The sequence below is a fragment of the Marmota flaviventris genome, chromosome 2, assembly GCF_047511675.1.
Source record: "Marmota flaviventris isolate mMarFla1 chromosome 2, mMarFla1.hap1, whole genome shotgun sequence".
NCBI lineage: Eukaryota > Metazoa > Chordata > Mammalia > Rodentia > Sciuridae > Marmota > Marmota flaviventris.
In genome coordinates, this window is record NC_092499.1 from 179,105,491 (window position 1) to 179,175,920 (window position 70,430).

At 51.8% G+C, this 70,430-nt stretch overlaps 2 protein-coding genes across 2 annotated transcripts; both read left to right on the plus strand.

Moving 5' to 3' along the window:
• Positions 1 to 27,304: 27,304 nt before the first annotated feature.
• Bpifa3 (BPI fold containing family A member 3) lies at positions 27,305 to 37,718 on the plus strand. The gene is made up of 6 exons (XM_027945123.2): positions 27,305 to 27,428; positions 33,254 to 33,404; positions 35,168 to 35,275; positions 36,010 to 36,159; positions 37,114 to 37,198; positions 37,575 to 37,718. The coding sequence occupies exons 1-6, from the start codon at positions 27,305 to 27,307 to the stop codon at positions 37,716 to 37,718; spliced, it is 762 nt and encodes a 253-aa protein (XP_027800924.2).
• A 5,865-nt stretch (positions 37,719 to 43,583) lies between these two features.
• Positions 43,584 to 47,845, plus strand: LOC114084066 (BPI fold-containing family A member 1-like). Its single transcript, XM_071607377.1, has 7 exons — positions 43,584 to 43,743; positions 43,928 to 44,087; positions 45,207 to 45,314; positions 45,628 to 45,777; positions 46,683 to 46,767; positions 47,358 to 47,421; positions 47,805 to 47,845. Exons 1-7 carry the CDS (start codon positions 43,584 to 43,586, stop codon positions 47,843 to 47,845), a joined length of 768 nt encoding a protein of 255 aa, XP_071463478.1.
• Positions 47,846 to 70,430: the final 22,585 nt, after the last annotated feature.

The window sequence follows — 70,430 nt, forward strand, 5'->3', positions numbered from 1 at the left end:
TTCCCTCTTCAGGGAGGGACCCTGCCCCTTCCTCATTGCCACGTTGGACTCTTCAGGGTGTGACATGGGCCACGTGCTAGTGCCCAATGGCCTCTCCTCCAGGAGGACCCCAGGAACCTCTGTCCGTTCTGCCAAGCAGCCCATTCGCATCTCCAGTGGCCCCAGGAGGGCAACAGCGCTCGGGCCTGGGGACACTGGGTCTGAAGAGGCCAAGGCCATATGGGGCCTGTCCCCACTGCGAATCTCAGGGAGGGCCTCCTGTCTGAGGAAGGTGGCCTCGGGGACAGTCACCTCAGGGCCCTTCCAGCTGACCCTCCCCCAACCCTCCCACGTGTCTGGACAGTGACCCTCACAGACCCGGAGACAGCCAGGAGGTGGCCGTAGGGGGCGGCCCTGCCCTTGCTAGCTCTGTGACCTCGGGCAAGTCACTGTCCCGGGAAGTCAGTCCTGTCACCCTCACCCCCGCTGGGCCCTAAAGGAGCCGATGGGCAGGAGGTGCTTAACCAGGGCCGGACCCTGCGAGCCCAGCATGCATAGCAGCCTCTATTGACTGATGTGACATTACTGTTGCGTTTGTTGATTGACTTATAAAAGTACTGGCACGAGAGAGAGAATCTCCACCCAGGCCCCTCTGGGCGTCCACCCTGACTGGGCAAGGTGAGACTGCTTCCTGTCCCCAGGGTTCATCCTTCTCTTCCCTTCCCAAGTTTCAGTGGGGCACACGTACCCCCTGAGCCCATGGCATCTCCCAGACTCCCTTGTGGCCGAATGCTGTCATTTGACTGAGGTCTGGGTGGTGGCATGTAACCAGAAGGGAGGCACAGGGTCTATTTGTGCTTAAAAAGGAAGGGGTCCCTCCTCTTCCTCCTGGGATCCCCTCTTCTCTGCAGTTAGAAATGGGGACCACTGGAGTAGCCGGCCTAGACACCGGTGTGGGCACAGCATCCTCAGCCTCCTGCCCACCCACCCAGGGGCTCTGTGGAGGAAAGGCGTGAACTGCTATGGAGACCCCTGCGTTTCACAGTCCCGTTAGGGGCGCTTTCTCTCTGTTGACCCCTCATTCTACCAATACCATGCTGGGTGGCAGCAGGCTACTCGCTTTCCCTCTCTGTGCCCCACGTTTCTATCTGCCCAGTGATTCCTGAGGGCCCTTCTGATGCAACAGGACAGAAGTTAACGTTCTTTCCAGGGCTGAAGGGGAAGGACAGAATCAGTTTTTCCCACACACCAGGCACCGGAATAGACTGGTGGCCTTTGTCTCCCAGGGGACATTTGGCAATGTCTGTATATATTCTGTTTTCACAAGTTGGACAGAATCGGGGGTGCCACTGGCATCTGCAGGTAGCTACTAGGGATGCTACTAACTCCTGTCCTGCAGAGAGGGCCCTGGCACCGTGCGAAAGGCCACGGGGGGCAGGGGGAGGTTGGGTGGGGAGGACCTTGGGTGGGAGCCGAACCCCAGGATCTCGGTGAGCTCAGATTTCACTGAGTGGCTCAGTGACGTGGTGGCTTGGGTAACTGTGGCAGAGACGGGCTCAGAGGGAAAGTGGCCAGCCAGAGGCCCGCAGCTGGCCACGCAAGGGTTGGCCTCCTGTTCGGTGGATACTGCCCCTGGCAGCCAAGAGAGGGAAAGAGGAGTCCCTCCTGGCTGTATCCTGTGACAATGACACCCTCAGAAAACGCACAGGATGAGCTCAGAACTCAGGGAAGAGCCTGCTCAGGTCAGGGCCACACCTTCGTCCCCGCTGGCTAGAAAAATCCTCCTCGACCTTCAAGCTGCTGGTGAGTCACCTTGGGCCAAGCAGGGCCTTCTCCTTCAGGTTTCTTAAAAAAAAAAAAAGACACTACCTCCTGACCCAGGTCGCTGTGATCGGATGTGACCCCAAAGTCCATGTGGTGACGGTGCTTGGAGGTGGGGTCTCAGGGGGTCATTGGGATTAGATGAGGTCATCAAGGTGGGGCTCCACAGTGACTTTGGTGGCTTCATGAGACGGGAGGACAGTCTGAGCTGGCACGTTGGCCGGGTCCTCCACGTCACCATGCTGCAGGGAGGTCCCGCCCTGCCAGCTCCAACAGCCTGGGCTCCCCGCTGGCCCAGGACAGCTGCTCTTCCCCATCACCCCGTCTCTGCATTTTGTTTTTGGGGGGTTGTTGTGGGGACAGACGAGGCAAGGCACCGAGGGCAGCAGGAAACAGTTTTAATTGGCTGCAGCCAGGTTCAGGGGGCACAGCTTTTGCTGTAATCAATCAATCCCCTGAACCCCGAGTTCAGGCAGTTTCAGAGTGTTATACCCAGCATAAGGGGGGGCTCAGGAGTTGCCAGTCTGCAGAAGTTCACATAAAAGCAGCTTTTTCTTTCACTGTTCTGGGCAAGTTAACCCTTCAAGGACAGCACCTGAGAAGGGGAGAGCTGCTTGTCCCCTCTCTCTCCTCCCCGTGCCAGCTGTTACCAGGGAGCCCAGTTGTAACTTCTCAGAAATGCAGACATCTCTGTGAAGCCCAGCTCAAGGCCAGAGGCCTCGTTTGCACAGTTCTTCAAAGTCCTGTACTGGACATGTTTGTGAACAACTAGTAAGGGGTGTCCAGCACCTGGAGCGCTAGTACCTTCCCGGCCAGTGGCCAAGTAAACAGGGTGACACAAAAATCGGAAGTTTATCTACATTGAACTCTTGCAGAGACTCTTTTGCTGACAGTCCTAAAATCAGCCATGGTGGAGATTTCTGGAGAAGCCCAGTTAAGACTTTTCAGTGGAGAAAGGGGGTGTCACTTCAGGGCGGGTACCAGGGATTGAACTCAGGGGCACTTGACCACTGAGCCCCATCCCCAGCCCTATTTTGTATTTTATTTAGAGACATAGTCTCACTGAGTTGCTTAGTGCCTTGCTTTTGCTGAGGCTGGCTTTGAACTTGCGATCCTCCTGCCTCAGCCTCCCAAGCCTCAGCCTCCGGCATTTTGATACAGTAACAGCAAACGGGCCGAGACAGAACCCTGGTGGGTCCACCAGGCCATCTGGGAACAGAGACAGCCCTCGGGAAACTCGGCTCCAATCATGGGGGCTTTCGCTTCTCTCTGCCCCAAAAGCCTGGGGACTCCCTGAGGCTGGTGCTTGGCTCTTCTCAGCAGCCCCAGTGCCCAGGGAAGGAGCAGGTGACACAGTGACACCCAGGCTCCAACCCTGGGTGACTGAGTAGGTGAAGCTCCCCTGAGCCAACGACCCCCTACCTGCTCTGCACAGGCGACACCATCTGGGGGCAGCTGAAGGGAAGGAAGAGCAGGACGAGGCCAGACCCCAGGGCTGGGACAGCTGCTGCTCTTTCTGTTCCCTGGAGCCAGTTCCCTGGCCTGTGGGCACAGCAGCCGAGGGCTATGGACCAGCGATGGGGGTGTGGGGTCAGGATGTGGAGGTCAAGGCCACTGTTGTGACTTGGATATGAGGTGTCCCCCAAAGCTCATGAGTGCAGGGACATCCAGAGGTAAATGGTTAGATGACGAGAGCTGCCACCTGACCCTCGTCTGGACGGACTCACCGGGCGGTGACTGTAGGCGGGTGGGGCGTGGCTGGAGGCGGTGGGTCACTAGGGACGTGCCCAGAGGGTGCCTCTTCCTGTGGTCCCTCCTCTGCTCTCTCTCTTCCTGGCCACCGTGACCCAGGGGCTTGCTGCTCCCAGGCTCCTCGGCCAGGACGCTCTGCCCCACCCTGGGCCCAGCAATGGAACCGGCAGGCGATGGACTGAGACCTCCAGACTGTGACCCCAGAGCAGCTCCCCCCCCCCAGTCATTCTTGTTGGGTATCTTGATCACAGAGACACAAAAGCTGCAAAAATGGCCGCCCAGGTCCACTGGGGCTGATATGGCCAATGAGGGGGGAGAGGCCATGGAGAAGTGAGGGGCGTGGTCCCCTCCCCTGCCACCTGGCACCCCCAGGTCTAGCACCTGCTTCTTGCCACTAGGCCCAGACCTCAAGGCAGGAGCGAGGGCTTCCTGGAGGTAGTGGCATCTCCTGAAGGAGGTTTGGGGAAGGCGAGGAAGATTTGAGGGGCAAGAGAACATCCACCATAAGAGAATTGGGGGGAAGAAGGGACATGGAATCTTCTAGAAATAACCCCAAACTCCAGCGCAGCCTCCTTCGAAGGCTCCATTCAGTTAAACAAACCCTGCCCTCTCACGTGGATCCTCCAGTGTTTGCACAATCTCTTTGGGATTACAGCTCAGGATCAGGGCTATTAACTGTGCACCATGGGATATTTTATGACCTCAGGAACACATCTCAAAATTATTCACCAAACCGGATCTTTCTGTTGACACTGGGACCAGAGAGCACTTTCCACCCCACCTTGGCCAACAGGTGGATGCATTTGAAAAGTATCTGCTCTTTGAATGGGAGTAGAATAAGCCCTATCCCAGGAAAAGTCACGGGTCACCAGTTAGGGGGGTCAACGGCGACATCAGTTCCCTAGACTATTTTCTGAGTGTTGAAAAAGATAGGAAATATTGTGATTTCCAGCTGGGTGAGAATACAGGCCTTCCAACTGTTCTTAGCTGGAATCACAAGTAGGCAAATAGCTGAAAGTGGAACAAAAAATTAGTTTAAAAAAACCTGAGAAGGGCCCAGTGTGGTGGCTCCCATCTGTCATCCCAGTGGCTCGGGAGGCTGAGGCAGGGGGATCATGAGTTCAAAGCCAGCCTCAGCAAAAGTGAGGAGCTAAGCAACTCAGTGAGACCCTGTCTCTAAATAAAATACAAAGTAGGGCTGGGGATGGGGCTCAGTGGTCGAGGGCCCCTGAGTTCAATCCCTGGTACCAAAATAAAACCCTGAGACAGGATACTGAAATTTGACCAAAACTGTGTTCCTTCGGGGTGACACTTACTTCTATGCTATTGTTTATGCAAAAAAAATAAAATAAAACACATCTCCACAAAGTGGGAAGGTGCTCTGTCCCCAGCAGAGGCAGGCCCTGTGCTGGCATTTTGGGGGTGACATGCGGTTCCAGCCTGCAGGGCACGTGCGCCTCCTGAGGGGCGCTGGGCAGAGGGGGCAGGATCTGTCACCGTCGCCAAGGCCCGCAGCCTCCGAGGGTGCAGGGATGGGGTCACGAATCACCAAGAGACAATGAAATTCTGAGACGTGGAAATCCGAGGAGGGACTTCCGCCCCGGCCTGGAGGGGAAGGCAGTGGGGGGCTTCCTGGAGGAGGTGCTCATGGAGTGGGAATTGGAAGGGTGACCGGCAGAGAAGGGAGAGGGGACATCCGGAGCACAAGGGACTGGGAGGCTGGGAGGGAGCTCGGTGTCGGGGGCTGGCCTGGCCTGTGTGAGGCCCTAGTGCAGGCCCCAGCGCGGGGTGGGGGAGAAGGAGGAGAAGAAGGGATTGCCAGATCCAGGAGGTGAGGCCCAGCCCTGGAGGCTGCGGGAGCCCTGAAGCCACCCGGGTGGCCCCAAACCGTCCTCGAGGCCCCAGTGCACACGGCCCATCTATCAGAAGCCACCAGGAAAGGACTTAACACCGAGAAACCTTTAAAACGAGTCGTCACTTTAGGACGGCAGCGAACCCACCGCCTTCCAGCCAACGGCGTCTTATCAACAGTGACTTCATGTCCCAGAGCCATCACTAATGAGAGGAAGGCTCTGTTTTAGTTTTTTTGTTTGTCTGTTTGTTTGTTTTCTGTTTTGCTGGCTTTCATTTATCTTTTTTTTTTTTTCTTTTCGGAACGGGGATCGGACCCACGGCTTTGGGAACATGAGGCAAGTGCTGTGCCCTTTGCCATTGAGCCCCTTGAAGGCTCTGTTTTACATTAAAAAATAATAATAATAGTCTCTGTAAGGACCAGCGTCACTGAAGACGGCTGGATTCTCAGGGAACTTTTGTGGTCAGCCTCTCATCACCTGCCAGCTCGTATCTAGAAAATTCCTCCACACTGGAGTGTGGGAATGAAAGCAAAAGGTAACGAATGTATCAGTATTAAATTTGTCTTCATTTCAACCTGACAGAGCCCTGAAAGTGTTTTGGGGAGCCCTCCCCAGCCCCCAGGTCACCCATTACGAACTTTGGTCTAAGCACTCGGGAGCCCAGGAAGGCCTCTGAGCGGGGGAGAGACCCCGTTGTCTCTCGGTTTCAGGGAGCCCCTCTGGTGGGTGTGGGGAAGGGGGCTGGAGGGAGGCAGAGGCCCAGAAAAGTCCAACCTGGGGGACCGTCGGGGTGGGGAGCAGGCTGCAGACCAGCACAGAAGGGGCCCTGTCATGCTCGGCCACCCAAGGCTCCCCACCAGGCTCCAGAGGCTGCACTGGGTCCTGCTCTGCCCGGGAGGGAGCGAGCCGCAGGGAGGAGAAAGAGTCCCTTTGTTCCCAAAGTGGGAACAGGTGAGTCCCTCTGGCGCCTCTCCCAGGCCAGAAGGCAAAGTCAACATTTGTCCTTGTTGTCCTGTTAGCCACCCCCTGCCCCCGTCCACGTGGCTGCCCGCGGCCGCCGGGCTCACGAGGCCACCTGTGCATCTGGAGGCCGCGGCTTGATGGACACTTCCCGAGCGTCCTCCGGCCACTCAGTCATGCCTTGGTGTTTACCCAGAGGAGCCGGAAGCCCTGTCACTCAGGATGTTTGCAGCAGCAGCTTCATGACGGGGACGACTTAGAAGCAGCCAAGGTGGCCTTTGGGGGTGGACAGATAAACAATCTGTGGCACATCGGGACACCGGAATCTTAGTCAGTGACACCAAGATAGGAGCCCCGAGCCAGGAGAGGGCCGAGGACGCTGAACTGTGACCAGGTGGAAGAAGACAGCCCGAGGACCCCATGCCACACAACCTTCCAGAACCGGCGACACTGTGGGGACCGTGACAATCCAGACCGGTGGTGGCCAAGGCCCAAGGGGGAGGAACAGGAGCATCATGGGAGATCTACAGGACACGGACCTGATACAGTAGTGACCACACGTCTCCTACGTCTGTCCAAAGCCACAGAACACACAGCACCAAGAATGAGCCCGGCCGTGACCACGGACTTGGGGTGCCCATGGGGCCCATGTGGGCGCAGGGCTTGTGGCAGACGTGCCCCTCGGGGTGGGACCTTGGCAGTGGGGGCTCAGGAGCACGTGGCAGGGGGCACCTGAGACCTCTCTGGACGCCTCCCAGCGTCGCGGTGACCTAATGAGTCTGTTAAGGCAGCTCCTCGGGCTGAGCTGCACCTGAGGCCCATTTCCCCTGGAGCCCGGCCCCTGCCCGGCCTCTGCCTCCTCGCCCTGGTCCTGCAAGGGGACCACAGGCAGGGCTCTAAGGACTGCAGGACCCTGCTCTCAAGTGGCCCGTGGTGCAGTGGCGTTCCAGCGCCACCCAGATGGCCGGGCAGGGAAGGCACAGGTCAGGAGCGTGGCCTGGGCCCCGGGGTCTGCGCCTGAGGGGGTCATGGCTCCCTTAGTTGACCGCGGCCCTGCTACTGACCTTCTCCGAGCGTGGCCCCTTTCCCTGGCCAGGGGCAGCCCTGTCACAGCTTCTTGGCAGGGTGAGGCTGTGACCCCAGAAGTCCCCTCTAGGGCCACACACATCAGGACGATGAGGAGGGAGCCTCAGGGGCAACAGGCCAGCAGGAGGGAACTCTGTCCTTAAAAAGCCACCCTCCTTAGGGGTGACAGGTGCACAAAAGTCTCTGGGATTTGGGGGAGACCCGTAGATAGGCAGGTGCCAGGGGAGTCCCAAATCTCTGGTGGCCTGCCATCGGAGGATGTCCTGGATTCTGTGCTTCTGAAGGAAAGTCACCCGTGAAAAAGCTCATGATCACGTCCTTTTAGTTCCTTTCTGGGGAGCAGCTGAGCCCCAGTGCATCGCGAGGATACAAAAGCACCTTTCACCACAGAATAGGGGAGACAGCGAAGGCCATTGTCCCCCGACCCCGGGGAATAGGGCCAAATAATGGGAGAGCCACTTTCTCTGGACAAGATGGTGAAGTGTGAGTTGGCTTCGCCAGAGGTGTCCTCTACACCGAAGCCATATGCTGTGTGGCCTACAAAAGGGGTGACTCAGATTGTCACGGGCTGACCCCATCTGCTCAGACACATCCCTGCGCAGGGAGCTGGCCCCTTTCTGCAAGAGCCCACTCGCAGAGCAGCTGACACCCCTGCTCCCTGACCACAGCGTCTTTAAACTATGAAGCTGGTGCCCGCTAACCTCCCGAGTGGGCAGGGAGGTGCCGTTCTGAGAACTCGGTGCTCCACACCGTGTGACATGTGTCTTAGGATCTGCCTCTCCCCCGCCCCCACTTTGTGTTTTCTTGTTCTTAAAGCTGATTCGTCACCTCACTCTTTGTCTTGGGCAGCAGAACTGCCTGCTTTCTGCTCCCGTGGCCTTGGCCGGTATAAATCCCTTGTCTTCTTCAAAAAGACCCCGAGTTTTAGTTGGAATTTTGGAATCACACCTTAGCAAAATCACTTAAAAGCAAGTGGAGCTAGAGGGTCGTCTAGGTTTTCCATCAGTAACAAGATTAGAGCAAAGCCTCAAACAATGGCCTTTCCTGTGTCCATTCTTTGAACACAGCGTCAGGGGGCAACTGCTGTCTTCCAGAGCAGCTCGAGCAAAGGCCCTGGGGCAGGAGGCAGAGGGTACATCAGGGAAGTAAGAGGCCGGCAGCAGGAGACTTGGGCTGCCTTTGGGATGACTGGCTAGAGATCAGCAGGTCACAGTCCCCGCAGCTGGGCTTCTGTGGGACAGTCCAGTCTTTGCCCAGAATCGTGGGTGTTGAATGTGGCAGGTGAGAAAGTGCACTGCTTGGTTATCTGTCCCAGGGACCTGCTGCAATAGAATGGCTAGTGACCAGTCTCTGGGTCATGTCTGTATCTGGTCACACTGAAGGAAGTCTTAAGGGACCTCGTTTTCTGGTATGTGTCTATATTTTGACATGAGCCTTATCCACATGCCCTGTTGGAGCGTCTGAAGTGCCTGGGTCTCGGGCTGTTCCTGCTGTCACTGAGCGCCTTGCCCTGGGTGGCTCAGACAGCAGACTTTGCTTCTCCCAGTTCCACAGGCTGCAAAGGTCAAGGTCGAGGTCCAGCTGATGGGGCGTTTGGTAAGGGCCTGCTCCGGGTGCTGAGATGACGCCTGGTCACGGTGTAGTCCCATGGGAGAGGACGGGCAGGAAAGGGACAAATGCTGTGTCCCCGCACGGCAGAGGGGCAGCAGAGGGGCAGGCAGCTCTGTGAAGGCTCCTTCCTTCATCCTGTTCCCGAGGGCAGAACGTCATGGCTCAGTCCCTCCCACAGCAGTGCCCTCCCACCCTCAGTGCCCCACCCTCAGGCTAAGTCCCACCTGTGGTTTTAGGGGGCTTGAGGGGGGCCCCAGCTCTGGAGCAAACGATGGGAAGCGTCATGAGCTTTTCCACGGGTGACTTTCCTTTTGAAGCCCTTGGCCCTCATGGTGACAGTCATCCACCCCCACCAGGAGGAGTTGGTGGCATCAAGGTCACAGGCTTTGGCAGGAGGCAGAACAGGATTCAAGTCCTCCGTCCACCAGGGCCAGCAGGACCACCACCACCCACCCCCCGGCGGCCCTCCAGGCCTCCCCACGCGGGTCGACACGCCCCGGGCCTCTCTGCAGCGGTGTTTGCTCTGGGGGAGCCGGGATCCCTGCTTCCTCAGCCCCGGGTCTCTGGGCGGAATGTTTGCTTTGGAGCTGTTGGATGGACGCAGGGAGATGGAGGGCTTGCCGTCACTTCCCAGCCGTCCATCACCTGGTGCCACGTCTCCCCAGCACTGGGGCCACTCACCATTTATAAGGCTCATCCCGCTGTAGAGCCCATTAGGAAGCAACGACCGAGGCCAGCGACATCGTGACACCTGCGAGATCCAGGTAACGCGGCAATGATGCGCTCTCCAACCGCCTTTTCTTAAATCAGACGTGGAACCAGACCAATCTGTTAGTCCCTGTGGCCTGCTAAAACGCCCGCTGTGTTCTAGCACAGAACAGGAGACAGGCTTCAATTAGGAGAAGCCCAGAGGCAGCCGGGGGACCCTGCCCCTCTTCCCTCTGCTGTCCCCAAGGGTGGCTTTCGTCTTCCTGCTGATCAAATAACTGCTGAGAATGGTGGCCAGGAGCGGGGCTCACAGGGTCCCCTGAACTTGTCAGGTGCCTCAAGAGGATCGGCCCCCCTCAGCCGCTCCCTGGGGTCTCAGGTCTCACGGGGAGCCATTTACAGGGCCATTGGGTTGAAGTCCCAGCTAATGACACCAACGACACCTTTATGGAGTCTTGAGCACCGAGAGGCGAGGGGTGGGGTCCAGGTTCTGGGGGACTGACCCCAGGGCAGGGTGCGCTCCGTTTAATCAGCCCCGGCCTTGACCCCGGCCGACTCCAGGCTGCCATGACTACTCGGATTCCCACCAAATCCCAGAAATCACCAATGACTCTCATCAGGACCACAGGGCTCCCAGCACTCTGCGGCCCTCTGGAGAGCACCCACACCCGAGGGTGCTGTGCTAGGTGCTGTGCTAGGTGCTTACGCAGAGGCTGAGAGCCAGGGCCGGATGCTCACCTGCGCTTTGCCAGATGAGGAAACCGCGGCTCCAGGAGTCTGCATTGCCCAGGTTTCTCCCGCAAGTCGGTGGCAGGACTGGGACTGTCTCCGCCATCTGCCTCTGAGGTCAGGGCCACCAACAGTGCAGTGAAGAGTTGTCCTGCCTGGAGGCTTGGGCGGTGCTGGGCAAGACGTGGGTCCAGAGCCCCTTCTCCTGAGCCAGGTCACGCGGCCCCACCAGGCAAGGCCGCCCACTGCAGGAGAAGCCGCGTGCCCAGGGCCTGGCACAGTTGCGGGTCTGTGGCCTTGGGCTGGGACTTTTTGCTCCCGCTGTCCCCTCTGGCCTCTACCATGAGGAAAGGCATCTGTAAATGGGTGTTTGTGAAACGGGTCCCCCTGTGTTCTGGGGCACCCTCAGCCCCCAGCTCTGGGCACCCCTTCTCCGGGGACCCCACGACTCTCTCCCTGCCCCCGCAGGCCCCTGAACTGAGATGCTGAAGGTCTCCGTCGGCCTCGTGCTCCTCTGCGGGCTCCTCGGCTCCCTGGAAGCCCAGCAGCTCCTCAGTGGTGAGAAAGCCCGTCCTGGGGTGGTGCCTGGGCTGCCCAGACCTGTAGCCTCTCCTTGAAGTCCAGTCCAGGGACAGATGCCAGTCTCACTCGCACAGTGCCCGGGCTGCCGTGAGCACCACCCATCATCGGCATCCTGGTCACCACTACATTTAATCCACTTTTCCAAAGAGGCCCCCTTCCCTGTCTCCTCGTCCTAGCTTATCTATCAAAACCCATGGCCCAGCCCTGCATGGAAGAGTCCCTGCCCGACTCTCCTACCACCTTACCTTACCCCCTCCATCCTGCCTCAGTCCCCTCTGCAACACATTAAGCACACCCCAGGGCCTTTGCACATGCTGTTCCCCCTGCCCGGAGCACTCTTCTCCTACAACCTGCCTTATAATGTGGCTGCCTCCCTTCTGTCATGTCTCTGCTCAAATGTTGCCTTTGCAGAAAAGCCTTCTTGGACCTCCCTGCATGAACTGCTGTCCTCATCTGGTACTCTCAATTCCTCACCCTGTCATTTGTTTTTCCCTTGAAAGGCTGGACTGACAATCAGCTGACTTCGTGTCTGGTCATTCTATCCTATTCTGGAAATATCCCCACACTCAGAGGCTCCCAGGTGGCTGCTCCTCGTCAGCCCACCACCCAGCTTTCCCTGGAGAATGCCAGCTTCCTCCCAACCCCAAACCTGGGGAGTTTACGCCCGGCACAGCCTGGGGACAGGACATGGCCACCAGACTGTAGCCCATGTATTCTTGAGACCGGCCACGCCCGAGCTGAGCTGGCGGCCCCCTCCCAGCTCTGGCTGGATCCTGCTTGTCTCTGTGCCCACTGCGGAATCACCTGTGTCCCCTCGTCCCTGGCTGGAATGACAGTTCCACAGGGTGTTCCCCGCTGCGTCCCAGCTCAGGGCAGGGCTCAGGGACGTGTGGGCCTCTTCGGGTGCCTGCAGGCTGACGGAGTGGACCTGGACACAGCCCCCGAGGCCAGAAAGATGAGTTACTTCTGCAAACAAGCAAATAAGTAAATAAATGGGGCCGTTCAATGCTTATTTGCTTGTTTGCAGAAGTAACTCAAAGACTGGTCAGCGCCGGCTTCCTGGCCACCGCGGGCTCCACCAGCTTCCAGAGGTGGCTCAACAGGGCCTTCTACAGGAACGCCAGCCCCCAGGACCTGCTGGGCGGTCTGCTCTTCAGAGCCAACGGGAATCTGGGGTGAGTGGTCTCGGAGGCTGCCTGCATCCCAGGGTCCCAGTCTGTGGGTTTGTCGGGGCGTGTGCTGACCCTGCCGACCCTCACTTAGAGCCCTGGTGCCCTGGACCCCCATTGTGAGCAACTCTCCCCCAGGACGAGGCAGGAGGCTGGAGCGAAGGACAGAGGGAGACACTGGTTCCTGTCCCCTGACCCCCTGTGCGACCCCTCCAAGCTCCTCCCCTCCCTGCACCCCAACTTCTGCTCCTATTAAGTAGCATTTACAGCAGTGACCCCCACAGGGGGCGCTGAACGTTAAATGAAATAATATGTGAGACAATGGCCGCCCCTGTCCCCGGTGACAGCACAGCAGCCCTGATGACGTGATAACAGGGGATGAGGCCCAGCAATCCTGGGCTCAGGTCGGCCACAGCAACGCGGGGACCTGGGCCCCTGTCCCCCGGGCATTTCAGATTCCACACGTCAGCGGCCAGTCCCACCCTCCCGGTCCCCACCAGCCCGCCCCTCCGAGCGCCTCTCCCCGGTCAGCTCTGCCCGGGGAACTCTGAAACATCTGATCGTTGTCCCCACCTCCTTTCCTCTCAGGCCGCCTCACGTCCCCGTCCTGGGCCTGCCATCCTGTACAGGAGCTGAGCTCGGACGCCGGGCAGGGCCTGCCTCCCTGTCCCACCCCCTAGCGCTCCTCAAGCAAACCTAAAGTCCCTAGGATTGGCCCAAGGCCCATGCAGTCTGGCCCTGGACGCCCCTCTGACCTCTTCTCCTCACTGTCCCCTGAGTCCCTTGCTGTCCCCCGGCTCCAGCCATGTTTTAGGCTCGGCCTGCACCTGCCCCACCTTCCGCCTGGCCCTTCCTTCCCTGGCTGTCCACGTGACCTGTACCCCCACTTCATGACTCCACCCAAATGTCCCTTCCCTGGCCACCCGTCTAAAGTGCTGCTCTTCCTAATGTCACCCTCCCTCTCCTGACCCGGTGGGCCCTCTGCCCACAGCACCTATGCCTGACAGGGCAGCGTGACTCATTGGCCGGTTATTCTCTTCCCTGCCACCCACCCCTCTACAGCTCGGGGATCCCAGTCATTAGCCCGGGGGTCCCAGCTGAGGGGGCTGGACCTGGGCAGGACACAGTCAGGGAGAAGCTCTCAGGCAAGCGCGTCGTCTCCCTCAGGCCTGGACTCCCCGTGCCAGGAGTGCCTAGCGAAACAGGTCACCTGGTCAAGGGTGAGGGCCACCTTTGCACAAGGGCGGCCGTGGCTCTGTCCAGGACCTGCCTTGGCCCCAGGCGAGGTCCTCCCACACCTGAAGTCCCAGCCTCCCCACGGGGCTGTTTCTTCCCCCAGGATACAGGTCAAAGACACTCAGCTCCTCCAAGTCTCCCTCGAGGTCAGCGCTGCCAGCAACGAGGCCTACCTGAGGGTCCCGCTGTTGTTTGGTGTGGTGATCAAGTAAGTGACAGCTGTGGGTCCCCAGCTCCAGTGGCTTGTGCAGGGGGCGCGTGAAGGTGGGAGGCAGGCAGAGCCAGAGAGTGTCCCTGGGAGAGTCTTGGTCAACACCTGCCCTCTCTGGGCCTGGGTCCCCCTCATACAGCAGACTGGGGACTCCACAGGTCACTTGAGTGCTGCCCACTGGGGACCTTCTGGGGGAGAAGAGATTCAGACTTCACGAGTCCTCTCAGCTCCAATCAAAATCCGCTCTTGACCCCAACGCCCTTTGGCACCTTTGCCTGGGGTCACCCCGGGGGGCTGTGTGTGGCCCTCAGATATTTAGTCTGCACAGCGTGTTTTCAGAGTCTTCCAGAAGATTCTTTCCAAGCTCAGACGGTCTCTCAGTTTCATAGGATGCCACATCCAGAATTGAGCTTTTCCTTTTTGTCCCCAGAACCCGAGGCACAGGTGTCAATCATCTGTCCTGCGTGCAGCCCGTCTGATCCAGCCCCACGGCTTGGGAAGAGCTGGGCTTGTTCCCAGCCGCCTTTTAAACGAGATGATCTCTCCGGGGTGCTCGGGAGGCTCTGAGCAAACCTGGGGCCGCCCGTAGGAACAAAGGGGGACCTGGTAGGCTCTGGGGTTCTCTCCCCCAGCCTCAGCTCTGCCCTGCCCCCGCCCCCTGCAGCTCACTCACCTTCAACGTGAGGGCGGACATACTGGTCCAGCTCACCCTGGAGAAGGATCTAGAAGACAGATACATACTCGCCTTCCGGGACTGCCGGCTCTTGCCTCAGTTTTTGCAGATTCAGCCTGAAAACCCGTGAGTCCTACTCTTTCCTTCTGCACCCCAAAACGACGAACCCCAAACAAGGGGTGGTGACACTGAAAAAATGTCACCAGCCGAGCAGTGCCCTTTGAAATCAGCCTTACATGCATGGGGACATGTGTGCGAGAGACAGAATTTATGACCCTCTGAACTTTTGTTCATTAGTTCATTAGTTCATAGATGTGAAAAGAGGTTCATCCAATGGAAATGAAGAAAAAGCAGGTCAACTTGGCTGACCTTGGCTGACCTTGGCTGACCTTGGTTGACGGTTAAGTTTTCTATCAGTTTTTTTTTTTTTTGCTGTTGCTAATGATCCTTGGATATAGGAAGTTTTCCTACTGAATAGAATCATTCCCTATTATGGGTTGTTGGTGTTATTCAGAAAGCGTAGACAGTTTCACGGCTTTTAAGTAGAAAGGCTTTGCCAAATCACTCACCAAACCCCTGGCCAGTAACCAGGACCAGAGAGACCCGAGGCCAGCTGGCCCTGGTGGGCTTCACCCCCACAAACACACTCAGTAGAATTATTCTCATCTGCACGACTTTTCATGGAAAATGACACCATGGCTCTTGGTTTCCTTCCCTTGACACCATAGAGCAGCTCTCTCACCCTTTCCTTCTTAGCCTGTGACAGCTCCTGTAGAGAGGAGAGGCTTTCTGAGTCACCCTCTTCCATCCAGGCACAGGTTTACTTCTAAATGGATCCTCTCTTTTTGAAACTTTTTTTTTTCCCGCCAGGGATTGAACCAGGGGTTCAATCTACCTCTCCTAGACCAAAGGTCTCTTCCCTGCTAAGGAAGAATGGTCCCTGATAATAAAAACTCAACCCTGGCAGTGCACCCCTAGAATCCCAGGGGCTCTGGCCCTTGTTATTATTTTATTTTGAGACAGGGTCTTGCTATGTTGCTGGGGTTGGCCTTCAACTTGCAATCCTCCTGCCTCAGCCTCCCGAGCAGCTAGGATTAGAGGCCTGCGCCTCTTAAACCTCTTTAAGGCTGACCTCCACCTCTGAGTCCAGTGGTCATCACCAGCCCTTTAAGACCCTGTCCTTTACATTCAAGATTCTCTATCTTGATCCGTCTCAGTGGCTCACGATTCAAGAAGAGCCCGGGTGTGAGTGCCCTTGTGAGCCCTGGTGGGGCAGGTGGCCAGCTGCTCTGCCACCTCTGTGGAGAACAAAGATAAACCTTGGCCTGAGAATAGGACAGAATTGTCCCCCGTGAGGACTGGGGACCTGGCTACTGCATCTCCCCCGCTGAGGGAGGACGTCCCGCTCCTTCACACAGGCTGTGGCCATCTGGGCAGCAGAGGAGTCCACGGTGGCCTCAGCTGAGCAGAAACAGAAAAGCTGGCAGGAGAGGAGGAGCCGGGGGCAGGGCCGAGGCCGGGTCTGGGGAGGGAGCCCCAGGCCGCGGGATCTGACCGAGGGAGGCCCCCGGGGTGGGGGGGGGAAGGCACAGGACAGTCAGGGAGGAGGAAACGATGCACAGCAAGGACAGGCCCGGGTTAAACAGGGCGGAGGAGGAGTCTGAGGCTGGGTCCAGGGGCTCTGGAAACCAGGGGCGGCCGCGAGCCACGGGGGGTCACTGAGCGAAGATGCAGAGAAAGAAGCTCCTTCCTCCTCCACGCAGGGTCCCCCGGCTGCCGGAGTTCGTCATCAAAGGCATAGAGAGGGTCCTGCTGGTCACAATGACCCACAACCTGGGGGAAGTGGTGAGTGCACAGAACCCGGAGACCCAGAGGCGGTGGGTGGGTGGGAAGTGGGACGAAGTCCCGGGAAGGAGACTCAGAGGACAGCGGCAGCCTTTAGGAAGCCCCACCCGGCGCTGGCATGGGCTCCACAGAGGCCTTTAACCCCCACCAAAACTAGCGTCTGCCGGGCGATGTGGCCCACGCCTGTCACCCCAGCAGCTCGCGGGGCTGAGGCAGGAGGATCGCGAGTTCAAAGCCAGCCTCAGCAAAAGCTAGGCCTTAAGCAGCTCAGTGAGACCCTGTCTCTAAATAAGATACAAAATAGGGCTGGGGATGGGGCTCAGTGGTCGAGTGCCCCTGAGTTCAATCCCCAGTACCTAATAATAATAATAATCAGCATCTGTGTGACCAGAGGTGAGTTGATGGGGTTCCCCAAGACTCAGTGTCCTTATCTGTACAAAAGCATGAATAATCATCAGTGAACACCCGATGCTCAAGCGTCTTCCATGAATCTTCTTATCTCATACTCTAGGTCATGTTATTATCTCCATTTTTAAACTTAAGGAAAGTTCCAGAAAAGGTCCATGACTTACCCAAGTCATGCAGTTGTCAAAGGCTGAGCTGACATAGGACCCCGTTGCAGTCTGTCCCCCCACCCCTCCTACCTGTGTGTCCCCTCAGTGGGGTTGGCTTAGGACACCTTTCCTTGAGGGCCCTGTTCGGGCTGCATTGGCAGAGCCCCCACCGACTGGAGCCCATGACCTTGCCTTTCAGATGTGTCCTGTGATTGACAGAGCTCTGTCTGGCCTGAGTCCGGAGGTGGTGAATGAAATAATAAGTAAGTGCTGGAGGGGGCAAGGGACAGGAGAACTCCAGGAAGGAACTCAGACTTCTTCCTCGCCCTCTTCACTCACCTCATTTGATACCTCTCCTAGACCAAAGATCTCTTCCCTGCTAAGGAAGAATGGTCCCTGATAATAAAAACTCAACCACGACAGTGCACACCTAAAATCCCAGCAACTGGGGAGGCTGAGGCAGGAGGATTGCAAGCTAGAGACCAGCCTCAGAAACTTAGCAAGACCCTGTGTCAAAATAAAAAGGACTGGAGGTCTTGCTCAGGGGTCAAGTGCCTCTGGGTTCAACCTCCAGTACCAAAAAGCAAACAAACAAAAACCTAAGAAATACAGCTGTCATTTTCTGAGGGAGTCCAGTGTACCAAGGCCAGGGTTAAGCACGGCGCCTGTACTCGCCATTGATACCCCATTCCTAGCTAAGGGCATGCTTGATTCTATTTTGGCCTCAAAATCCTAGAGAAGGTGAGATATGAATGGAAACTTCTCTGGGGTAGAAGATCTGCCTGATTCCCCCTTGACCCTCCTCCCAAATGCATACTGTTGCATATTTCAGAAAATCAGCCTGGTTTCAGCTCAGACAAAAACTACCTCCTTCCAGCGGTCTCTACCCCAAACACCCAAAATTTCCATGTCTGCCAAAACCCAAAGTGACAAATTTAAGATTGAATCTCAGGAGTCTGAAAACCATTAGAATGAATAGGTTGGAAGAGCTCTTCCTGGCTGGATGTTGTGGGGCACACCTGTAATCCCAGCAGCTCAGGAGGCTGAGGCAGGAGGATTGTGAGCCTCAAAGTTCAAAGCCTCAGCAACTTACCAAGCCCCTAAGTAACTCAGCAAGACTCTGTCTCTTAATAAAATATGCCAAAAAGGGCTGAGGGTGTGGTTCAGTGGTTAAGTGCCCCTGGGTTCAATCTCTGGTACCAAAAAAAAAAAAAAAAAATTTTTCCCTTCATTCGCTCGATATTCACTAGTCCTTGCTGAGCGTTAATGCTGGGGTTTCTGAAGTTCCCTTAAGGGACCCTCCCAGAAAGCAATCTTTCTGGCCTCTGCTCACATGCCTCCATTGACAGGGAGCTCACTACTTCTGATGAAGGAAACCCGGGTGGACTTGGCACTGCCACAGCTTGGGTTCCCAGGCTAGCCCAAAGGGAGTGTGAGAGGGCAGCTCAGAAGCTCAACCTCGCTCTTCTGCTGGGCCACCACTTTGGAGAGATGGCCAGGTCAGTGGAGACCCTAGAATGCCAACCTCCTCCACTGTCCCATTCCATGAGATCAGCTTATGAGTGACCGGCTCGTCCAAGATTCATCTGGGAGGAAGTGGTTGTTCCCAACCTGCTGATCGGGAAACCGACGCCCAAAGTTGAAAGCAATTTATCCAAGATGACTGACTCCGTGAGGAAGACTGGCCGTGAAAACTAAGTGCTTAGGAAGTGCTTTTCTATATGCCAGGAACTTGGAGCGTCTTAGATGAGTCCATACCGCTCCATCGGGTAGGTCTCAGCCCTCTCTGCGGGTGACAGAGGAGGAAACAGAGACAACGAGAGAGAAAAATATTTGACCATAGTTTCACGGAAGAAGTTGGCAGAGACAGAGAGAACCCACATTGTTCAGCCACAGGGCCGGCACTGTTAGCAATTGGGCCTCAAAACAGGGTTGTCAGTGGGGTCCCCAAAGGCGCAGAGACAGAGGCTGGGGCGGGAAGCTCTGACTTGTCACTGGCTGTCTTGGATGACTCCACTGATGGCTTTTTCCTTTCTTTTTTTTTGTGGTGCTGGAGATGGAACTCAGGGCCTCGCACATGCTGAGCACCCCTCTACCAGGGAGCTACCCCCAAACCCTGTGAATTGTCTGTTTTGAGGCAGGTCTCACAAAGTTGCCCAGGTTGGTGGAGGGGTTGCCAAGCATGGGGTTCCTGAGTTCCATCTCCAACACCCCCCAAAAAATCAGAAAGCTGCCTCCACGCCTTTGGCTCATTCCCAACCCTGGCCTGCTCCAGTTGGACAGAGGAAACTCCTCTGGCCTCTGGGATCCTCTCCCAACCCCCTGGATGAGGTTCTGTTTTTTTATTCTAGATAAAATTGTGCAGCCCAGTGATGATCAAGAGACCAACGAAATTCCCTCAAAGTGAAGGAGCCACATACTACCAATCAGGTGAGAGACCAGAGCATATTTCCATTCCTTAGTGATGACTCTGGGCCTTTTCGTCATTATGTCATTTATTCATTCATAAAATTTTAGTTAAGCATCTACTGTATTCTAGACACTGTTCTAGGTTCTCAGGATACACAGCAAATAGGGTAGACAAGGACTGTGCTCTCCTGGAGTTTGTGTTCTAATCAGGTATATAAGAAGGAGCAAGGAAATAAGTATATAGTCAACTAAATTCCAGAGGGTGGCAGGTATTTTGCAGAAAACAAAGTAGGAAGATATGAGACTGAGTAATGGGGATGGTGGCAGGAAGGGAAGCATCAAAATGATACAGTCATTCTGAAGGCTCTTTGAGGAAAAAGGATTTCAGTCAAGCCCTGAATGAGAGGCAGGAGTTGTGCCAAGACCCAGGAAAAAAACATCTCAGCAGAAAGTGAAGATGTGCAAAGGCCCTGAGGCATAAATGAATGAGCTTTCCTTTCCAAAGCAAAGAAAGGAGGCCTAGATGGCTGGACGGTAGAGGGAGCTCAGTTATAGGAGGCATGCGTACAAGAGTGGTACAGGGGGACATTCTGTAATGATGCCATTATTCATTTCATTTGTCATGCTTTATTTGCCTTCTGTGCCAAATACCCTGTGCTCAGATGCCACCATCTGAAGTCTCAAAAGAAGCACGCCCACCAGTCCCTTCCCTGGGGTATTTTTCTTCACTCATGGCTGTCGGAGTTTACAATACTCTTGCTTCTTTTCTCTCTCCTCCATTAGAATGTAGACTTCACGAGGCAGGAATTCTATCTTGTTCCACATTTGATCTGAGGGGTCAGGATCACATGGCACCTGACCTTAAGAGTCACCAGCCTAAAAAGGGTTAAAACAAGTCAGTGGGGTGCTATGGCTGAGGGTCTAGGTAGGCAGAGAAGCAAGAGCCAGCAGCCATGCCCGGGGACTTCCTGGGGGCATCCCAGACGAAGCAGGATTGGAACTGGGGACTGAAGCGTGGTGGAAAGTTTCTTGGTGACAAAAGGCCTTTTAAGCAGAGGACACAACATGCAAATACACAGGAACAGGAAAGGGTCCAGGGCTTCAGAGAGAAGCTGAGGGGCTGGTCCCAGGGGTCATGAGGGATGGAGACCCCGTCCTTTGAGGAGTAAGGATAAGTTCTTAGAGATCTGTACACATGCTCCCTGAGGACAAGGGCACATGTGGCAGACTGAGCCACTAAGAAGGTGCAGTCTATGAAGGGCACATAAGAAACTGAATGGTCGGCACCATCATTGAATCCGCATCATTCGGTTGAAGAGCTCAGTTATGGGATTCTCTAAGCCAGGGCTACCAAATTGAAATGTGGCACGAGACACCCGTGTAATTTTGAGTTTTGTAGCAAAGACATTTTTAGGAGGAAAGAAAGAAACAGAAGGTCTGATTTTTAGTCATATTTTAATTTACCCAGTAGAACCACAATATTCTCATGTCCACGTGGAATCGATATAAAATCATTGTGAAACAGTTTGCATTCTGCTTTTGTACTAAGCCGAGCCAGTGTGCATTTTCTTTGGTTTGGACTAGCTGTGCCTGAAGTGCCAGATGCCCCATGTGGCCAGCTACTAGCCAGTGGACAGTCCAGCTCTTATCAAGCCTTCTCATTGCCACTTGCAAAACTTCGGAAGACCTGGAGCACCTGTCTCATTTTATCCCCACACTCTCTCAGGACTCCACTTCTCACAGAAGTGGAAATCTGCGACCTCCCTAACACACTCGGCTCACAGGCACATTCGGTTGAGTGTAGAAAGTAGCTTATAAGGGTCAGGGAATTGCCAATATTGCCAATATTAAAGTGTCACGAAGAGGGTCAAGGTAGGCAGACCCACCTTAGCTGATGAGCAGCCTTGTGGAGTACCCAGGCAGGGCCGCGGGCGGCCATGTGGCGACGTGTTTCAGCACCATGGAGAGGGGCGGCCGCACCTGCCGGCGGCCGAGGGCACGGGCTGGGGCGGGGCTCCCGGCTGCTGGGCGAGGGTTTGGCGGAGCCTGACGCCGGGATTGTCTCCACCGAACCAGGTCCTGCTTGCTGATCTCCTGGGAATGCCCTCCACCCTCCGCCTGCCACCTGCCTTCGATCACGTCCCCTGAAATTGCGTTACCTCCGCGGGTCCAAAGACCCCCTCCTTCTCAGGGCAGAGAAGCTGCTCCCTCAAATCCCACCAGGGTCACGTGCTGACCCCATGATCTTCCCGCAATAAATGCTTTTGCAGCTCTGACCCGCAGACTGTCCTTCCTGCGCAGTGTCGTGTGGGTGGGGGCCACAGCAGCTGAGGGAGCTGGTCTGATCATGACCACAAAGTCTGGAAGAGGCCGGTTCGTCGTCCTGTCTCAGGAGTTGCTGGACATTCTGGGGCGGAGTTTCCCAAAAGCTAAGGACCAAGGCTCCCTGCCTCATCTGGGATGTTTGCTGGACCGATTCTGTGACTTTGGGCAGGTCCATCCTCGGGGCAGTGAGGACTTTGGTGTCACCCCCAAAGTGTCCTCCTCAAGAACAATCCACAAAGTGATGCTTTGTGGGAGAAAGCTTATCTCGCTCCTGAACCCCACTAGTCTTCTCCAAAGGTCACTCGGAGCCTCTATGTCCTCTCCTTCGTCTGCTGCTCGGGTTTATGTGACCTGGTTTCTTCTCCCAAACTCCTTAAAGCACCTTGCTCTGGGGCAGACACACCTACTGACGCCCAGGGCCAAGGAGCTGCTCTTCAGTGCGCACGCGCCTCGGTTTAGATGCAGCTTGACGCCCGCTCCAACCCCCTCCACCTGCGGCTCCGCCCCTCACTCTTCGCCATCACAGCCTTTCAAAAAGTCCCCACTTCACACCTGGCACTCACCTATGCACTTCATTACGTCACACCACTCACGCCACTTACCCTTTTAGACTGGTTATGAAGCTTTTGTCTCTTGGTCCCCAAACCCTCTCTCTGCTGCGCTGCTGGGTCTGGGATTCTGCAAACCATTTATCTTCTTCATTCCTCTGAACTTCCGGTCCCCCGAACACGGCACAGCCGTTGATTTGGGAAACCGGTGGCGGACGCACATAACCTTGTGGCACTCCTGGTGTCCACAAGGACTAGGGTGGCTGCTTCTGGTGAACTGGAAGTTCTTACAGAAGCAAGGGGTGAGTCTGAGTGGCAACAAAATAACCAGAGTACTTCTCTAGTGATAATCAAAGAGGCATCTCTTTCTTGCAGTTGCAAGGCTGATCTCCCGGAAAATCAGAACTGAGTTACATAATCACAATGTAACTTACACCCAAAGCCTCACCAAGTTGCTCTTAAAAAGTTAAGGCATCGATAGGCATAGCAGCGCATGCCTGTCATCCCAGCAGCTCGGGAGGCTGAGGCAGGAGGATTGCGAGTTCAAAGCCAGCCTCAACAACTTAGCGAGGCCCTAAGCAACAAAGTGAGACCCTGGCTCAAAATAAAAACTAAAAAGAGGTGGGGGTGTAGTTCAATGGTTAAGTACCCCCGGATTCAATCCCTGGTATCAAATATAAATAAAATAAAAGTTAAGGCGTTGATGGGGAGGATATGGGTTCTGAGACTTGGAACAGGAATATCTGGGAGAATTCAAACAAAGCTAAGATCTTGAATCCTCAAGTCACTCTGGGCTTCCATTTGAGATATTAGAAAAGAAAACTGAGGGTTAGAGAGTAGAGGGGATGTGCCCAAGCCACATCAGTAAGAATCAGTAGAATCAGAATTCAAACCTGTGTCAGTCCTTGAATAACATTCAGGGCCTCACCGTGGCCTGCAAGGACACATCAGATCTGTCCCCATGCGCAGACTTGAGCCCCTGCCCCGCTGCTCTTCCCCCTTCTCTCTTGCTCTGGGTTCACTGACTTCCTGGTCCTTCCCTCAACATTCCAGCCTCAGGCTAGACACCACCTGGGACGTCCACAGCCCTCGCCTCCTGTGGCTCTTACAGACCTCCAAGCTTCAGCTTTGAGAGGGGATCCAGGCCAGCCCATCTGGGGGGCCCTGCTCCCACCCTCCAGGCCCCATGTCATTTCTCATTTAATTCCTCTTCCGGACTGGGTACTCATCACTTGGCCTCCGTTGAAATCATCTTAGAATTCCTTTACCCGGCACTGCCCCTCGGCTGGCAGGGCTACGAGTCAGCAAAGGTGGGAGGTTTGGCAGGCTTTGCTCAGTAAGACTGTTGACTCCCTGGGCAATGAATGTCCCCCCCCCCCCCCCCCGTTGGGGAATGTCACTCCCAGAGCCACACAATCCTCCCCCAAGAATAGCCTCCCGATTCCCAGAGGCAGATCCAAATGGAGGAACTTAGCTGCCATGAGAATTTAGGAGCAGGTGAAGCAGGATGAACAATTTTGAGTGACACCTGCCAAAGAAAATTAATAAAAGAAGAAGAGGGACAAGGAGAGAAAGAAAACTCGGTCCAAGAGTTTTCTCGGTCCGAGAGGAAATGGGCAGCGGAGGAGAAGCCAAGTTGTTTGAAGGAAGAAATTAATAATCGCTCAGGTCGGTGCCATCTTCAGGGTGACTGGCGGACACTTCCTCTTTCCTCCTGGCTGAAGCTGAAGGCGGGTGAGGCTCTGAATGGCGGGTCATTGTTAATGACTTGGCCTCCCCCGTCCTCCCTGAGAGGCTAAGCCAGCGCTCCAGCTCCCTCGCTGCGGCTGCCCCCGTGTGGTCGTGGAGGGAGCGGGCGGCTCTGCCGCGTGGATGACTCCGGAGCCCTGGTACCTCCCAGGCTATCCCAGGGAGGACCCTCGTAGACCCCACGTGGACTACAAGCGGAAGTGCATCTGGACAGAGCAGGCTTGCAGGGCCTGAGATGAAGGCTAGGAACAATGTGCTCATGCGCGGGGTCTGCTAGTGTCCCGAGCTCCCGTGTCCACAGGAAATGACAACCTGGAGGGTTCTGGGAGGGCAAGAGAGGCTGCCGAATGCCAGTGGACCTGAGCCTGGCTGAGAGCTTAGGGAGCTGTCCCTGTCCCCTCACTGTGTGGCATGTGGGTGAAGTGGATCCTGCAAAGAGCAGGCTTAGCCCAGGGAATGAGCCCCAGGGTGAAGCACCCATTCTCCAGCAGCTCAGAAAGGGCCAAGCAGGGCTGAGAATCGAACTCATGTAAATGAATGTAAATAAATGGACAAGATAAATGTCCACCAAAGTCTAAAAAAAAAATTAAAAAAAAATAGAAAGGGCCAAGCGTCCCCACTCTCTGGGAGCAGCGGCCGCTGCGTCATTTGTCAACACGCCGTCTTTCCCTTGAATCAGCCTGGCCACCCTTCACAGCCACAGCCCGTCGTGGGCATGTTGAAGACCACGTGGGTTTGTGAGCCCCCTGAGGACAGAGACCCTGCCTGGCCTCTCCCCATGGCCCCAGCATCCGCAGCGCCAGGCATTTAGTGCTGGATGGTCTCAGTGCCTCTTCCTGGTGAGTGAATGAATGACAGCGGGGCTCACCACCCGGGACCATGGCACCTCCACTGCCCATGCCATCTGTGCATTGGAATGTCCTGCCAGGGCCACCCGCCAGTCATGCTCTCACAGTGACAGTCTTAACAGAGGTGACTCCTTTATTTTTTTTTAAATTTTATTATTATTATTGCTACTTTTTTAGGGTGCTAAAGATTGAACCCAGAGGTGCTTAACCACTGAGCCACATCCCCAGCCCTTTTCTGATATTTTATTTAGACCCAGGGTCTCGCTGAGTTACTTAGGGCCTCTCTAAATAGCTGAGGCTGGCTTTGGACTGGCGATCCTCCTGCCTTAGCCTCCCAGACTGCCGGCATTACAGCTGTATGCCACTGCACCCGGCTAGAGGTGCTCCTGTATACATTTTGCAGTTCCTCTGACCCGGGCACCCTTCACCAGCCACCTTGGGTTCTGGATGAGGAAGCTGAGTTTCAGAGAAGAGGGGACAAAGACAAGGGCAGTCTTAGAATGTGACTGGCAGGCACATCCCCCTTCGGCCCCGCCCACCCCCGAGGCCTGCAGGGCCATCCTGTTATCCTGTTATCCTTGGACCCCAAGTCTGCCAAGGGGCGGAGATGGAAGCTGAATTACATATTTAAGAAGGTTTTTAATGCCATACCCCATACCTGACCCAAGAGTCTAAAGCACATGACTCCGCATGGACCTGGCCCCAAATCGAGGGCTCACCTCCTGAGCGGGACCTTTTTGTCCCCCAACTCTGTCCTCCTTATCATGCACCAAACACCAAGAGTCCCCACCCTCCAGGTCACTGGGTCATGAGATTCTGTGGCTCCAAGAAGCACAGCCAGCCCTGGGCTAAGGTATCCTAAGGGTCAGGGACAACAGATTTGTCCCTCTGTCTGGTGCCCGCCCACTCTGTTCCTATTTTCTTGACAAAAAAAATAACAAAATTCTTACCAGTTGCACAAGACCAGGAAGGTTAGGAAAGGACACTTGAAGTAACTGATATTCTACAAACATCCCCAAGCGGAGCATGAACTTGGAGAAAGGGGGGCCTCGCAGAGCAGAAAGCCGACACCCCGAGCCGCCGTTCCCAGCGCATCTCTTACGACACCAGAGCTCACTGCCCAGGAACGCAGCCAGGACCTCTGGGGAATTCTCAAAGAAGACATTGTCATCTGCTACCTGAGTGGGACCCTCCATATCCCCCACAATGTCCCAGGGTTGGGTGGAAAGCAGAGGGTCAGTGACAAAGGCCTTTGTCTCAGCACCTCCGTCATGGGATTGTGGGGCCCAGGTCCCCAGGCCTGCTGTGGAGTGAGCAGATGACAGGAAGGGGGGGCACAGGGGTCCTGCGGGGGGAGGCCACGCACAGAGGAGTCTGCTCAGTGCGTAACAGGAAGCCGGGGACAGAGGAGGGGCAGGGTCCCAGCTGTGCCTCACATGAAGGGTTGGGTGCTGCACAGGGAAGGGGCTGCGGGGGAGCAGGGACGGCTTCTAGGGAAACGGTCCCTTTGCAGTAATTCAAAGGAAGACAGTGATGGCTAAGAAGCAGTCAGACGTGATCAGGTTCTGGAAGAGTGGACAGGGTCTCCTGACGTGTGGGTTGTACGAGCTGAGAAGAGAGGACCTAGGAGCAACCTCTAAGGGCTGCAGCTGGACACTGGGTGGGCTGCCATTTCTTATTTTGGAGGGGGGGGCGGCACGCCTGGAATTGAACCCAGGGGCACCCGACCACTGAGCCACATCCCCAGCCCTATTTTGTATTTTATTTAGACACGTGGGCTCACTCAGTTGCTTAGTGCCGCGATGTTGCTGAGGCTGGCTTCAAACTCGTGATCCTCCTGCCTCAGCCTCCCGAGCTGCTGGGATGACAGGGGAGGGCCACCGTGCCCAGTTTAGACTGGCATCCCTGAGATAGGACATGGGATTTGAACTGAATTCTCTCTGACGCCCCTCCCCACCCCAGGGCTCTGTGGTTAACCTGATGCTTCAGCTTCGAGCTTGTCTGTCCTCCTATAAATCTTATATGGGAAGGTGAGGCCACCATCCACCCATCCATCCAGTCATCTGTACCCTGTAACAAGCATTCATCAGGACTACCACGTGTCCAGCATGGGAGATGCTGGGGACATCACCCATCCAGAAACCTATCCTTTGGTAAGGATTTGAGACTGTGTTTCCCCCTCTGCTCAGCCCTGGGGCGCTCAGAAACATTCATTAGCTCTTTGTTCTGGTAAACCAACATGGCCCTGGGGACAGAGGTTGGTTTTTCTTGCCCTTAAGAAAAACCTAGTTCAAACTGGACAGCCTGGAGTGGGCCGCTCCCACCCACTCGCTCACTCATCCACTGACGGGTCACCAACCTGCCTCCTGGGTCAGGGTCTGGGAGAGATGACCCAACAGTGGGCCCTGGTGGGCGTCTCCAGGCAACCAAGCCCCCTGGGGCTCCGGCCTGCCCAGCGTTCCACCCTTGCCATGTGAGCCAGCCGCCTGCCGCTGTCGAGTCCACTCTCCACCTCCCCACGGCATGCTGGGGGCCAGCTCTGGGGCCATCTTCCTACAGAAAGCCATGTGCCCATCCATCCACGTGGCCACCCGCACAGCCATCTTCCCGGGCCCCATCTGACCCTTCTTGACACCTGCAGGTCCTAGAACCCAAGATGAGGCCACTCTGGAGGCTCCTCGTCCTCCTGGCGTTGCTGGCCTGGGCCTTGGCGCTGCAGGAGCAGCCTTGGGCTGGCCTGGCCACGGCCCGCATAGACAGCAAGTCCACCCTGGCCAGAAGTAAGCTCAGCCCTGGGCTCTGCCCACCGTCCACGGTGGGGTGGGGGTGTGAGGGGGGTGGGGGGTGGGGGTGGGGGGCGGGACTTCGGGTCACTTAATTTTTTCTTTTATTTCCCTCAATCTCAAGTATAGAAAATTGAGTTTGAATTATTCACTTGTCAATTCATAGCATGTCACACCGGTCGTGAAATCACTCACTCCAAGGTCCCTCTTGTTTTATTTTGGTACTTCCTCCTTTGTCCCTTAGCCTCAATGCCATCCCCCGGTGTCCTTGGCAGGCACCCGGTGTGTTGAGCATCTGTGTTCCAATATGCCTGTTCCCTGCAAGCAGCGTTTTGATTGACGTAATCCGTTGGGCCACACGTAGCTCCTTCTGGTTTTTGCGGTTCCACTCCGAATGCGGTGGTGACATCTATGTGACCTCAGCGGCATAGAGAGGTCCATCCATTTCCTCTATCTCAGTTTACCTGGTGGTCACACCAGGGGGGGACACTCAGGCTTCTCTGATCCCTACTGTTGTCAGCTGCACAGAGATGAACACCCTTGTCCACGTCCCTGTTGGACCCCAGGAGAATTTCTCTCAGGGGCCCAGAAGGAAGACGCCTGCACCCTAAAGCAGAAGTAGGCTGGATTCTGACGACCGAATCCTCTAGAACAGCTGTGCCGCTCAACACTGTTTCTCTCCAGTAATAAACAGCAAACCTGTTCCCCGCTCCCCACTGTTGGGGAACTGTCTGCCAGGTCCACAGACCCGTAGCAGAGGGGCTCGAAAGCAGACATTTATTTCTCAGTTCCGGAGACTGGAAGGCCAAGTTCAAGGTGCTGGCAGGGTTGATTTGGGTACAGCCTCCCTTGAGGGTGTGCAGATGGTTACCACCTTCATGTCTCCTGGCTCAGCCTTCAGAGCAGGGCGTCTCTCCCTCTGCTTATAAGATCCCCAGTCTAGCCCATGAGGGTCGACCTTACGACCTCATTGAACTTTATTTACATCCTGAAAAGTCCCATCTCCAAATATTGTCAAGCTGGAGGGGAGGAGACGGGTTTCAGGGCACAGTGCCCTCTGGCTAACACCTGCGGGTCTGGTGAGTGAGGCGATTGTTTCAACTTGGCTTTACTGACGAGTGGGAAGTTTGAGCATCGCAGCATGATTCTGGCAACTGTCTTGACTTTTTTGAATTCCCCGTTCTTATCTTTTTATCCTTTTTTCTATTTTATTTCCTGCTCTTTTCCTTAATCCTCTTTGATTTTGAGATGTTAATATCCTCTTGCCATTATTCCCTTATCAGACTTAGCCATTGTTGATACAGTAATCCCTCAGTGCCCCGGGTATAGTTTCAGGACCAGACTCTGCAGGTAGCACCATCTGCAGACACTCCAGTCCTCTATGTAAAGCAGAACCCACCCACAGCCCCCTCCTGTGGGCTGCCAATCATCTCTCAATTACTTACAAAACCTAGTACAATGTCAACTAGATATCATAAATAGTTTTGAGTACACAGGCAGTTGTAAACAGTTGCAGTTACTATGTAAGTAGCTGTTATTGTTTAGGAAGTAACCACAAGAAAAATTAGTTGAATACAGACACATTTTTTTTCAAATATTTTCATTCCACAGCTGAGAGTGGATCTGAGAATGTGAAACCAGTGGATAGAGGATTGGCTGTATTTCTCCTCAACAGCCATCAATTAACTCTGTTTCCTGAACAGGAACATTTCCAAACTCATCAGTGTCTCATCTTATGGTTTGTGTTTGAACAGTCTTAGGACCTTCCACTGTTCCAGTCATATTCTACTCTTGGGTTCTCTTCTCTCTCTCTCTCTCTCTCTCTCTCTCTCTCGATTGGGCACTTAACCACTGAGCCACATCCCCATCCACCCCCATTTTGTTTTGAGACAGGGTCTCACTGAGTTTCTTAGGGCCTCAGTAAGTTGCTGAGGCTGGCCTCCAACTTTCAATCCTCCTGCCTCAGCCTCCTAAGCTGCTGAGATTATAGGTTTATGCCACCATGCCCAGCTCTATTGGGTTTTTCTATAGCTTTATAGTCTTACCTTTTGGATTAGGGATGCTAACCCACCCGGACACTCTGTGCATCTGTTGTGAGGTAGATAACCAGCTCCTTTTTGTACCTAGAGTGAGACAGCACTCCCCACCCATCTCTTAAAGACCAAATCCCTAATGTGAGGGTTCCCTTCCGAGTCCTCTATGCTGTTTCTGTGCATTCATCTCTATACCAATAACATAAGTCTTCAAGCACTGCTGGTTTAGCTGATAGAACTTTATTCTTCCAAATGAGCACACTGAGTTCCTGTAAAACTGTTTATCTGGAAATTTGATTGGAGTTACATTTAATTTTTTGGTTAACTTAGAATTAAATGTTGCCACACAAGAATCCTGACTACTCAATCACAAATTTAGCATATCATTTAATTTTTTAAAATTTTACTTTATATTTCATCCTAGAATTTTAAAGTCCTGTAAATGTCTTCAGCATGAGTTGATCAATTGGTTCCTAGAGAATGTGCAGTTTTTCTTGACACATTAAATGCTAATTTTCTATTTTCTGGTTGTTGCTGGTAAAGATGAGGGGGAAACTGATGAGTTTTGAAAATTAACTTGACCTGCAAAAGCCTTGTTGACCTTTTATAGTTCTAACAGCTTGTCTTATTTTTTTCGGTTAGATTCTCTAGAAGATTCTGTCATCAGCAGTGACCATTTTATCTGTTTTTACATGGTCCCTCATTTTTCCTATGCCTTTTTCTTATCTTGAGTTGTAGCCAGGGCCCTCTATAGGAAAGGGAATGTATCCATAATTCTCCACTCTGCAAGATATTTTCTGCAGGTTTTTGGAATAAAAATTTGGGGGTGGGGGTACCAGGGATTGAACTCAGGGGCAGTCAACGACTGAGCCTCCCCAGCCCTATTTTGTATTTTATTTAGAGACAGGGTCTCACTGAGGTGCTTAGCGCTTTGCTGTTACTAAGGCTGGCTTTGAACTCCTGCCTCAGCCTCCTAAGCCGCTGGGATTGCAGGTGGGCACCATCGCGCCCGGCTGGAATAAAAATTTTATTGCATTAAGACAGTTTCTTAAATTCCTAATTTTTGTTTAAATATCTATTTTTTAGTTGTAGTTGGACACAATACCTTTATTTCACTTATTTATTTTTATGTGGTGCTGAGGATGGAACCCAGGATATCGCACGTGCAAGGCGAGCGCTCTACCACTGAGCCACAACCCCAGCCTTAAATTCCTAGTTTTATGAGTTTTTCTTCATCATGTCAGTCTTGATATTTAACAAATGTCTTTCTGCATCTGATAGTTAATCAGTTTTCCCTCTAACCTGTTAAATGATAAATTGCATTAATCAATTTTCTGCTGCTGAATCATCCTAGCCATTCTGAAATAAATTACAAAGTACAGTTAGATTTTATTGCCTAATAGGATTTTTAGGATTTTAGCAAAATTTTCTTTTTCTTTAGAGTAGAAATCCATTTATTAAAATGTTTGACTGACATATGTATTTGTACACAGTTATAGGGAATAGTACAATAATGCAATATATGTATATAAAGTGTAATGATAAAATCGGGGTAATAAACATTTCCCATCTCCTCAATCATTTATAACTTCTATATGTTGGGAATCTTCATACTTTTTTTAGTATTTTGAAATATAGATTGCTGTAACCCATATTTATCTTACTAGGCTATAGAAAGCCAGAATTAATTCCTCCTACCCGTGTTCTGATGCTCCCTGTTTAACTTCTTCCCCTCCTCATCCTTCTCCTTCCCAGTCTTTAATTAGGATTTAAGTGCATTTTTCATATGTAAAACTATTTTGCAATTTTTTCTTTCTACTGTCCTTGAGGCTAGACAAGTTATACTAGCCTCATTGAATGAATTTGGTGTCTTTCTCTTTTTAAAAATTTCTGTCTTTATTTCAACGGAAAAAAATTGTTTGAACTCTTCCATACAACCATGTGGGCAAGAAGCTTTTGTGAAATGAGAAATTCAACCATTGTTTCTATTCCTTCAGAAATTCCTTGCCAGAAAAAAACAGAAATTCCTTGCTGTGTGCGATGGCACACGCCTGTAATCCCAGAAGTTCAGGAGGCCGAGGCAGGAGGATGGCGAGTTCAAAGCCAGGCTCCGTAATTTAGTGAGCAACTTAGTGAAACCCTGTCTCAAAAAAAACAAAACAAAAACAGATGGGCCGGGGATGTGGCTCAGTGGGTAGATGCCCCTGGGTTCAATCCCTGATACAAAAAAAAAAAAAAAAAATCTTAGGGTTTCTTGGATTATGGATGCTCTCCATTTCCCCTCATCAAAACTGGGCATTTTACGACTTGCCATAAAGGTCTCTGTTTCTCTTAGGCCATCAAATATACTGGCGTGTGTTTGTGGGTCCGGGCGTCCTCATCTGTACAATGGGTGTGGTTAGAATGCTGGTGTGCAAGGCTGTTCTTGAGGCTTGAGGAGAGTGTGTGCAACGTGCTTCTCCAGCGTGAACGTGTGGCTCACTGTCCTCACCTTCCAGGGTCCCTGTCAGGGACGTAGCTGGGAACAGCAGAAAATGCAGCTCAACCTGGCGTAAACAGTGGAAAAAAAAAGAAAGTTATTTCACAAAACTCAAGTTCAGGTGGTACGAGCTCCGGGCTCGGCTGGACCAGCGGCCCAGAGCTTCCGTCTGGTTGGACCCTGCCCCCTCCTCAGCTCTGCAACGTGTGGTCTCATCCCCAGGCTGGTTCCCAGTGTGGTAGAAAATGGTGGCCAGTGGCCATGGGAGCCGTGGGCTGCTCGCTCCTCTCCAACAGGAGAAGGAGAACGGACCCCTCCTCCTGAACGGGGGCCGTGAGACCTCATGTGAGTCTGGGTCACATGCCAGTTTGAACCTAAGGGTGAGTGTCACGCGATGATGACTCAGATAATCAATATCTGGATCAGAAATTGGAGAGTGTATCCGAAACGAATCAGGACTGAGATGGAAGGACAGGATGGATGGATGGACGGTCGGATAAGTGGGAGGAGGGGGGATGAACAGGATGCTAGGTAGGTTAGAAGGTGGATGGATGGATCGGGAGGGAAGGAAAGAAGGAAGGAAGGGAGGGAGGGAGGGGAGGAGGCAGACTGGGGTGACAGCCACTGGCCATCAACAAGCACTGCTGAGAGGGCAGGCTTCCCTACAGCTGCACTCTCCTTGAAACTCTTTGTTAGTGTGTCTCTCTGACTGGACAGAAAACTGGTTTGTGTCCCTGGTGCCCAGCTCAGGGACCCACACCCAGGAGATGCTCAGTGAATACTTGCTGGGCCAGGGGCCGGTGAGGGTCTCTGTCCTCCTCACCAGGACCCTGGGAGGCCGAGGTTTTTCCTTCATTTATCACACAGACAAGCAAACCAAGACTCAGGGAAGTGACAGAGCCAGGATTTGAACCCAGATCTCTGACAGAGGGGTCCTGGAAGGACCCCTGGAGCTGGCCCTGGAGGAGGGGGTAGGGACAGCTGCTGCTCTGTGGTGACCCAGGGTTCTCTCAGTGGGACCCGGTGGTGGGTGGAGCCTGTGGGTGATGGGCGTGTCCTGCGGTGAGCTCCCGCTGTCACCCTGAAGGTCTCCCCCGCACGGCCCACACCCGCTGGACCCCCACAGCGTCTGACTTTGGGTCTCACCTCAATCTTGAAAAGCGTAACTTCACAGATAGGGAATGTGGGTGGCCTGGACCAGCCACTCAGAGGAAGAGGCCGCCCCAGCCTGCGGCCCAGGCCTCCTGACCCCCCGGCCCCACTCTCTTCCACAGCACTGTGCAATGTCACTGGTCCTTGTCCTTTTCCAGTTATTGCCCAGGGCCTCATGAATCACAACGCAGAGGACCGAATCCAGAACATCCACCTCTTGGACAGTCTGAACGTCTCGGGGAGGATGGCCCCCGGGATGGTGGGCTGGCTGATCGGCGGCATGAACATCCAGCAGCAGTACGAGATCAGGTGAGGCCTGAGGCCCCCGCGGCCTTGGGACTCGTTATGGAGCTCGGAGTCAGAGGGCAGACGGGAGGACGTGGTGGCAGGCCTGTGAGAGGCACAGAAGAGAAGGCAGCAGGCCGAAGCCCAGGACAAGGACAGATGGGGACCCAATGCAAGGGACTGTTTGGGGAGGTGGCAGAGCAGGGTGACTCACAATGACAGCTCGGGGTTAAAGTGTCTGCATTGAAATCCTGGCTCTGTCACCAACCTTGGGGAAGTTGCCTGGCCCTTCTGGACCCATCTACAAAACGGGGACCCAGGGCCAGCCTGGGCGACCACCTGGGCTGTCCAAGGAGGTCAGGTCTAGGTCAGGCCTTTGAGCCCCCCCTCCACTGCTTGACAGCTGTGTGGTTCTGGGCAAAGCTGTTGCCTGCTCTGAGCTTCAGCCTTGAATCAGTAAAATGGGAACCATAATTGTCCCTGCCCCAGGATACGTTGGGAGCTTCTGCAAAGCATGCATTTCACTGCTCTGGTGCACGCGGCTGATACACAGTCCTTAGTCGCTAAAGTTCACCTTGCAGAACTGGACCTGTCCGCTCACACCCATAGGCAACCCCCCCCCTCCCCCAGCCCAAGAAGCGGGCTCCGCCTTTCCCACATCTCAGGGCTGCTCACCAGCAATACCACTGGGCAGTTGGCTCTGCCCTCCAGCCCCTTCCCTAGGACTTACTCTCTCCATTTTAATGGGCACCAACAGTTACCAGCAGGGCTTCCGTATGGTACAGGTGGCCACGATCCCCTCCCTTCATTCATTCCTTTAACTGATGCTATACTGGTTCACTGGGCAGCTACTACATCCGGGGACTTGGGCCGAGTTCTGGGAAAGCAGCTACAGAACAGATGTGTGGTCACCGCTGTTTGGGGTCTTGCATCCTTGTTAGTGACACAGGCTACTGAATGTAAGTCACTAATGTCAGGTAGACAGTCACGTTATGAAGATGCACAGAGCAGGGCGAGAGGCACTCGAGGGAACGGACCCAGGAGACTGTTCTGAAGCCCTTGAGCAGAAACCTGAATGGAGAGAAGGGGAGCTGGGGACATGGGGACGGACGTGGCAGAGCAAGCAGTAGCCGCAGAGGCCATGAGGTAGAAAGAGACGGGGGTGCTCGAGGGGTGTCCTGTGTGGGTGGAGGAGAGGAGGCTGTGGGGCAGGGAGGGCCAGGCCCCGCAGGTCTTGGGGTCCGAGGTGGAGTTCGAACTTTGTTCCAAGAGCAGCGAGAAGCCCTTGGTTAGTGGGGAGCACGAGGCCCCCTCAACTCCTCGTGGAGAAGAGTCCTCAGAGGGGCCAAGATGGTGGAGGGGAGCCCAGGGAGGAACAGAAGCCACTTCAGGAGGAGGTGAACTAACCTCCTGAGAGCAACACGAGTAGCCAAACTCAGGACATATTTTGCGAAAACAGCCAACGTGATTAGGGTGGGTGGAATGTGGGGCGAGGGGTGGAGGACAGTGAGAGTTCGGGCTCCCAGGCAGAGTGGTGGGGCCATCTTCCAAGAGGGCAGGCATCGTCCGAGAACAGAACCAGGGTCTTGCACTGCAGCTGTGCCCGGGGTCGCCCCAACCTAACCCGTACGGGGCTGCTCAGGGCGCCCTGGGAACAGGGCCCCTGCACCCGGCTCCGGCCCTCAGAGCGTCTATGACAGGAGCTGACTCCGAACCCGGGCAGATAGGACAGGGCTCTGCCTGTTCTGGGGCCTCACCCTCGCGGATCTTGCTCTTGACCGGTGCAGCATCAACATCACCAACGTTCAGCTGGACTGTGGTGGGATCCAGATACATTTCCATAAAGAGTGGTTCTCAGCAAACATCTCGCTTGAATTCGACATCGATTTGAGACTGTGAGTCCTCCAGAATGGCACCTGCCAGGTGCTGGTCCTCCTCACTGGGGACCTGGGAGCTGGGAGGAGAGGGAATGGGCAGCCTAGGAAATCCAGATGGTTCTGACGTGAATTCCAATCCAGCTTCTGAACACACTTACTGTGTGACTTTGGGCGAGTCACCCCATCACTCTGAGCCTTAGTTTTTTTCCACTGAAATGATAATCGTTATCGGTGGAGGCAGGTCATCTGCTCATTTAAACCGACGTGAGTTCACCACCGGGTTGGTGAATGAGAGAGGAAGGCCGCTTGGTTGCCACCTCTTCCTCCCTTGCCATCCTCCCGTAACATCCACTGCCCCGGGGAAAGGGAGGCCCAAGCTAAGTGGGAAAGGGTTTTAAAATGGAGATGAACTTTTGCAACTTTGAATTGCAAAGGCTCCTACCTGGTCTGCTCAGGGGAGTCACTGGGGCTAGGAACGTAGCTCCCTGGGGAAGCCGTGTGTCCCCAGCACCAACACTAGGGGCAGAAGTCACTGGCTAAGAGCCAATTTCCTCTTGATCACTGGCCCCAGGATTTAACTGGGGTTTGGTGGAAGGACTGGGGGGGGACAGGGGAAGCGCTGGCGGTGGACAGTGCCCGTCTCCCCCAAAGAGAGCGCCTGTGGGCTGCTCCAGCTCCCCCAACACCCTCGCCCTGTCTCCTGCTCCCTCTCCCCTGCCCCCTGTCCCCTGCCCCCTCTCTCCTGCCCTCAGGCCCTTCAACAACAACATCATGAAGACTCACGAGCACATGAGCCTCGCTGTGGAATTCTGGCTACAGAAGGACCAGTTCGGCCGGAGGGACCTGGTGATGGGTGAGTGCCTCATGGAGCCCGGCAGCCTCCACACCACAGTCTTCACCGAGTGAGGCCCAGCTGCACACCTCCCTTCCCCGCCTCCTCCTGAGTCCCTGTGCAGTGACGTCTCGGCCACCCCCTCAGAGCAGGCTCTGCCTCCCACTGGTCCAGACTGGTTCCTCGCCTCCTCTGCCCCCTTCACCAGGAGGAACTTTGTAACCCTGAAATCTGATCAGAAGCCCAGCCAGTGCTCCAAAACCTGCCGTGGCTCTCCACCACCCTCGGGATGGAGAGCAAACCCCCAGACTCACTCAAGCCCCACCTGTCCTCGCCCCTGCCTGATTCTGTAGCCCCCCCACCCCCACCCTCCAGGCTCTCAAAAGGCCCTGCTCCTCCACAACACACCACACATCTTCATACCACCGTGCCTTTGCACATGCCGACCCGGCAGCCTCAAAGGCCTTATCTGTCTTCTCTAAAGCACCCCCCTCCCACAATCGCTCTTTCATTCCTATATATTGCTCAAGAATCCATAATGTTCCAGGTACCATGCCTAATACCCAGGGGCACAGGGGCAAAGATGACAAAAATTAGAGCTTCATGAAGCTCAATGCAGAAGTCTTCCATCCTCAATAGACTGTCCCCTGAGGACAAGATGTGGGATGATTTATCTCTGAAATTCCCGAAAGCTGAACAATTAAGAACTCAATGAATGTCTGCTCCTTTCTTCACTGAATATCTAGATTATGCCAGGCATTCCTAAGAGGACAGTGTGGAGAAAGACCAGGAACTCTGGGTGCTCTTCTGATATGGTTCTAACAGAATTTGCACTTTCCTGCTGTGTGACCTTAGGCAAGTCACATAGCCTCTCTGAGTTCCCCTTGGGCTATTGCTGACAATAATAGTTCTTACATAGGACCAGAGAGGATTGAAAGTCTGTAAAGTGTCCTCACCACATAGCAGTTGGCGTGGGTGCTGCCAGATTGATCTGACCTGTTCTGGTGTCTCCCTCTCTTTCTAGGGCCATCCCACCCAGGATGAAACATTTTCTGCACAGCCTCAAAGAGAACCTGGAAAAAATTATCCCACACCTGGTAGAAAGTCAGGTGAGTCTGAGAAACATATTTGCCCCTGGGCCTCCTGAGTCTGAGAGTCGGACAGATACGTGAGCAACTGAGCAGAGCATTCTGAACCTTGGACACTAAAACTGAAAAATCTCAATGAAATTTTCAGTTTAGCCAGTGCATCCTCGGGCAAGGAACAGGGCCTCCTGGGCCCCAGTGTCCCCGTCCAGCAAGGGGACCAGCATAGTCCTACCTCACAGAGCTGTCATAAGACCTGGGGGTTCAAAGCACGGATGGGCCCCATGGAGCCTCGTGTGCCATGGTTCTGGCTGGAAACCCAGTGGAGGTGACACTCCACAGGACCCCAGTGTTCCTTCCCCAGCCCTGGGCCTGACCCTTCTCTCTGCTGGTGGCCCAGGTGTGTCCTCTGACTGGTGAGATCCTCAGGCAGCTGGATGTGAAACTGTTGAAAGGCCTCGTGGTCGACCCCGGGAGGATCCCTCAGAATTGGCAAGTATTGAAAGAAGGACCCCAGCCCCGGGACCCCCGAGAGGCCTGCTGAGGGTGTCTGCAAGGACACCTTGCAGAAAAACAAGGACACCTTCCTGAGAAACACCTAATATGATGGCCATTATGGTCCCCAAGAGAACTGGGACTGTAGAAGGGATCCCCTACCAAGAAACCCCGCCCAGTCACCCAAACCCAGGACACCACAGATTCTAGATCCTCCCAAGAGCTCCCCCCCAATCCAGGAAGGAGCACAGGCTCCGCCCCAGGCCTGAGACCCCCCTGCTCCTGTGGAAAGTGGCCAGTTTCAGCCCTTGCCCTCGTCGAGGCCCAGGCTCCTAAGTAGAGGACGAGAAGTGAATGATCAGGTGTCATTTGGAAAGACTGACACAAAGTCTCCTGGCCCCACCCTTTGGTCAGCCTTGGGGGAGGGAAGTTCCCTGCACTGTGGGCCTGGGGTCACCTGGCGACTGAGTCTGTCCCCTCTCCTTACAGAATAAGCAACTGCTCACCAACTTGGCCACCCGTGAGTCCAGGCAAGCTCCAGTCACCAGTGTCCAGGGCCCTCCAGCTGCCTGCCATTGACTGCAGAGAGATTCCACCTGGTGGGACTCAAGTCTCCCTCAGCATGGGGCTTCTGCTGCCCCTAGAAACTTGACCCCAGGCCTTAGGCAATTCCTGTCCTCTTCCACAATAAACTAGCTCTGAAGGGTGCACGGGTCCCCTCTGTGTGGCCCTGTGAAACAGACAGACGTGATCACAGGCACAGAAATACCAGAGAAAACACTCTGGCCCTGTCTTTTGCGGTCATCTGTGACTTTGCTCCTCACTGTCAGGAGGGTCTGAGATCCCCCACCTCATTCTCCCACCCCATATTTATTGAGCACCTACTGTGTGGTGGTCACTGGGATCCAAAGAGTTGATTATGGAGAAAGGGTGACAGAGTGGAAATGTAGACACACTGGTGCCAAAGACACCTGACTTCAGATTTGATTCAGCTCCCAAGGAGTTCCTTGAGGTATAGACCCCTCAGGACACGGTGACCAGTGAGTTCCCAGCACCCCAACCTGTGAGCTCAGTACAGGTTCAGGGTTAAATGAGTGGAAGATCCTGGTCTCAGGACTCACCAGCTCTGTTTGGGAAACTGCATTCTGCCTTTTTACTCATCATCTCCAAAATGGTAATTAACATCTTGCAGGAGGAGGAGCCAGGGAGCCCTGGCACTGCTGGTGGGAGGGAAAGCAGACCACCTCCCCAGGACACTGAGACCAGCTACAGCCAGACACACCCCCCACACACCCGCCCTGGGAGGAATGAATGCGCATGCGCACAGAAGGAAAGGAGGCACCTGGCCCTGAGCTCCCAGCAGCCCCCAATTAACAACTCCCCAAATGTCCACAAAAGAACCAACAAAACGTGTAATGACCTGGTGGGACAGCGACTCCGATACCCTCAGTAGCAACGAAGCCACCTCCAGCTTCCCACAGCCACAAGGATGAGCCTCATAAACGTAAAATCACGTGAACGTCGCCAGGCACGGAGATGAGAGGGGACATCTCCCAGGGACACGAAGCTGCAAAACTGCAAAACTGACCCAGGACACTCCCGGCCAAGACAGTGGTCACCTGAGGGTGAGGGTCAGCCACCAGGATTGCTTCGGAGCGCTGTCACAGTCTGACTCTAGACCTGGGTCCTGGTTATGGGAGGGGCCTTCAGAACTCCTTGAACTCCTCCTGTGTGCTGCGAGTTTTTCTTGGGTATAATGGATTTTTAGGATGAACATTTAGCATCAGTTTCCCCTGGAAAGAGTACATGAAAACTCATTTATAATAGGCTCAGCGGGGGTGGGGGGGTAGGGGGATGGGAAGTTTTTATCCAATGTCATTTATTCATTGCTAATTACTTGGCTACCGTCTATTCAATTATTAAATATTGATTCCCACAGGGTCCATGGTACAGGCCTCTAATCCCAGCAGCTGGAGGCTGAGGCAAGAGGATTGCAAATTCAAAGCCAGCCTGGGCAACTTAGCCAGGCCCTAAGAACTCAGTGAGACCCTGTCTCTAAATAAGATATAAAAAAGGGCTGGGGATGTGTCTCAGTGTTTAAGTGCCCCTGGGTTCAATCCCCGGTACCAAAACAAAACAAAAAATTCCCACCTTCCTTCATCCAGGGTGAAAACAGAGGAAAATAGCCCCCACCCAAAATAATAGTAACGTCCATATTAAGCACTTGGTGTGTGGCTGGAGCTCACCTTGAGCATCTCATTACGCCCTCACAGCAACCCATGGAATACAATGCTGCTGTTCCATTGACGCCTGAGAATGCCAAGGCTCCGAGAATGTCACTTGGCCAAGGTCACACAGAAAATGGCCAGGTGGACAGCCAGATGCTAGAGCTCTCTGGGGATGTGTCTCAGTAGTTAAGTGCCCCTGGGTTCTTAGCCACTGTGAATTCCCCTCCGGCTCCCTTTCCTCCCAACACCCCTTGGTCCCTCCCACCCCCATCCCCCCACATACACACACACCAAGGGGAAAATGATGAAATACGTGCTCAGCTGAATGGAAAGTTCAAACCAGGAAGTATCAACAGCTTAGAGATGAGAATAGGGCCAGAGAACTTCTTGTCTCCATCTTTCAATTCAACCTCCCTAATCTGAAACGGTTGGCCTGCGATTTGCAACCTAAACACCATGATTCCCCTGGACAGCTCCAGGGTTCTTCCTGCTCCTGAGTCAAAGAACAAACACGGGAGGGCAGGGCCAGTGAGGGAGGCTGGTCCCTGGCAAAGGAGGCTTTTGTGTGTTCCTCCTGACCCCTCCTGGGCTGGCTCAGGGCCTTCCTCACGTCGCCTCTTGGGGGTTCTCGAATTTTCTTCTCATTTTAAGGTTCACGCGGAGCTGTAAGCTCATCACACTTTCTCCTGGATGCGCTTGTTGAACACGCACCTTGTGATGATGCTGAGGTCCGCAGAAATTCAGCCCCAAATGTTTAGAAGGTTGGTCCAGGCCCCGCCCATCAGTGCCTTGAAACTTCCATGCCCTTACGCTACCCTACACTGGCTCTGTCGGGGCACGAAGTGGGGACAACATTTGTTCCATCAAATTATAACCTCCCATAACCCAGATGGGCATTGTTAGCTCTGGGTCATGGGCGAGGGAGAGGGGAACTGTGAACAAGTCCTGGAGACCCGGTAACAATGTCCTCTGCACTTTTGTCTGCTAAGAGGACAGAGCCCATGGTAACCACTACAATTTTCAAACAAAAAGTAGGAAGAAAAGGAAGAGAGGGGAAGTATCTTGCCCAGACCCACAAGCTGGTCCTGGGCTGAGCCGGGTCTGGAACTCAGAGCTGCCTGATGTCCCAGCCCAGGGGAGGGCTCCAGATCAGGGGCAGGAGCTTTCTGAACCAGAGACTGACATGCAAACTTGCCCTGAGGAGCACAGAGGCTGGACAGCCCCGAATGACAGTCGGACTTCACCTCTGCCCAGCTGGGCAGGCCAGTGCCCTCCCTGAGCCTCGGTTTCCCCCCAGGATCATCACAGATGCTCCAAAGCTTCAGCACCGCTCTCCGCGTCTGCTCCTATGGTGGCAGGTTTTGCAGGTCAAGAGCTGCTTTCCTAGTTCAAGACTTGAGCCTCTCCTCCCCCCTCTTTCTCCATCTGCAAAGTCTCCAAAGGCCCAGGTGGAGGAGACAAGTACCCGAGGCTTCTTTGGGGGAAGAGCAGCAGGAAGAGGCAGGGGAGAGACCAGGATGCAGCAGGATTCCTCAGGCCTGGGAACCTGGAGAGAATTTTCCAGAACATAAAAATGGGAAGCATGAGAGAATGGACTTCACCACTGTGGGCAGCCACAATGGTCAGCAGTGTGGGGATAGGACATTCATCACTCAGCCCAGTTAGAAGGAAAAGGACCAACTGTGAACACCGTGCCCCATGTCAACTGGGCGACTCTGGACACATCAGTCTCGCACTCTGAGACCCATTTCCCCCACGTAAAAGCTCACTTCCCACTTCAACCAGGGCTGTGTGTCCCTGGCATGTGGCAAAAACTCACAAGTGTTAGCCATTGGCATTATTCTTTTTTCGAACATTCACTCTTTTTATTTACTTTTTATTTTTTTAGTTGCAGACAGACACAATACCTTTATTTTATTTATTTGTGTTTATGTGGTGCTAAGGATCAAACCCAGGACCTCACACATGCAAGGCAAATGCTCTACCACTGAGCTACAACCCCAGCCCCCTGTTGGCATTTTTAATTGCTGTTATTTTCTAGTGAGTTGAGGTCTAACTGTGCCATGTGCTCTCTGGGTCACGTGTCCCCACGGGGTCTCAGTTTCTCCCTCCCAAAAGGAGGAACAGTCACCTCCCCCTCCCAGGTTCTGATGAGGATGTGCAATTACATGACCATCAGGCACCAGGGGCTCAGAAAATGGAAGAACCCCAGGCAGGAACGGAGAGACCCCCAGAGATGGAGAAGTCTGATGCAGTTTGACACTTGACATTGCAGGAGTAGAAAGAGCTCTCCAATTAGAGAAAAAGAGTCAGACTAGTGAAGGAGAGGGGACAAGAGATGACACGGATGTCCCTTCCTGGGCTCTAACTGGCTGCCCTGTCTGGAGCTCCAAACATGATCTTCCAGGTCACCTGGGAGCATGGGTTCCCAACCTCTGCTGCGTGAATGAAACCACGAAGTCTTGAGTAACAGCCCATCTCAAGTTTTTCTGTTTAACTTGTGAACCAAATTGCTTAACTGACCCACCTGCTAATGTGATTGGCAATTATTTGTTTTGGAGAGCCCTGAAAGACACAACCACACTGAAGAATTCTAAACTATCTTGAAACCCATCATCCAATCTCCCATTTCCTGATCCCCAAGCTATAAAAGAGGCTGCTCCCCTGGCAGAAGCACCCAGGAGAGGAAGAGGAGACCAAGACACTGCTGAGACTTTGAGAAACCCAGGTGAGACGTGTCCCTTCACTGTCCCCCACTGCTCTGGGTGACAAGGATGCCAGCTTCCTCACTGTGGGACAGAAACTGGCAGACTGCACTTAGCATCATTTTGAGGGGATCTTAGAAACAGAACTGGCCAAGTTCATGGGCTGGGAATGGCTACTTGCTCTGCTTCCCTAGGAGACCAGCAATGCTGACGTGGAAATCAGGCTCCAACACCCTCAGTCAGGAGCTCCAGGGCAGGAATTTGACTTGGGGTTGTCAGTGTGGTCTGAGATGCTCACTGTGGCTGGGTGACTTCCGATATTAGGTGACTTGCAAGGGTATCCACAAATCAGACCAAAGAGCCATCCGCTTAGCAGGGAGGTGACAAAGTAGTTCGGTGCTCCAGTCACTGGCAAATTGAAGTCTTCATTTGCTTGGTCTGAAGAGCAGGAACTGGGCTGGGGAGGCTCCGAGGCAGAGCGCTCTCCTAACGAGGATGAGGCCCTGGGTTCCATCCCCAGCCCTGCAGAAAGGGACGGTGGAATTCCTCAGAGGAGGTGGAACTAGGGACTCCTTAAGTGAGCCCAGCTGCTGAGAAATCTGATGGTCACTTAAATAGAGGCTTCGAGGTCAGGCAGAGCTGCTTCAAACCCACTCTCTATTGTAAACCTGTAACCTTGGGGTCCTTGGAGGAAGTTACCTGTGGTCACTAGGTCTGTGTTTCTTCACCTATGCAGGTGATAGGGACCCATGTCTCAGGAGATGCTGAAGATGAAATCAGTCACCCAGGGTACAGTCATCCACCTGTCGCCTGGCACAGAGAAAACGCCCAGCAGTCTAGCCATTAGTGCTGATCACCTCCGGGTGCTCTAGGGAGGAGATGAATGAGAACACCACCCACTAGGGGAATAGGGCAGGCCGTGGACAGATTCTCCTCATATTTGTGCCACGTTGAACTCATTCTGTCCACAGATACCTAGAGATGTTTCCCACTGGGGCCCTCGTTGTCTTCTGTGGGCTGCTGGCCCACGCCACAGCCCAGCTCGCAGGCCTGCCCGTGCCCCTGGACCCGATTCTGCCTTTGGATCAGTCTCCAGCCCTGCCTTCAAATCCCCAGGATCTTGCTGGCGGCTTGACAGGGGGTAAGTCTGTGACAGCTTCTGTCGGATGTGTGTACGTACATGTGTGTGCGTGTGTGCACAGGTGTGCATAAACAACCCCCCATCTGTTAGGAGAAGGTGCACAGATGAACAGGGGAGAGGGACTGAGGGCCTGGAGATGACAGATGACAGAGGTGCCCTCAGAGGCCCTTCTACTCATTTCCAGCTCTCAGCAAAGGCCTGCTCTCCGGGGGTCTGCTGGGCATTCTGGAAAACCTCCCGCTTCTGGACATCCTGAAGACTGGAGGGGGCACTTCCGGTGGCCTGGTTGGAGGCTTACTTGGGAAACTGACTTCCTCTCTCCCCATCCTGAACAACATCCTCTCGTGAGTTGACCTACAATACTGCCCTGGTCCCCAGAAGCAGCTGAGATCTGCCAGCCCCAGGTGGCAGCCCTGAGGGAGGGGGCGGTGGCCTGAGCCTGGAGCCAGGACTCAGTCTGGCAGGGACACTGGCCCTCTTCTCCCAGTCCCTGAAGCACATCCTGGGGCTCCAGAACCATCTACAGTCCTCAGGACAACCCTTCAAGGTCAGCTTAATGATGCCCAGTTCTCAGATGGGGACATGAGCACAGGGACAGGCCTGTACTCACTCAATGAGATGCAGAGCAAGGAATGTCACTCTAACCTCCTGAGTCCAGGGCCCAGCCCTTTTCCTCTGCACCACTGCCATCTCCTCCCTGCCCCCCGCCCCTGAGAACACAGCGGCCTTTGATGGAGGTAGGAGAACATCAGCTCCCGCCTCCAAGGTGTCATCAGTGACCTATCAGAGCCAGGCGGTGTCTGTGGAAAGTTCTGAAGTGGTGCTTCCCATGGGACGCCCCAGAGCTCACTGAGCCAGAAGCACTAGGGTGTCTGTGAGCGGCCACAGCCTGGGCCTGGATGGGACTGGGTCAAAGCCATTCCCGAGCATCTGGCTCTGGCTCCCTGACTGGCAGAGAGACAGACTTACGTTTGAGTGATTCAGGCCCTTAGACGTTGGTGCAGACTTACCACTATTCCCACCATCCAACCATCCATCCGTCCGTCCATCCATCTGTCCAGACAAGCTTTCCTTCATTTGACCCCTTCCTCTGCCATCCACCCACCTGCATATCCATCCACCCACCTTCCCATCCACCCACAAGGGCAGCCCCTTCCTTGGTAAGTCCCTGTGCTGGCACAGAGCAGGCCACCAACCCAGACACAGTCCCCTCCTGGACAACCTCATAGACCTGAGACGAAGAGGGCATCATACATGTCAGGATCCAATCTTGGCAGAGGCTGGGAGAAGTGCTGTGAGGCTGAGCACCCGTGTGGCTCTGGCTGCAAGACACCCACATTGTCTTCCGTGGTCCTGGTGGGCAGCTCCTCCTCCCCTTGGATGGTCTCTGGGGTTGAAGGTGGTGTCCAGGTTTGAGGCTTGAGGAGCTGATGTTTCTCCCTCCGATGTTGCACCCTGGACAGCATCAAGGTCACCAATCCCCAGCTGTTGGAACTCGGTCTTGTCCAGACCCCTGATGGCCATCGCCTCTACGTCACCATCCCGCTGGGATTGATACTTAAAGTGAATACGTGAGTAGGTCCCCAGGGTGGAAGGAATGGTGGCTCAGCAAGGGAGACCTGAGGTCTCTGGGGAGGCACCAGGGGGTGGGAGTGCAATGACCTGAGCCTCCGTCTGCAACTCATTTGCCACTCTGCCGAGCAACCTTGGGTGCCGAGGGAACTCACTTGACCTCTGTGAGCCTTGGGTCTCCTGGGGGAAGTGAGCTGCGTGCACCTGTGGGCAAGGTGGGGTCAGGTGAGGCTCACGTGCCTGAAAAGGGGAAAAACCACCTGCACCGTGGAATGTGGAGGCCAGATGCCATCAGCGTTCCCTCCTCTCCAGGGGCCTGGTGGGAAGTCTGCTGGAGCTGGACGTGAAGCTCAACATCACTGCGGAACTCTTGGTTGAGAGTGACAGTGAGGGAAAGAGCCACCTGGTGCTTGGTGACTGCACCCATTCCCCTGGCAGCCTGCGGATCTCCCTGCTTAACGGGTAAGGCTGAGGACTGACTCTCTGCCCCTGAGGAACAGAGCAGAATGGTGGGTGGATGGATGGAAAGATGGAATGTTGGGAAAATGGAAGAGGAAGAGGATGGAAGGGACGATGCATAACCAGATTGTGGGGATATGGTGGGTGGGTGGAGGAGAGGGTGGGTGGGTGGTTGGGTGATGAATGGATGACTAACAGAGGGATGGATGTTTAGATGGTTAAACGTGTGGAGAGAAGGATGGATGGATGGATATATGTGGACAGATGTATGGACAGATTAATTAGTAAATGGAAGGGTAAAGTTTTCACTTATCCTTGTTAGGCCACCATGACTAATTTGACGTTGGATTTGGCAACAATATATCTGAGTTTAAGCCCCAGCTATGACAGGGCTGAGGGGAGGTGAAGGGCCTCTGAACTTGAATGGTCTTCTCCTGCGTGGCTGTGACTTGCTTATCTGTAACGTAGAACTACACGGTCACTGATCAAGCCCCCAAGACATCAGGAGTGAAGTGTTGGGTCCCTTAAGGGGGAAACAGACATGAAGCCTCACTAGGTTGCTGGTTTCAGTCCCCTGTCACCTGGGAAGGCTGAGATCATACCCAACAGGCAGGAGTCATGGCCCCATGGCCAAGGTCTTCACGTGCCATCTCAGGAGTCCTCCTAGCTCCTCACAGAGCATGGGTCATATTTTGATGTCCTGTGGAACACCTGCCCTGTCCTGGGGCTGTAGGCTCCTCCTCCCCCTGGTGCCTGTGTGTGCAGGGCGTGGCTCCCTCTGGGTAGGACCCTGGCTGCACATGGGGTGAGGGGACAGGCCTGGTCTGATGCTGACACTGTGTCCCTCTCAAGAGTTTTCCAGGTCCACCCTGGGCTCCTGAGTCACACCCACAGCTTTTCTCTTCCAGAATCGCTTCCCTCCCCATTCAAGACCTCGTGGACAACCTCACGGGCATCTTGAATAAAGTCCTTCCTGAGCTGGTGCAGGGCAAGGTAGGTGGGCTGGGCTGGGGGCTCCCCTGATCCGTGCGCCTCAGAGATTCTCAGGCTGAGAGAGTCCTGGGGTGAGCTACCTGAGTCCCACGGTTTAAGAAGTAAATCCACCCGTCCATCAGTCTGTCGGTTGCTACATCTGTCCATGGTTCTTTCCGTCCCTCCAAATGCCTCGGTGGGCTACAGTCTGGTCCAGGCCCCGTGCCTGTCCACACCGCAGCTGAACTGGGTCGGCCCTGCCTGAGAAGCCCCACCAGCCCTCCATGGCTGCAGACCAGAGGTCTTCCAGGCTAGGCTCGGGTGTCTCCTAGGGCCAGAAACCACCTTCCAGAACCTTCCACAAAGGCAAAGTCACAGAGTGAACGCACCTCAGCATGACATTCAGGCCCCTTCCCAACGTCCCTCATGCCTTTAGTTTCTCCTTCTGCCTAAAGTGCCTGAGACATTCGTCCCCAAACCTGCTCAGAATCAAACGCTTAGACACAGAGAAGTGACGGAAACCTTCCCCAGAGAACCCCCAATAGAGACGATGCTGCTCCCGGGTGTCCCACTGCTGCCCCTTTGCTAACTCCCCTCTCTGCCTGGCTCAGGTGTGCCCTCTGGTCAACGACGTTCTCAAACTCTTGGATGTCACCCTGGTGCATGATATTCTTAGTAAGTGGTGCTTCCAAGCTCTCTCCCCCTCTGCAAGAGCAGCCATGTCCCCAGGGGTTTTGTCCCTGCACACCACAGGGCAGGCAGCTCGGACCTCTGCTTTCACCTTACCTTGGTTTTGTTTTCTTTGTTTCCCTGAAGTATCCGGAAAGTTTTGAGGTAGAAAGCCTATCCTCCTTGGCCCTGACACTGAGACTAGCTGGACTGTCCAGTAGATGGGGGCCTGTCCCTCTTCTTGCTGGCCCAAGCATGGCCTAGAGTCCAGAACTCCCACTTGCTGGCCCTGCAGCTCAAGAGGAATATGGCTCTTCCGGGACTCCTGCACCTCTAGACCATGGCTGTAGACTGTTCTTTTGATGGGTTGTTTGTTTTTCATTATCTAGACAAGCTGATCAATGGACTGGAATTTGTCGTCAAGGTCTAAGCCTTGCAGGACGGACCCTGGTCTCTGCTCTGCTGGTTAGTGTGGCTCCCTGCTCCACAGGATCTGGGACAGTCTGTTACTCTGCTGGTAGAAGGCAACATGACATCTACATTAGTTAGCTGTCAATCACTGTCATGAGATGTCTGAATTAATTAACTTATAGAGACAAAAGGTTTGTTTGGGCCCACAGTTTGTTTCCAGTCCATGATTGATGGGCGACCCTTGTCACGGTGAGGCAGTGCCTCATGGTGGGAGCATGTGATGGAGCAGATGCTCACCTCATCAGGCACAAAGCACAAAAGAAAGAGCAAGAACTGAGCACACACATCCAGAATCACCACACGCAAGTCCACTTGAGCTCATGGACACACACTCTCAAATGCATGATCCAGCCTGGGCTACCCTTGTGACTGAGGCCAAGCCTCTAGCTCCAGGGTCTCGGCCTCCGCCTATCCCCCTGGAGGGCCATTTGATGTTGGATCAATACCAATAAGACCTTGTTGGGCGAGTGGCACAAGCCTGTAATCCAGCAGCTTGAGAGGCCGAGGCAGGAGGATTGCAAGTTCAAAGCCAGTCTCAGCAAAAGCAAGGCACTCAACAACTCAATGAGGCCCTATCTCTAAAGAAAATACAAAATAGCATTGGGGACGTTGCTCAGTGGTCGAGCGCCCCTGAGTTCAATCCCCCGCACCAACCCCCCCAAAAAGAGTCCATGACCTTGAGTCTACCTGCTGACTGGGCTCTTCTCCCCACAGACCCACTTCTTGCTGCAGTCTACCAGCTCCTGCCCAGGACAGGGAAGGCTGGCCCCACGTCCTACAAAATGACAAGGCTGCCTCGTCCCTGGGAGCCTGCGCCCCCTCCTCCCCCCAGGTGTGCGGAACCTCCCCTGCTCCCCACCAAATAAAACCGCTCCTCTTCTGCACCAGGGCGTCTTGTGCTGCTTCAGCATCGGTTGGGACGGGCCCTGACCTGGGTGGCTGGGGACAGTAAGGTATGGGCCCTGAGGGGTCAACAGGCCAGACCCAGGCAGTGTCTAGTTCTCGGTAATGTCTCTGGTTTTCTTTGGGAACAATTTCTTTTCTTTGAACCATCTGGACCCACTGTCCCGAATCTCCAGATGGAGGCTCATCCTTGACCTCAACAGCTTCGGGGTCCCTGGGCCAGCCCACTCCTGCAGCTGAAGTGGACTTTCATGTCTCCCATCCATGTATCCAGCAGGTGATTGCTGCTGCCTGTTGGTGCAGCTGGCGTGATCACAGGAGTTCCACGCTGTTCCACGTTCAAAGACCCTTTGCTCTGAGCATCCACGAGGGGCCAACATCTGCCCCTCCTAGGGAACAAACTGCCACCAAAGTCCTCCCCTCCACAGGGACCCTGTGGGAGTCCAGTCATTGGGGTGCCATTCTCCTGACCAGGTAGCTAAGCTGACCCGATGGCCTGAGTCAGTGACCAGCAACAAGAGTGGGGGGTCGGGGGCGCACAGCCATTGCCCCGCACACAGTGCCGCACATTGGGAAAACATCCAGGTCCTGCCTCAGTCATGGCCTGATGGCTGCTGTGGCCCAGTGGGACCCAGAGACCTTTAGCTCTGCAAAACCGTCGAAAGTCAGGTTGCATCGTCAAATCTTGCCCCCTTGTGGCTCAGCCCCTCTGGCAAACCCGCTGTTTGTTCACAGAGCCTCACTAGACCCTGGTCCTGGCTGGGCCCGTCTCAGATGCCTCATTTCCATCTGGTGACGGATGGCGTCTGTTGAACGTGTCCAATATTATTGTGGCATCTGTAAGCACCCAATGCCAGCAACTCAGGAACTAACAGTACATGTGGCACCCCAGCCCCAGACTGTCGCCCCACCAGCGCCCAGTGGAACGCAGGGGTTACCATTCAATAGGGGCGCTCTCGGCAGACACCTTGACAACTTGTGTGTCCCAAAGCCAATAGGCTGATGCACCCCAGTTGGGATTTCCTGTTGCCACGGAAACCAGAAACCATGCACGGAGGTCATGGACACCTGTGGTATCACTGGGCCAGCTCCTAAGGTCCCAGAGACAGTGCCTGGACCGTGACGGGGTGAATGCCTCCCGAGGCCTGTGACGCAAGGCTCCCATCCAAAACTGGCTGCTTTGCAGGTCACTTGACTAAGGGGCCTGAAGGAACCCCAGGTGGAGCACACACTGCCCCTGCTCCCCATAGGAGCCCACCAGCTCATGGGCCTCCTTCATGATCAGTGGGTGTCACCAAAGCCAAAGGTGTCTGCTTCCCTGTAGCTGGCATGCACCTCTAGCTTCCTGTCCAGGGGGCCTCCAGGAATCACCCTGTTGTGGGAGTCTAGAGTTTATTGGGTCTACTGCCCTCACGAGTGCCTATCATTGTGTCAGCAACAAGCCCAGAGTCACCTCCACTGGTTTTTTGAGCTGCCCTACTCTCAGAATGTCATCTACGCAATGGATGACCAGAATGTCCTGCCTCTGGGGCTTGCTGAAGGTCATGCCCTGCCTGCTGGTGGCTTGCTGCAAGGGCACCGAGGCTCCCTGCAGAGGCATTCAGTGTCCTGTGAGCGCACACTGGCCTCAATCTCCAGCCCTCCAAGGGATGGAGGAAAAGGTATCAGCCAATTCAGGGACAGCCTCCCCATCTCTGGGTGGAGAGCCACTGCGTGAGGGACAGGGAGGACATCTGGCACCCCAGGGGCCAAGGGCAGCACCTCAGCACTCAGTCTGCAGAGCCCACTGGCAGCTCTGGGCCCTGGAGGCCTGTGGGGCTGGCCGGGCCCAACTGTCCATGGGACAAGGTGGTCTGTAACAGCCCTGCTGCAGCCAGTGCCCAGTTGACAAAGTGACACCCCCTGGACCACCCGGTCTGCAGGACTGCTTTCTTTTGACAGCCCACAGGTGTTTGGGTGCCTTGGGTGTCAGGCCAAAGAGCACCTGTCCCACTGTGTGGCTCACATTCTTAGCTCTGCAGGGACATACCTCCTCAGGAGGTGGTGACATTCTGTGCCACAAGCAGCCAATGGGAACCATGGTCACCAGCACCCAAAATGGCCCAAGGGGCCCTCACACAAGTACAATCATCACTAGCAGAAAAACACTTTGGGTCACACTGCATTTGTCCCCAAATGCCCCCAATGTCATGAGTTTAGTTTTTCCCCTAATATTTTCCCCAAAATATTGTCGTGTAAGCACCAGCATCCAAAAGCCCCAGGAAGTCTGAATTCCCTGGATTCCCTTTTCATCCCAACAGGGGCACGGGGCCACTGGTCTCTGTGGGACCTTAAGGCCTCGGTCCTGTTGTAGGACAGATGGAGGTGGACAGTAAGGAATTAGCAGGAAGCGGGTTTACTGGCTGCAGCGAGGCTCAGAGGCAGGGCTTTCCACCACCATCAGTCAATCCCTGTGAACCCCGAGTTCAGAAAGTTTCAGAACTTTATACCCAGTGTGTAGAGGAGGGGCTCAGAGGCTCACAACCTGCAGACATCTGCATGAAAGCAGATTTTTTCTATTATTCTGGGCAGTCAACCAGGCCTGGATAGAAAATCAAGGACACTCTGAAAATCAGTGCCTGGGAAAGGGAGAGTTCTCCCCTTCCTTCTCACCAGCTGGCCTCCAAGGACCTGATAGTGTCCTTTGAAATGCAAACCCCTCTGTGCAGAAGGCCTTGGGTTAGTTGTACTTTGTTTCTGTAAACACCTCCCCTCTCCCCCCCACCCACCCCAACCACCCCCACCCAACCCCCACTCACCCCGACCTCACTCCCACCCCCATTTGAAAATTCTTTTGCAGAAATTTTTGCTAAGAGTCTAAGAACAATTATGGTGAGGGTTTCTGGAGAAGCTTAATTAAGATTTTCTGTGGAGGAGGGGTGCCACTACAATTCCCCCCTTTCAAGATGCTCCTCATAATTTAATCTTTTAAATTAAATAGCATTATCATCATCCTTTAGGCTTAAAGGCTAATATTATGCCAATGCATTAGTTGTTGTCCTATTTTAACAACTGTTTCTATACTGGATCTAACAGTTTTAATGCACAAACATGGAGCAACAAACAGGTTAACAGCGGAATGAATACCCATTATACCAATTAAGCTTTTGAATTCACCAAAAGTTGAAAACCATCCTGCAAATAGAGAGTTTGGATCCCAAGCTTTAATGCCCTTCCAGGTTTGAACCGGCATATGGGCTAGTTTTCTTACGTGGTTGGCTTTAACGGCTTGTCCATAATCATCTATTTGCATGCAACAGTGTGAGCTGTTGAATTTTCATATATATTTTCCTCCTCAGCCAGTAGGTAATCTAATGCCAAGTGGTTTTAATAGATAGCTGCTCACATCTGGGTCTGTTGCGTGGCTCGGAGGTCACTGCTAATTAATAATAATTTTCAGTCCAGCTTGTAAGTGAATAATCCTATTTAGCATGTACATAGGCGTTCTAGAGTCCCAACTGTCATCTTGTACCGAGGTAGCAGGACCATAAGTGGCAATAATCCTCTGGGTGGCCAGTCATCTTCACCCTAACACTGTGGACCTCCTAGATCAAGTTCTTTTCCAATGGACCTCTTTTTCCTCTTTAGAGATGAACAGTCATCCACCTGTAGCATCTTCCTGTTGGGACAGGTCCTAAATATATGTTTTTTTTTTTTTAATCATCTCTTGGTTATAATAGATTGGCTTGACATATAGTTAACATGCTTTTCATCAATGAGACAGAGTGGGGTAGAGTCCCCTTAAGACAGTCAAAGGCAACCAACTTATATAATAGACCCACATATAGGTTAAACAGTGCACTTTAACAATTTCAAACTGAAAACACCAAACCAACCCTAGAAAACCTATATAAGAAAGGTCAAAAAAGTATAAGGGAAAGTTTGTTACCAAGAGTCAGTCAGTGGGAGTTACTGTTACCAAACCAGTAGCAACAGATCTATCTGTATGGCTAGAAGGGCGGGGTGGCAATGCCTTACAGCATGAGCACTATCTGAGAGGCGGAAGGGGTCCATTTGCCTGCTGGGAGCCATTAGCCAAGTAGGTATGACAATTTCCTTGCCAGCGTACCCCATGTTGCTTAGTGGAAGGACTCGTGGAAATAGGACATTTTGCAGTGACATTGCATGTAGGTGACCTTGCTCAAGGACCAGGGAGGATCCGGGTTTAGGGTGTTCCCGGTTTATAATCCGGGTTTAGGGCGTTCCCGGTTTAGGTTCCAGGTTTAAGGTTTAAGGTTATTCCTGCTGGGAATAGGGCGTATGCTGCTGCCTGAGTTCCCCTTGAATTCTCACGGGATTCAGACAGTATTTTTTGGGAGACAGAAGCCCAGTGGGGGTGGATTTGGGCAGAGAACGTGGATTTCCCCAGAACGTGATTGTAGACGGCTGGTGTGAGTTCGGGAATAAAGAGTTGCTGTTTGAATCTACAAGCTGTGTGGTGGCTCGTGATTCTGTGCCCAGCCAGACTGCGGCATTTGGTGGCCCGTACGGGGAACGAACCTGCGACCTTGGCGTTATCAGCACCGTTATCATTTCACCTGGAGATAGAATAGCACAGTTGTTAATAATACCCAGCCTACATAATAAATTTCCTAGTCATAGTGTAGAAAGAGGTTCCAGGGGATTAGGCTCCACAGGTGTAGATTGGGCTATGTTGTCTTTAAATTTAGATTCTCGCCCAATGCTAATACTAAATATTCAAGGTCATGAGTTTAATGGGATACTGGACACAGGAGCTGACCTTAGCATCATATCTCATCAAGAATGGCCAAAACATTGGCCATTACAACAAGCCACTCAAACGCTTCGAGGCCTAGGAGTGGCAACTAATCCCCATAGAAGTTCTATGATATTAGATTGGAAGGATCCTGAAGGATGTGAAGGAACTATACAGCCATATGTATTGGATCATCTTCCTATAAATTTATGGGGACGAGATGTCTTAGATCAATTAGGTTTGACGTTAACAAATAACATCAATCCTAATGCGCCCACTACTAGGGCTAGACAAGGCTTTAGGAAAGAAAAAAGATTAGAAAAACAAGGGCAAGGTATAGCAGCACCAATACAAATAGATCAAGGAACAGACAGACATGGGTTGTATTTTCAGAAAGGGCCACTGAGACAATCAAAATTACTTGGAAATCAGAAAGACCAGTGTGGGTTCCTCAGTGGCCCCTGACTAAAGAAAAGACACAAGTAGCCCATGATCTGGTCAAACAACAATTAGCGGAAGGACATATACAACCTTCCATATCTCCCCATAATACTCCCATTTTTGTCATCAAAAAGAAATCTGGTAAATGGAGATTATTGCAAGATTTAAGAGCCATTAATAATGAGATGGTTATTATGGGACCTGCTCAATCAGGGATTCCTCAATTGTCTGCTTTGCCAAAAACCTGGCATGTTTTAGCTATAGATATTAAAGATTGTTTTTTTTCAATTCCAATTCATCCCGAGGATAGTCCACGTTTTGCATTTACTATCCCTGCATTAAATCATGAAGGTCCTGATCAGAGATATGAATAGAAAGTACTCCCTCAAGGGATGGCTAACAGTCCAACTATGTGTCAAATATATGTTAACAAAGCAATCCAGCCACTTAGAAATCAAAATCCTGAACTACAAATATTTCACTATATGGATGATGTATTATTGGCACATAAAAATAAAAACATATTGCTGGAATGTTATGCCACACTTACAAACTTATTAAAAAATTATAATCTAGAGATAGCAATAGATAAAGTACAATTAAATTTTCCAATTAATTATTTAGGAGTTCTATTATCCTCAACCATGGTCCGTCCACCAAAAATTCAAATACGAGTAGATCAACTCAAATCACTTAACGACTTTCAAAAGTTATTGGGAGACATAAATTGGATAAGGCCTTATCTAGGTATACCAACAGGAGAGTTGGGACCTTTATTTGATATTCTAAAAGGTCCATCAGATCCAAATTCACCCCGCATGTTAACTCCTAAAGCAAGAAAGGCATTAAAAATTATTGAAACATATATGGAAAATATACATTTGGATAGAATTGATATAAGTTTGCCTTTATTATTTATTGTACTACCAACAAAAAATATTCCTACAGGAGTATTTTGGCAAGAAGGTCCATTATTGTGGATACATTTATCTTATTCTCCTAACACTATTCTTACTAGGTATCCTGAGGCTGTAGGACAATTAATACTCAAAGGAATAAAAGCAGCGAAGGGAGTGTTTGGAATTTCTCCCAATAAAATTATTACTCCATATACTATGGATCAAATTGATGAGTTAGCTAATGAGTTAAATACTTGGGCAATAATCATGTGTAAATCTAATGTTTCATTTGATAATCACTTACCATCTAATCCTTTGTTGTCTTTTTGGTCTAAGCATCCTGTAGTTTTTCCTAAAATGACAAGAAAAACACCTATCATGAATGCTCCAAATATATTCACTGATGGGTCAAATAATGGTACAGCAGCAGTAGTTACCCCTGATCAAACTTTTACATTTTTAGTACCCAAACAATCAGCTCAAAAGGTAGAGTTTAATGCAGTTTTACAAGCTTTTGTGATGTTTAAAGATTCTGTATTTAATTTATTTTCTGATAGTCAGTATGTAGTTAATGCTATAGTATCTCTTGAAGATGCTGGTAGGATTTCCCCTTCTTCTACTGTTTTCTCTTTGTTTTCCACTATACAAAGTCTAATCTGGGACAGAAAAGATCCATTCTTTATAGGACATATTAGGGCACATACAGGATTGCCTGGAGCCCTTAGTTTAGGCAATGATTTAGCAGATAAAACTACACATGACATACATATTTTCTCTACATTTGAAGAAGCTACAAATTTTCATAAAAGGTTTCATGTTAATGCTAATACTTTACAAAAGCGTTTTAAAATAACTAAGGAACAAGCCAGACATATAATAAAACAATGTCAAAATTGTGTGACATTTTTACCACAAGTTAATCTTGGAGTCAATCCTAGAGGACTGATACCTAACCATATTTGGCAGATGGACGTCACACACTTGCCAGAATTTGGAAGATTAAAATATTTACACGTTACAGTTGATACTTCTTCTGGATTTTTGATGGGCTCCCTTCATGCCGGAGAAAAAACTAAAGATGTTATAGCTCATTGCTTACAAAATTTTGCCACTGTGGGCGTTCCTAAACAGTTAAAAAACGATAATGGTCCTGGCTATACCTCTACCTCTTTTAAACAATTTTGCTCATCATTTGGTATTACTCATATAACAGGAATCCCATACAATCCACAGGGACAAGGCATAGTTGAAAGAGCTCATCAAACTATTAAAACATACTTATTAAAGCAAAAAGAGGGAATTGGAAGGGGGTATATATCCCCCAAAGATAAACTTAAAATAACGCTTTTTACTCTAAACTTTTAAAATTTAGATTCATCAGGACTTAGTGCTGCGGAAAGACACATGTATCCAAAAAATGTACATAAGCCTAGAGTACTTTGGAAAGATATTCTAACAGGACAATGGAAAGGTCCTGACCCAGTGATTGTCTGGAGTCGGGGGTCTGTTTGTGTTTTTCCACAGGGAGAACAGCAGCCGATTTGGATTCCAGAGAGATTAACTAAAACAATTTCTACAGATCGAAAAGAAGATGATTTGACTCAAATCCATAACAGCTGATATCCAGAGCTCCAGCTTGGCTATTCTTACATCTACGACAGTGATTAACCAGGGAGCTTTTTTCAATAGCTATTTTATTATTGCATTTTTCCACATCATCAGGTTCTATTTTTATTTTTTGAGCTCATACAAACCTAGGTTAATGTTTTTCTGATCAGTTTTATTTTTTGACTGTGGAGTTTTTAAACATTGCAATGGAGATTTCACCCAGGTAAAGCTACAAGGCCTTTACTATTTTCTTATGTGTTGTACATTTGTGTGCACTCTTGTGTTTTGTGTTGTATGTCTGTATGTGCGTATGTCCATATTTCTTACATGAGGAGCGCTCATGAAAAAATGGATCCAAATTATTATTATTTTTTTTATTCACGTGATTTTAATGGTTTAATTTAAATTAGGTAAACAGCTGTTAAGGATTGTTTTTAAAGGTGGTTAACAGATCTGTTTGTTTACTAATTTAAATTAGGTAAACAGCTGTTAAGGATTGTTTTTAAAGTAGGTTAACAGATCTGTTTGTTTACTTTCACCTTTCCTTTTCATTATATTTAATAATTCTTTTCAGGATAATGTCTCTTTAGCATCATTGCCAGAATTCCTATCTTCATCCCAGTGCCGGTGAAGACAAAGATAAAACCAAACTACAGCTTCTATGATAGCTATCACAGTAAACTGTATAAACTGATGCATCAATGAATATAACTCAACAAGTAATGCTCAATCAAGGAGTCAACTTACTTTGGGAGGAAACGGATTTTGGGAGGAAATGGACATATTGATAGATTCCTCTGCTTTGAACTGCTTGCAGAACTTGCCTGGACTATGTAACTATCGTTTGGTGCAGCGAATTGTGGTAATGCTGGCATATCTTTGCTGATGGTGTCACCAGTGATGCAATTTTTATTTCCTTGCCAGCGCACCCCATGTTAATTGTGGTAGTGCTGGCATATCTTTGCTGATGGTGTCACCAGTGATGCAATTTTTCCCAAGGAGCCGTCAATTGGCTTGGTCTCGTGGCATTTCTGTATCCTCCTCCCTTTTGCTAGTGATGGTCTAAAATTTGGGGGCCAATGGCTATATGCTGGACCGGTAGTCAGTGACGGGTATGATCCAATTGCAGTGGTATCAACCTAAGACAGGAGGCTGACGCCTAAAGGTCAGTTTTCCGATGACGGGTAAGAACCATATGTTGAATTGGACAACCTACCAGGCACGGTCCTTAAGCCACATTGCTTGTTGTTTAATTAATCAGAAGTGGGGAGATGCTGGGAGCCATTAGCCAAGTAGGTATGACAATTTCCTTGCCAGCGTACCCCATGTTGCTTAGTGGAAGGACTCGTGGAAATAGGACATTTTGCAGTGACATTGCATGTAGGTGACCTTGCTCAAGGACCAGGGCGGATCCGGGTTTAGGGTGTTCCCGGTTTATAATCCAGGTTTAGGGCGTTCCCGGTTTAGGTTCCAGGTTTAAGGTTTAAGGTTATTCCTGCTGGGAATAGGGCCTATGCTGCTGCCTGAGTTCCCCTTGAATTCTCACGGGATTCAGACAGTATTTTTTGGGAGACAGAAGCCCACTGAGGGTGGATTTGGGCAGAGAACGTGGATTTCCCCAGAACGTGATTGTAGACGGCTGGTGTGAGTTCGGGAATAAAGAGTTGCTGTTTGAATCTACAAGCTGTGTGGTGGCTCGTGATTCTGTGCCCAGCCAGACTGCGGCATTTGCCTGTGGTAGGTCTGTCTTCTGCTGTGCATTGACCAGCCAGCCCCCGAGTGGCTTGGCCGTGCGCAGGCTGGTCAGCCCTGGGAGTGACTAGAGCAGGGCTGTTGTCTCCTGATCCTCGAGCTTCTCCTGTGCTTGCTTCCCCCCCCCCCCCATGGTCTTCACAGGAGTGTAGCAGCTTCTGGAGAGCACTCCCAGTCCACAGCTGCAGGCTCTGAGCCTGGTGTCATGAATCTAGGGACCTGGCTCTGTAACCTTTATTGTAGTTGGGGTAAGGGCCCTTCCAAAGAGGCCCCAGGGGCTGAGTATTCCATTCTTTGACCCAGACTGCATCTCCAGCCTTGAAGGAGCTGCCCCTCTGGTCAAACTACTGGCAACCTTTCTCTAACCCACTGGAGGAGAACCTGTAAAGGGTTCCCTAAGGCCTGAAGCTGTCCCCTCAGGGTTAATTCTCTATTTTTCTTAAGCCTCCCTGTAGTCCCTTGATAAGTGGGGGAGGTCTCCCATACACTAGCTCATAGGGAAAGAGTCCTGTCCCCTTGATGGCAGTGGACCTAATCCTTAACGGTGCAATAGGGAGGATGTCATCCCACTGCCAGTGAATGACCTGCCCAGTTTGCCTAACTGAGCCTTTGAAGTTCCAGCTCTCCTTTTAACTGTACCAGAATGCTGTGGCCCACAGGCAGGATGGAATTTCCATTGGATATTGGAACTCCGGGCCAATAACTGTATCACCTCTGCCACAAAAGCTGGCCCATTGTTTAAGACATCAGTTATTGGCTTATCCACTCTGGGAAGTTTCCCAGGGGAGCATCCTGGCACCACCCAGCCAGCGCATGAGCTCACAAAGACCAAAAGATATACAGCCCCGTGAGCCTGGTGGTCAGTGAAGTCCACCTCCAAATCCTCAAAGGGTACTCATCTTATAGTTTGGGTTCCTGTGGAAGCCTTGGCCCTTGGTGAGGACTGTCATGGGCACAAACCTCACATGTTTATAGATCACCCGGGAGACACCTTTCCTTCTCAGTCTTAAACCAATTACTTTCATGTTGGGAATAGCTGGGCTCCATCCTGGTAGAGGGTCGGGCAGAAGGACCACATTTAAGCCCTGTATTTCCTTCCTGTTCCCTGCGGGCACCTATTCTGGCCTCTCTGTCAGCTCTCTGATTGCCCCGAGTGACCATGGTGTTTTCTCTTTGGTGGCCGTGGCAATGTATAAATGCAACTTTCCTGGGAGCCCATATTGTAGCCCATATCGATTAAGAATATCCTGCCCAATTTTATGTCTTTTCCTCCTGGGTTAATTACCCCCTTTTAAAAAATATATAAGTCCCCATGAACATGAAGGATGGTGAAAGCATATTTTGAGACTGTGTATTTACATAGTTTTTGCTGACAACTGAAGTGCTCAGGTCAGAGCAATAAATTTTGCCTTTTGAGCTGAAGTTTTCTGAGACAGAGATTCTGCCTCAACAGAGGAGTCCGGAGTGACCACTGCCTATCCAGCAAAATGTACCCCATCTTTTATGAATTTGCCTTCATCTGTGAAGTGCTCTCATCAGGGTCCCTGAGGGCTGGTCTGCCAGGTGTGGTCCACTGGAGAACACTTCATCCATGACTCAATGCAATTGGGATCAGCTTGTCCAGGTCTGATGGGCAGCAAAGTTGCTGGATTTAAAGTCCAACAACTTCAACATGGATATGTGGATTTTCACACAATGTGTCCTAGTATCTGATCATCCCTCATCTTCAACTAATACTGTCCTTTGTGTTTTTACAATGTCAAATTGAATGAAGGGGGCTGGAGCTGCAGCTCAGTGGCAGAGCATTTGTCTGGTATGTGTGAAGCCCTGGGTTGGATCCTCGGCACCACATAAAAATAAACAAATGAAGGCATTTTGTCCATCTACAACTACACAAAAGAAAACTGAATGAGGAGCTGGGTGCAGTGGCACACACCTGTAATCCCAGCGGCTGGGGAGGCTGAGACAGGAGGATCACAAGTTCAAAGCCAGCCTCAGCAAAAGTGAGGCACTGGCAGGAATCACAGCCACCATGTCACACAGGTCTTCAGACCCCTTATCCACACACGACCTCCAGGTGCCTGAGTAGGACCCCGGCATCAGCACCTGTGCAGGAATCCCAGCCACCGCTCCCACACAGGACACCTGGTCGCTACCAACCCGCAAGAATCCTGGCCACCACTCCTATGTGGACCCCCATCTACCAAAGTGGGGCTCCCCCAGTCACCTCCATCTTGGAGACTGCAACCACAGTCCCCTACACGCGGTAGCCTCCACCTGGGGACACTGCACTGGGTCCAAGGACAGCTACAAGCCACAATACTGCATGCCACAGAGCTGCATCTCTGAACTCGCCACTCAACGCCACCTCCCAGTCCCCCACCCCATCATTGAAAGCAGCCACTCCATCTTGGGACACCTTCCTCACCATCTTTAGTTGGGGCAACTCCCACCTTGGATCACCAGCTGGGGCTTAGAAGCAAATCAAGGTACCCAAAGTCCCCAGCTGCCCCCTCTCCCCAGCAGCCGCTAACCTAGCACAGTGCCTGTGGCTCTGCAGCAGGTCTGTAGCTCACAAAACCGGGTCCTGAACTGCCCACATAAAACAGCTCTCCATGGTGGGTGTGCAGCCCCCAAGACCTCCTGAGAGAGGCTCCTGATTGGGGAGTAGAAAGGGAGGGAGGGAGGGAGAGCTTAGAGACTCAATTAGAGACCAGGAATTGCAAGGTCTACAGGACACAAGGAGATAAGACCAGGGGGCAGGGGTTGGGCTCAGTGTAGAGTGATAGCTTAGCATGTGTGAGGCCCTGGGCTCAATCCCCAGCACCACATAAAAATAAATAAATAAAATAAAGGTATTGTGTCCATCTACAACTAAGAAAAAAATCGAAAAATAAAAGAAGAAGAAGATAAGACCAGGCACCCACATCATACAAGTGGGCCTCAAAGGAGATCCTTGGGGTGCAGTCTCCCATCCAGGATGGGCAAGGACCACGCCTCCAAGACTAACCCTCCCACCCTAATAACCTTCACCATCCTGAGGGTGGAGACACCAGCAAACAGCAGACAACGCCACCTACTGGATGAGAAGGGAAGCTGGAAAGATCCTGATCTCCAACCAAAACAATCTTTGGATCTTCCTTAAGATTTCTCTCTCTCTCTCTCTCTCTCTCTCTCTCTCTCTCTATCTATCTATCTATCTTTATCTCTATCTCTATCTCTCTTCTCCCACCCTCACATCCCCAACATCTGTGAAACCAAGTACTTTTCATGAGTTAGGCTACTGAGGACTGGGATGTCTGAATAGTATTTTACAGTGGTGGTGTACCTTTTATCTCCTATTTTTATATTTTTTTATTTTTCTTAATATTTATGTTTGTTTGTTTTTTGTTCTCTGCTGTCTTCCTACTTACTTGTCTCCCCCAAATCACTTTCTCTCTCTTCTCCTGCTACTAACAAACTTCTTTAGATTCCTCTTTTATGCTTTCTAAGATCTAATAACTCTATATCCTCACTTCCTACCCCCAATATCTCATCCTACACCCCACCCCGGTTCTTTGTCCACCATCAGAAACTGTAGACCCTTTTGCAAGCCTACTGTTTATATTGTAGATAATAATTGACCTCACCATTTCTGTATATTGTGATGAAACCATAAACGTCTTAATAGCAAGTATTTGGCTTAAGGTTATATATTGCTTGTATTTGGATCTGTTCACATTGTTCTCCTTCTTAAAGGAGAGGTATTGGAAACCTGCAGGGACACTATAAGTGTATAGGGTAAAAACTGTTACACCTCAGAGCTGCAGTACTAGAAGGAAAGACACACAAACAACACACACACAAAAAAAAAAAAAAAAAAAAAAAAAACAAGAGAAGAAAACAAACAAACCAAGATACTACATTATTAGAATCCATGCCCAGCACAGCAGAAGAAATAACAGAGAAGGAGTTCAGGGTGTACATAATTAAAATGTTCTGTGAATTAAAGAATGATAAAAGAGAGAAAATATAGACAGAAAATGATCATTTTGATAAAGAGCTACATAAGCAAATACAGGAAGAAAAGATTACTTCAATAAATAGGGAGTCAGAGATTCTAAAACCAAAACAAAACAAAACAAACAAACAGAAATCCTTAAAATGAATCCAAATTAAAAGTTCAATAGAAACCATCACCAACAGATTAGATCACTTATCCTGTCTTCACAGGACCTCAGACCATGAAGACAAAATATATAATCTTCAAAAGAATGTTGGCCACACACTGAAGATTGTCAGAAACCATGAGCAGAACATTCAAGAATTGTGGGACAACATAAAAAGATGAAATTTCAGAATTATTGGGATAGAAGAAGGCATAGAGTTACAAACCAAAGGAATAAACAATCTATTCAATGAAATAATATCAGAAAATTTTCCAAACATGAAGAATGAATTGGAAAATCAAATACATAAGGCCTACAAGATACCAAATGTACAAAATTACAACAGATCCACACAAAGGCACATTATAATGAAAATACCTAGCATACAAAGTAAGGAGAGAATTTTTAAAAGCCATGACAGAAAGGAATCAGATTATATACAGGAGGAAACCAATTAGGACATCTGCAGGTTTTTCAACCCAGACCCTAAAAGCTAGAAAATCCTAGAACATAGACCAAGCTCTGAAAGAAAATGGATGCCAACCAACAATCTTATATCTAGAAAAATTAAACTTTAGATTGGATGATGAAATAAAAACCTTTCATGATTAAACAAAATTTAAAATAATTTACAACTAGAAAGCCTACACTATAGAACATCTTTGGCAAAATATTCCATGAAAAGGAAATGAAAATCAGCAAAGGGAGGTAGTACACTAAAGGAAAAAGCAATCAAAGGAGAAACCAAGTCAAGATAAATACCAAAAATAAACAAATGTGATCGAAAATACAAATCATGTCTCAATAATAACCCTGAATGTTAATGGCCTAAATTCACAAATCAAAAGACATAGACTGGCAGAGTGGATTAAAAAAGAAGACCCAACACTATGCTGCCTCCAAGAGATTCATTTCATAGTAAAAGTGATCCACAGACTGAAGGTGAAAGGTTGGGAAAAATTATACCACTCACATGGACTGCAGAAGCAAGCAGGATTTCCATCCTCATATCAAATAAAGTAGACTTCAAGCCAAAGTTCATCAAAAGCGATAAAGAAGGACATTTCATACTGCTCATTAGCAAGACACTGCAGAAATACAGAAGATAATTTGAAATTCTTTTGAAAATTTGTACCTAATAAAATAGAAAATATCAAAGGCATCAACAAATTTCTAGAGTCACATGATTTGCCCAAACTGAATCAGGATGATATACACAAGTTAAACAGATCAGAAGCCTACCACCAAGAAGAGCCCAGAACTGGAATAAGTTCTACAAGACCTTCAAAGAAGAACTAATACCAGTATTACTCAAATTATCTCATGAAATAGAAAAAGAGGGAGCACTTCCAAACTCCTTCTATGAGGCCAATATCACCCTCATTCCAAAACCAAAGACACATCAAAGAAATAAAACTTCAGACCAATATCTCTAATGAACATAGACACAAAAATTCTCAGTGAAATTCTGGCAGATTGAATACAAAACATATCAAAAAGATAGAGCACCGTGATCAGGTGGGGTTCATCCCAGGGATGCAATGTTGGTTCAACTTACAGAAATCAATAAATGAATTCATCTCATCAATAGTGAAAGAACGATCAAGGCTTGCTGTCAGAGAAAATGCCCTTTTATTGAGGAACAGCTCTGCATATTTATAGAGAGAGGGGGTGGTTTGACAGTTATGACAGTTTAATGGTTGAACAGTTGACAGTTGGCTGGGGTGCTTTCTGATTGGTGGGTAAGGATCATGTGAGCCAGCAGGGCTAGTCTGATTGGTAGGTAAGGATCATGTGAGCCAGCAGGGCTCACCATTGGATGGCTCTTCTTGGGGGATGGGGAAGTTAATCTTTGGAGCCGGGGTGACTCCCAACATTCCCCCTCTTGTTATTAAATGAAAGTGGGCATCGACTCATTCTGGCTGCTTCCTGCTGAGATGGGGTGGTGTGGAGAAAGAGAGGAGGGAAGTAAGGAGCCCCCTCAGGTGGGCAGAGGAGACCGGTATCAACGAAGGTTCCTTGCCACCACAGATCCATGATGATGTCAGTCCATTCGTCATAGGTCTCGACTGGAGGTATCATCCATAGCCAGGAGTTGGTAATTCCTGAGGAGAAGCTGGTTAAAAACTTGATTAGAAATTTTACCCACCTGAGTCTGAATGAGCTTTATGATAAAGGGAAGGAACAGGCACAGGGAGTTTTTATAGCCCAAATCTAATGGGGTCTCTGGGTCTGCAAGCTGCCTTGTTGGCACAAGGCGGGTTAAGTGTTCAGCCTTGATGGGGGCATGGGCGTTTGGGCTTGAAGCAAACAGGTGATAAAGAACCAGACAGAGGGTTTGAGAAGCGAGGTCATCCTGCAGCTAACTTTGGCATGACCTGCAGACCAGCCTGTCCTGCACCTAACACCCTCAATTCCACTCTACATTCCTAGTCCAATGTAACTGCCTCCCCTCTCTATTAAGGCTGCTCTTCAAACTTTCTCCTAACTGGGGGTACCAGCTTGCTTCTCTCTTTGCTTTTCTCGAAGGCAGCCAAAGGAGGATGGTGGCCCATTGTTACCAAATTTCCCTTTGAGAGCAGTCAGATCTCTCTAGGTTTTATGTGAAACACCTCAACTTTAAATACTGATACTTGAAATTCTTACAAAACTGGGAGGGTAAACAAAACACACATGTTCCTCCTTAGGCCCAAAAAGCAACTGGTAAAGTGCACACTTATTCAGGGGTCACCATGCTCTGGACACCTAAGTGATTTGTCAGAAGGACAATACACAACGGTCCCACTACCGGCCAGATCCAAGCAAGTGGGGGGGTCTGTAAGGAAGAGAAGAGGGTCTGGCTGGAGGGGGCCCTTAGGGTCACTTGCCTTGAATATAGGGCAAAGAGAGGACCCAAGAGGGGCCAGAAATGAGGGGGAGCATTAGCAGAACCCATTTATGGAACATTGGGCTAAGAACAGAGACATGGGAGAGGCAGAGCTTGAGGAGATCTTGTGGGGAGGGATGACAAGAGTACTTAATGACAGGTGACGATCATTGGCTCTTCTGATGAAGGTGTAGGAGCTCTGGGCTTAAGCCTGGAAATGTGAATCCACGGCGTTTTGGTTATTAGGTAGTTTGAGTTTGGCCGCCAAGGGAGTACACATAGTCACCTGAGCAGGACCCTCCCATTTTGGTTTTAGAGGGGGCTTTTCCCTTCATGGGCAATAGTAAACAAGTTGACCAGGTGTTAAGGAGGTAGGGTTTTGAGGGAGACTGGGGTCAGGAAGGAGCCAGTCTTGAGAGTGCCAGAGTTCAGAGTGTAGATGGAAGAGGAGGGGCAGGGCATAGTTTTTGGAGATGGGTAGGGGTTCTATAGGCAGTCCAGGAGGAATGAGGGGACGGCCATACATGACTTCATAAGGTGAGAGATTAGAAGGCTTCTTTGGCAAGGCTCTAATGCGCAATAAAGCAAGGGGAGAGCAAGGGGAGCACCTTTACCCAGTGAGCTTGGTGAGCTTGGTGAGCTTGGTGAGGGTCTCTTTAAGGGACCGATTGGTCCTTTCAACCTTTCCGAAAGCCTGGGGGCGGTAAGGGCAATGGAAATGCCAAGGGAGTGATAGCGTGTGAGCCAGTCCCTGAGTTACCTGCGAGGTGAATTCTGGGCCATTGTCTGATTGGATAGAAGTGGGCATCCCAAAACGGGGGATTATGTGAGTCAACTGCCGTGGAGGCCTGCTTGTTAGAAGTGGGAAAGGCTTGTTTTTTACTTGGGGCATGTTGGTGAAATCAATCTGCCAGTCTTCAGCCGGGGTATGACCACGGGCCTGATGAGAAGGGAAAGGTTTAGGTTTTAATGGAGTATTGGTATTGGTTCTCTGGCAGATCTGACCAGCGGAAGTGATCTGTTGAAGGAGGGTCTTATTGAATGGGGAAAGGGTGAAAAAGGAGTGAAGGAAAGTTAGTGAGACTCTGTGGACTAGAATGGAATAGAGAGTGAAGAAACTGGAAGAGTTGTTGGGGATCTTTGGGCTGATCCCCGGTGGTAACGAAGAGTAGCGGAGAGGAAGTAAAGCTCTGTAGGGTGGCTGATCGAGCCGCTTGATCGGCCTTGGATTCCCCATAGTAGTAAGGGAGGAGTCAGTTTGGGGCCTTGCAATGGATTATCCCCAGTTGGGAAGGCAGCCTGGAGGCTCGCAGTAGGCTAGAAGTAAGTGTGGAATTAATGACTGCTGTCCCTCTGGTGGTAGCCCCCTTTCTTTCCAAATGGCTGCATGGGAGATCAGGATACGGAAGACGTGTTTGGAATCTGTGTATAGGGAGAGGGGTTTTCCCTCCGCTAGCTCGCATGCCCTGTGGCAGCTCTGAGTTCAGCTTGTTGGTCGGTGGTATTGGGTGGGAGAGGTTTTGCCTCTATGATGGATGAAGGGAAACGACAGCATACCCCGCCACTTTAACCCCTTCGTGTATAAAGGAGCTACCATCTGAGAACCAGATGAGGTCCGAAGAGGGCAGGGGTCCCTCAGAAATGGTGTAGGGCAGGGTAAAATCGTCTCTAATACCTCCAGGCACTTGTGGACGGGATCTTGTGAGGGAGAAGATGGGAGGAGGGAGGCAGGGTTTAGAACCCTGGAAGGAGGAAGTGACTGTAGCCCCTTGGAAGTGAGGAAATCCTTTAGACGGTGAGGAGATGAGATGGTTAGCGGGGAGCCAAAGGTAAGCTTGTTGCTTCTTTCTGAAGGTCATGGGCTGCTGCTAGGGCTCTGAGGCATGGGGGCCAGCCCCTGATGGTGGGGTCGAGCTGTTTGGATAGGTAGGCCACTAGTGCAAATGTGGGGCCATATTCCTGACCAGAACGCCCAGACTTTGTCCCTGTTTTTCATGTACATAGAGGGTGAAGGGTCGGGAGAGGTCGGGAGATGCAGGGCGGGTGCCCTGAGGAGGGCCTTTTTGTAAAGGGCTTCCCTACCACTGGGGGTAGGGGTTCATCTTGGGGGCCCTTGGCTAGATTATAGAGCGACCTGGTGAGGAGGGAGAAATTCAAAAGAAATCCAGGCCCTGAAGTACCCAGCCAAACCCAAGAAGGAGAGTCATCTTTGGTCTTTGGTGTAGGTATAGACACAATAAGCTGTTTTCTGTCTACTGTAATGGCCTTTTTCCCTTGAGAGATAGAGAACCCTAGATACATGCTATTTGGGCCTTTTGTGGAGAGGCCCGATATCCCTTTAAGGCCAAGAAATTAAGTAGGAGAACTGTGTCATCTGTTGAGTGCCCTTTGGACGGGCTAGAAGAATTTGTAGAGGTTTGCAAGGGGTTCAGAGAGCAGGATTGGATCGGAGCAAGAAGAAAGCCTGGAAGAGATCCCTTAGAATGGAGGGATCCAGGGACCCAAAAAGAGGCCATCTGCTTTGGTTGTCTAAGGGATAAGTGGGCCAGGCCTGGGTGCTATATTTGATCCAAGAGGCATTGTAGGGGAGAGTCGACCAGCAGAGAGGACACATTACCCATGTAAGGAGGAGGGAAGAGGATGCAGAGAAGGGGGAAACTGATTTATTGGCAAAAGGGGCGTTCCCGCTAGAGCCAAAAAATCAGGAGTGCCTAAGTGGCAGGTTCAAGCTTCAGAGATTGGTCGTCACCGAATCCTGACAGTCGAAGCTCTCATCCTGGATGGAGCCGGAGCCATGGGAGACCTTGGCTTTTTGGGACCCCTCCTGGAGAGGCCGGATACTCCCAGGGCCAGAAAGAGGGGAGAGGAAAGGGAGGGTAAGTGTCTCTCTAGTGGCCGAGTCTTAAGGTAAGAGGACTAGAACTTTTGAATCTGCCCAAGGAAGGAGTCTCTGAGGGCCACCGTAGCCTTAAAGGCTGTGGTGGGGTGCTTTCCTCCCCGCAGGTGGGCAAAGAGATTTGCTGGACGATAATCAACATATTGCAAGAGGGTGGATTCGGGGCACTGGGGGTGAAAAGATTGGAGGTCAGAGGCCAAGGTTTGTCCAAAGAGGTGTGGACTATCTCGAAATCCCTGAGGAAGGACAGTCCAGGTTAAAGGCAAAAGATATCCTTTAAATCTATGACCGAGAAGTGGGTGGCAGTGTGGGGATCTGAGACATCAGAGTGTATGGGTTGGGAACCAAAGGATGTATGGGCCTGACGTAGGTGTTGATGAGTCATAGGTAGGACCCGTTGGGCTTTTTTACAGCTAGTATGGGAGTACTGTAAGGGGAATGAGCAGGACGGAGGTACCCCTTGCTAAGAAGGTCCTGAATAATAGGTTGTAAGCCCAGAAGAGCTTTTGTGGACAGGGGGTATTGGGCCTGATTTGGGAAGGTGTTAGGATCTTTGAGATGAATGTTAACTGGTGGGAAGGAATCGGTGGAGGGGGTGTGGGTATCCCATACAATCAGGTCAACCAGGTTCGTAGGTAAGGGGTCCTTTTTAGTATGGTGCTTCATGTCAGCCTCACAAGTGGAGCAGAATGGCCAGTCTTCTGCCAAAAGGGCCAGAAAAGATGAACAGGCTGATTCTGGGGCCTGACTGATGCCATAGCCCGGATGTTGATTGTTGTATTGAATTTAGAGAGAATATCTCAGCTGAGCAAAGGAACTGGACATTGGGGCATAACTAGGAATGTCTGAGAGAATGGGAAGTTGTCTATGGAACAGAGAAATAGGGAGTCTTTCTTGGATAGATGGTCTTTCCTCCTACCCCGGCAATAGGAGAGGTGGACGGCACTGTTTGCCCCCAGAATTCTGTCAGGACTGAGAAGGTAGCCCCAGTGTCAAGGAGAAAGTCAACCTTGCATCCATCCACCTGAATCTGCACCCTGGGTTCCGGTCTATTGATCGTTACAGCCGGGGACAAGGACCCAAGTCACCGTCAATCAATTGCCATGCCCAGAAGGTCGAAGGGTTCCCTGGCCATAGGCCTCCTACGGGATCTAGGACAGTCAGAGCCCCAATGACCTTGTTGATATTTAGGGCATGGAGTACGTGGAGTGCGTGGTGCAGGGCATGCTCTGGCCCAATGTCCCTCCTTGCCACACTTGAAGCAGGCGCCCAGAGAGGTTTTCAGTGATGGGCGGTGACCCGAGGAAGCACCCTGCAGGGCCTGGGCGAGCATCTGAAATTTCTTAGTCTGGGGGGTGGCAGGGTCATGTTCGAGCTTTTTTCAGTTTGGCCCAGATATCGGGGTAGCTCTGCGAGAGGAAATATGTCATAAGGACATGACGGCCATCTGGGGTTTTGGGATCTAGGTTAGTGCTGAAGGGCTTTCGTAAGCCAATCCAGAAATTCCAATGGGGTCTCTTGTAATTTTTGGAAATTGACGGCCTTACGTGCCGCTTTTTTGAGCCCAGCAATAATACATGCGGAGAGTCGGTCCCTACTCTGTATGCCAGCTTGTGTATAATCCCAGTCAGGAGTCTGATCTGGGGCAGCAAGTGGCCCCGGAGGGTGATTGGGATTAACTCGGTGAGTTTCGTCCACATGGGCTCTGGCAAGTTCCCAGACTCTGGTACGTTCCTCAGGAAGGAGAGTATTAGCCAATAACATGTATATATCATGGTGAGTGAGGCTATAAGCCTGGAGGACCCACTGAAACTCTCTTATGTAAGTGGGGGATCTGTGGTGAATGAGCCCAACCTTCGCTCGAGTTGCATGAGGTCATTCATAGAGAATGGGACATGTACCCAGATAATGCCCTCAGGTCCAGCAACCTCTCTTAAGGGGGCCATGGTTTGTGGGACTAGGGGCAGGACCTAGTTTGGGGGGACTAAAGGTGTCGGCCGAATCATGGGGAGCACCTGAGGGGCTGGACGGAGCTGACGGGGGAGGTCGGTAGGGAGGGGGTTCATCTGCCGGATAGGTCAGGGTGAGAACAAAGAAGAGAAAAAGCCTCAACATAGGGATCTCCTTCCACTTTTTCGAGCACTCGCAGGAGTTAAACAGATCTCTGAGAATTGCGGGATCTAGGGATCCTCCTGGGGGCCAATTGATAGTAAGGCCAATCTTGTGTGCAGAATTTAATAAGGGGGAGTCTGCAGGGAGGGAAGAAGAGGCCCCC

Coding starts and splice junctions, on each gene's coding strand:
- Bpifa3 (XM_027945123.2), top strand. CDS start 27,305: ATGAGGCCACTCTGGAGGCTCCTCGTCCTCCTGGCGTTGCTGGCCTGG. Junction 27,429..33,253: donor CAAGTCCACCCTGGCCAGAA/GTAAGCTCAGCC, acceptor GTCCTTTTCCAG/TTATTGCCCAGGGCCTCATG. Junction 37,199..37,574: donor CACACCTGGTAGAAAGTCAG/GTGAGTCTGAGA, acceptor CTGGTGGCCCAG/GTGTGTCCTCTGACTGGTGA.
- LOC114084066 (XM_071607377.1), top strand. CDS start 43,584: ATGTTTCCCACTGGGGCCCTCGTTGTCTTCTGTGGGCTGCTGGCCCAC. Junction 46,768..47,357: donor CTGAGCTGGTGCAGGGCAAG/GTAGGTGGGCTG, acceptor TGCCTGGCTCAG/GTGTGCCCTCTGGTCAACGA. Junction 47,422..47,804: donor CCTGGTGCATGATATTCTTA/GTAAGTGGTGCT, acceptor TTCATTATCTAG/ACAAGCTGATCAATGGACTG.